Raw genomic sequence first — 65,680 nt, forward strand, 5'->3', positions numbered from 1 at the left:
GCATGCAAAGAGGTGATAATTTGTGTGAATCTTGTGTGCATATCAGAAATGGATTCATTTGGTTTCATTCGAAACAATTCATAGTCATGTAACAAGATATTAAGTCTTGATTGCTTAACGTCATTAGTCCCCTCATAAGTTATACAAAGTCTATCCCATATGTCCTTTCCACTTTTGCAAGTATAAACCCGCTTGTAGTCTTCGGATTTTAAAGAACAAAATAACATATTTAAGCATTTAGCATTTAGTTGTGCTAAGTTACATTCTTCTATAGTCCAATCTGCAAAAGGTGTTTCAACCCAAACTCCATCAACTAATCTAGTTGGTTTTGTATAACATTCTTGGACTAAGATCCACATACGATAATCAAGTGACTGTAAAAAAGTAGACATGTGTGTTTTCCAAAAATCAAAAGGTATATTATCAAACAGTGGAGGTCTAGTAATAGAGTAACCCTTAGGTGTATTTCGGTTTCCAAATATAGCCATCTACGTTAATCAAAAAGTAGTTTAAAGTTATGATTTTGAAACGGAGCTCTGATACCACTGTTGAGTCTAGTAAATAGGTTGTTAGACCTAAATTAATGTCCCAAAGCTACCAAGAGGGGGGGTGAATTGGTATTTAAAAATTTTCCCTCTTTTGATAAGTTTATCCGAAATTGAAATTTAGTGAGTTTTTATAAAAAGTTTTTCAACCACAATTTTAAAACACGAAATTAAATGTGAAAAATAAAAAGATAGTAAAATAAAAGAACACACGATTTATAGTGGTTCGGTCTAAACCAGATCTACATCCACTCCCCAGAGGCACCGTTTGAGTATTGCACTAATACCAATAGTGTCTCTCCTTTTGCACCCACAGCAAGGCGGAAAAGCCTTTACAATTACTCTTTTCACCACTACCCGGTGCGGTAGAGAACCTTCATCCTTTTACACTTTCCCTAGTGTTGGCAGAGAACCGTCGTCCTTACACTCTCCTAGTGAGGGCAGAGAACCCTTCGTCCTTTCACACTCTCCTAGTGTGGGCAGAGAACCCTTCGTCCTTTTACACTCTCCTAGTGTCGGTAGACAACCGGATCTCCTTGACAGATCTTCTCACAAGAAATCTAGAATGAAGAAAGAAAAGAGTAAAGTAATCCCAAATCACAAGTAGAGATTCTTACCTTTAAACACCAAGTGAAGCCTTCACACTCCAGTGGTAGGAATTCTCCTTTGAATGCTCTCTCACACTCTCTCCTTGACTGTTCTTTCAATAGGCACGAAGATCAAATGGCAAAAAGATTGGGTGGCAGTCTAATTTGAACTATATATACAAAAGACAAGAAAAACCGCCCAAAAACTGCAAGTTTTCAATTCTGTACGTAGTGGATCGTCCCGTACGATCGTGAATCATCCTGGACGATTTTACTTAAAATATCGGAAACGAACCTAATGTATATTGGTATGAATTATGTTCGTACATGCTCATCGTCCCGTACAAACTATGTTCGTCCGGTATGAAACGATTATTACATAGGTCAATTCCCAAAAATTCTACAGGACGTAACCAACTGACATAAGTCGGTTCAGTTCGTCCTGGGACAAACAGGTTTCGTCCTGAGATGATTTTTAATAGAGAGTTTCGTCGAGGGACGAAAATTAATTTCATCCTGTATGATCTCATACAGAGCGTTTCGTCCTGGTACGAAGGTTCATTTTGTCCTGTACGATCTCATACAAAGAGTTTCATCCCGGTACGAACCTTATTTTTTGTCTGGACGAACAGTGCAAGAGAGAATCCCGAGAAGTTCATCCCGGGACGAATATTAAATTCATCCTGGACAATTAGGACTTAGAAAATTTTCTCCTCGCACGTTCAATCCATTGCTCTCCTGAGGGGTTGATTGACATGATCGTCCCATACGAACCAGGTTCGTCCCGTACGATCAGTTCACAAAAATTATCCCCTAAGAGTGTGTGTTGTGATTTTTCACTCAATTATAATCACTCCCTTTCATATAAAAACTTATGATTTACAAATGAATAGTTTGAAGTCTTCATCGCTTGGAGTTGATTTTCCTGAAATGTCAGTACACACTAGAGCAAAAATAAAACTTACAAAAAATGTTAGGAGATATATAAAAACAATAATATTTGAAATCATCAAAATAATATAAGTTGTAAGAATATAAGACATGCAAATAGCAACTTTCTCTACATCTTCCCAATAGTGCATGAAGAAACTTGCATATAGTCTTTAAATTTTAAAGCACAAAAGAAATAATTTAAATATTTAGCATTTAACTATGTGATTTCCCTATCATCATAACTTTATTCATTAAAAAGAATATCAATTTTGACACTATCAACCACATGCGATGGATGTGAATAGCCAATTTGAATCATATGTCAAATTTTATAGTCAATGGTTTGTAAAAAAGTAGACATGCATATTTTCCTGAATCAAAAGGAATCTTTTTAAAAAGTGGTGGACAGGTTATAGAATAACTCTCCGCAGTGTTATGATTATCAATATGAATCATTAATCATTTTTTTAAAAGTTTTCTAAAACCTTATTTTTGAAACCCGCTCTAATATCACTTGAAAGTTCGTGAAGGTTGTTAAACCTTAAGGAACTAGCATGAGGCTCACCAAGAGGGGGTGAATTGGTAATTTTAAAAAAATTAACTTCAAAATAACAATAATAATATTTTTGAAAAGTTTTCGTAAACTTAAAATACCAAATTCTAATTAATTATTAAAGCGAATAAGTTTATTAAAAAATTTTATTTAACTATAATGTTATCTTGATTTAAAAAATGAAGCAATAATCACTAACTTTCCCAAGCATTTATAATAGTAATGAAATGCTAATCACTTTCACCAAACCTGATACGGCGGAGTATCGGATGCTATGTCACCCTCCCGGTGATAGCAATGAACCTTAACTCATTTTTCTTCAACCTGGAGAAGGCAGAGTACCTCAACTCATTTTTCACCCTCCTGGAGAAGGCAGAATACCTCAGCTCTTTCTTCTCCCTCCTAGAAAAGGAAGAGCACCTTGAGGACTTGACTTAAAAATTTCTCTTCCAAAATATCTTTAAGACTCACTAAGGCCACACAAGGAGCAAGAGTGTAGCTATCCCGAAGCAACTATTTGATCTCCTCACACACCTCCTTGCTCTAAACCCCAGGATTTCTCAAAACCTTCACTCTCAGAGTTCCTTTAGTAGTTACACAATCCTCTCTCTTTTTCAAAGAGATGTTGTTGACCAGCAATACTATGCAAACAGAGAAAATAAAATAGATTTTATTTCTCTCGTACATAATGTTAGACCTATGCACGTCGCTTGCCACAACAGATCCCCAAAATCCCGTTATACACATGAGTTCGGACGCTCTCTACACGACCAACGCCGCCAATCCCATGTTCGCTTTGAATGCGTCGTCCTACCTCGCTCATCGTTAAATAGCAAAGTAAATGAAGTGTTCAAGGATGCTCGATTTTGCTCCTTCGACATCATTCGTGGTCGCCCGACTTCGCTCCTTCTACGACTTTCGTTACCAGTTGGATCGGAAGCTAAGACGTTCGATTGGAAGCGACGAAAGGAGCTTGCTCGTTTGTGAAAGTAACTTTCACCATTTTGGTCGCTTCTTTGGCTTTGTCACTACCGTTCGACTTCACCCTTTGATGACCCTCCTTCCTGTGGAATCGGAAGCAATGATGCGAGCCCGTCGGTTCGAAAGCAAGCAGAGGAGCTCGCCAACCGTGAAGATAACTCCCTAGCCGAGCACTTCTTAGGCTGTATAATTAATTAATTATAATTAATTAATTAAACATAATTTTATTAATTAATTATAATTAATTAACATTAATTATAGTTAATTAAAAAAAAGGAGGAATAAGAGAAGGATCCTCCCTTGCCTCATGCCACGAGCCTTTACCGTTAGTCCGCCGGTCTTCAGGGTATACATTTCTAACTTAAATCCCGCCCTCGACGTGCTTGGCGCGCCGGTGGATCCCATATACGCGCTCTTGTAGCAAAATGGGGGAGAAACCGGTGTGACATGTGCGACAAGGCGGGTAAGCCCAATACACGCTCTTATCGTATGGTGGGGACGATCCTCGACCTCGACTTCGGATCCAATACTACTACGCAAAGGTATGATGTTCCAAATCTCACTCTCGATGTTTGCGGCGGACCGGAGAACCACCTTTATGCGCTCTGGTAGCACGGTAGGAGGGAGCCCGGTGCGACGCATACGACGAGGTGGGTAAGCCCTATACATGCTCTTGTAGCATGGTGGGGAGAGCTACTGGTGTTCTCGTACAGGTACTGCTGAAAGACCCATACACGTTCTTGTAGCAAGGTGGGACGAAAATTTGTATGGCCGTGGTGTCTAAGGACACCTATCATACACGCTCGAGTAGCATGGTGGGAAGGCCCAACTCCCATATTTTCCCCCAAATGGGAGATATGCCGGGGTGCTGCCGAAATTTTTACTGAAATGCACAAGACTTTGAACAATTTGAAGACATCATTTGGGCAGCAATACGAAGGACTCGTACTTGAACTGAAAGCATAGAACTTGGACTCAAATGAACAGTGGACTTGTGGACCTAAACCGGAACAAAATTTAAATAATTTTGAAAGGTTAAAATCAAATGAAATAAAATCAAATTGAAACTAAAATGCAAATCAAATTGAGTATTCAATTGAACTTGTAAAGACTTCAGATGACTCTAAACAAGCATTTGAACCTGTGCACTTGAACTTGTAAGCGTTTGACTCAAATCCGAGTGAACTCAAAGGACTGTAGGGGACGTGAACAAGACTAGTACATAAAAAAAAGACTTTAATTTGGACTGGGTGTTAACTTGAACAAGCATATACACTCAAACAAATAAAAGCAAAAAACAGACTTATAGAAGTCCTAAACTCGAATCAAATGATGAAAATCTTGTTATCGAAGCCAATCAACTTGAAAGTGAATTTGTAAGTTCAAGCTGGGTTCAAATTCAACATGGGCAATAAAGAACTTGAACCTTCAAGAACAAGAAGGGACTCAGTCTTGCACTTGATCCGGACAAGGAACCTGAACTCGCACTTGACCTCGTACTATATAACAATAAGTGAGAGTTATAGACTCGATAAAGTCGAGTCTAAATGAAACTTAACTCGAACTCAAACATATACAAAGGGAAAAGTTTGAATCATGTGCGAGGGAATTCAAACTACATGAACATCTGTATGGTCAATAGTGACTCAAAGTAGGTTACAAGACCTTGATTCATGAACTACTACGACAATCCCTGCAAATGCCTGTAGATTGAGATGACAATATTGTCAATTTATATTAGAAGATTCATCCTTGCAAGCAAGTACATCAAACCCACCTGAGATTGGTGAAAGGTGGGTGTGATTCAAGAACAATAGGTCTTCTACAAATACCTTCAGGAGGTCGTAGGGTCTACGACGGTCCCCTGCAAATGGATACTTGTGGATAACAATAGTGTATTGTAAGTATAATGAATCATTGTGGATACAAGTACGGATATTACCTACAAAGACGGTGACAAAGATCTACAAGTGCGTTGAGTACAAGGGCGACTCTATGCACGAAAAGGACACCCTCTAACAGAAGGGAGGAAATATTTGAACAAATTAGAATTAAATTTTTTGATGTTCTAAAGTCTCCTCTTAGTTATATACTTAAGAAGAAAACAGCTCTGGTACTCACAAACACCGGAAATAACAAGTCTACTACTCCGAATATCCTAAAAGGAGTTCTCCCCAAATCAGCAGTCATTGACTCCAAAGTTCAGAAAGACCCTCCCCGGTGAATGAAAAATGGGGAGTCAACACCAAGACGCACGCCACCAGATCTACAACATTCGTACAAGCATACAGAAGGCGTGTATAAGCTCTTCAAGAAAATGTTGTGCATTAAAATGACAGATACTTACACAACTACAATTATTTCAAAATACCCCTGCACGTACACTATAAATTGTATACACATAGGTACACTAAAGGGAAAAATATAATCTCAACCCGCATGGGCCCTTGCGTGCGTGTTATTGGTATACACGTGAAGTCTAGGGATGTTGCGCGGATCAATAAGTGAATTCAAGTTCGAACCTGATCCTTCTATACGGGTCAATAGAAGTGGACAGGATTTGAACCAATAAACAAGTATACAGTCGCGATGGCTAGTATATTTACTTTATTGTATTCATATTAGGCCTTCAAGGTCTATAATTAAGAGAATTCATTAAACAAAAGGCATGAAGCCTACGAAACCCGATCCTCCTAAGTAGATAAATAGGAGTAGACAGGGTTCAAGATATCAGATAAATATGCGGCACGAAAGTTGATCAGATATTTATTTTGTACATTCATATTTGGCCTTCAAGGCTTTCAAAAAAGAAAATTCATGAACAAAGACATAAATTCTATGAGAAACTCGATCCCCTATCGGTAAGTTGATAGGGTCGATAAGGTTCAATCAAATGGAAATGACCCCAAGTACACCCCGATGATGGCCGTGTTAAATGTTTATCTCAACCGGAGGGGTCCATTCAAATTCTAAAACTCCAAAAATGCCACTCAAAATCCTAAAATTCCAAGATATTTAAAATTGAAATCAAACCATAAATCACTCAAAGCAAAATTCATCCACCCTCTGCAATAATTTGCCGAGGTGGACAAATTAAAATTTACTTACGCTCACAAAGAGCCAAATGCCTAATAAAAAATATCACTAGAATTCATTCTCAAACAATCTCCTGCTAGTAAGGATGTGGTATGTGTCCTCTTACTAGCGGTTTTGCTGCCAAATTGCGCCGTAGGATAAACGGTTATGACCCGGGGCCTTCTGAACCAAGTGGTTTAGCCGCCAAATGGTACCACAGATAGCGGTTATGGCCAGCGCCAATACGCTCCTTATTGGCATCAAATCCTTGATATATGAATCAATAGGATATGATTGATAGGGAATAAAGCCCTTTGTTAGCTAAGGTGGATTCAAATTTTTCCCCTTAGACAAATATCCATCCTAGGTCTACAAGGTCCCCTTCAACGAAGCAACCCATGGCTGCCGACAAGGATCCTTCTGTCAGGTTGGGTCGACTACCTCCTCTGACTAAGAAGACTAGGGACACGATGGCCCGGGACGATGGAACCATGGGATCCTGATTGGGCCCATCATTCATTACCCCACCTTCCGCTTTAAATGCGAGATGATGTAATTTCTATTTTAAATATCAAACTTTCCAAACCTTTTTCAAATTCCCAAAGCCAAATCCACTTCTCAAATTCCAAACCCATTGTTGCTACTATATGGTAGATAACGCGTATTCTCTACGTATCTGATTGACGACTAGCCTTAATCTAAAGTTCTCTCTCGTTAACGGGAGGGGTAATTAACTATAGGGGCTTGCGCCTATAGGAAACCAGAACTCATATCATAAAGTCCTCACAAAATGAGGGCGAAATCTTTGGGTAGTGTCTTATATATAAAACCATCTGCCTTCTAAAATTTACCTCAGAACTTATTCAGTTAAAACTCCTTCGCCAACTAAAAAAGAGAAGCGCGGCGGGGAGGTCGGGGCTGAATTTTCGGAGTCCACAGATTTCTGGCGACTCTGCTGGGAATATTTTCTCTTTCCATCTCTGGCTAGTAATTGATAGGCTATTATAGAAACAATCAATTCCATATGGGTCAAAAAATTTTAAATTTCTTGAAAATGAATCTTTTAAATAAGATCAATGAAAATTCAATTAGCAGGGTTTTAATTCTATTCTAATTTACCTGCTTCTATTTTTGTTCTGCATTATTTCTGTATTATGAAAGTGTGGGGTGATGTATCAATTCTGATTACTAACCCTTGCCTTTCATTTTTTGCAGAATAGAAATGCAGGCGCCCCGATGACCGTCCAACTGTGACGAGGAGCTAGGATTCAGTTGGCCAATGTTGTTTTAGAGACTGGAAATACTGGAGCCACCATCCACTTTGGTGGGCTTGAATTCTCAGCAGCTACTACAAGGGCTGTAGCCGTCCCTGTGTATGGCGTCAACTCTGAAGAACCTTTTCGAAGGTCCCATTCTGGAAGGACTGTTGTTAGAGGTGCTACTAAAGGAAGAGTTTCTGTCTTTCAAAGGTTATCCCAATCTGAGACCCTTAATGCAAAGAGGGTTGTTGATGGATAGAAAATTTCCGTGGTGACTGCAAACACCACTACCCTGCCCAAAGAGCCTGTTGCACCTGGGAGGTATGATGCTGAGGCTTCCTCATCTAGAGAAAAGTTCAATAGAAGACAGAGGAGGAAAAGAAATGCAGAGATACTCGCTCAGCAGCTGCCAGTACCAATCCATCCCTCCAACTTGCTAGCACAAGAACCAGAGATCAATATCCCCGCCCAGAACAAGTTCACTAACTTGAAGTGGGTAAAAATAAATAGCTCTTCTGGTGAGCTCAAGCAATTATTCTGGGAGCGTCAACCTGAAGCTCCAACCCCTCATAAGATAAGAGAGCCTGAATGACTATCTGCCCGAGTACATCGAGTACTGAAGATAATTAAGGAAAGAGGGCCGATAAAGAAAAAATTCCAAAGGCCATTAATTGTTGAGGACCGGAGAATCCCTCCCAGAGAGAGGCTATCATCTGTTGTGATAGCTGAACGAATGGATTATCGAAGACAAGCTCTGTAGGAAGCACATCGGGGAATGACACTTGGACCACATATCCAAGAATCCATTGTCGAAAGGGCCCAGCGAAAAGGCAAATAAGTTTGGAGGCCACAGCCTAAAAAAGAAAAGGACTTTAAAGAAAGAGATAAGTCAAGCGTGACATCCGGAACAGTCTACCGGAGATTCGCCCCTGCTAACAAAACTCATCAGAGATGGGTCCAAAAGAAGGCCCATAACAACGACAATCATAGTGACGGTCGACATCCTGGGGAGTTTTCCAGGAGAACCCGTCATTCTCCTACTGCAGGTAAGGAAGAAGTTCACTTTGATCCTAGTCCGCGAATCGAAGAAGTAATCATTCCAAGTCAGGAACCTAAAATTCAGTGGCGACGCCGCTCAGTGATTTGGGTACAAGAATAAGAAGAAGAAGACTATGGTGATGAAGATACTATAGGGATCGAGGTTGTTCATATGGTCAGCCACATTGATGCTGAAGATGATGATGGCGATGAAGATGACTAGCAATCTCAACCACATGTACGCGTTTATCGACGTCGCCATAGAGCTCGATCCATTGCCAGTGAAGCGCTCGCTCCTCAGAAGAAGGAGAGGAAGAAGAAGAAGTTAGAGAAAATATTTTCACTGGTGAAAACATCACGCTCGCCAAAATGAGAAATCAGATGAGGCGATAGATGCGAAAGAAAGATAGAGAAATCTCTCAGATAAATGATAAAATGATTGAGATGATGACTCAGATGACGGCTATAATGGAGATGATGCAGAAAATCGCTTCTATGGGTCCTGCACTAGCTCAGCCTGTCAATCAAGCTGATAATCCTAAAAATCTCCAAGCGCCTCAAGCCTCAGGAGTGAAAGGTGCACCTGAAGGTGACGATAAGAATGATGATCTGACCCACCAGCATACTCCACAAATGTGGAAAGCGCCTCTGAACCTGTAACTGCATTGTAGTTGGAAGGCTTAATCAGTGAAAAGATTAAGGCCATTATAGCTGTTGAACAAGCAGAGAAGTTGGTAGGCAAAGGTCGCCCGTACCCAGTAGAGTACTACCAAGTACCATGTCCAAAAGATATTCTGTGCCAAAATTTAACATTTTTTATGAAAAATAAAAATCCCAGACAGCACCTGGCACAGTTTAAAGCTACCTGTCGGAATACGGGAGGTAATGATGCTCTGTTATTCCGGCAATTCGTGAGCAGCTTGAGTGGAACTACTTTCGAATGGTATGCTGAGCTGCCGAATGATTCTTTAAATACCTTCATAGAGTTGGAGGCCTTGTTCATAAAAAGATTTACCATGGTAACAGAGAAGACTACTATCGCTGACCTAGCCCTAGATAAAAGGAGGAAGGATGAGTTAGTAACAAAATATATAACATGCTGGCGCAATCTCAGCATGAAGTGCCAGCAACAACTGGAGGAAGAACATGCAGTTTAACTACTGATGGGAAACATTGATGACAAAATACAACTCTTATTATGCATGGCTTCAATCACGACCTTCCAAGATATGTTGGATAGGGTGGAAAAGTTTGAAAAGTTAAACTTGTCAAAATCTGAAAGCCTCCCTGGAAGACCCAAAAAGGCTAAGGTGCCTGATGCCAGGAGAAATGATGTTTACTCCGTATTCTCTCCTAGACCTGATAATGGTAAAAAGATAGTATATAATGTAGATAAAAGAAAGCAACCAATGCAATATGAAGAAAAACCAAAACAATTTTACAATCCAATTCCTCAATCAAAGCTAGTTCTTGGACGAAATGATAAACCTCGAGCCTTTCCTGGTGGAGGAGAGCGCCAGAGGCAAATAATTGGGACTGGTGATAGAACGTTCCCCTCCCTCAATGAGAAAATGAATAAAAAATATTTGTTCAAGAGGGAGAGTGTCGCTAAACTGTTCCGACAAGCACTCAAGAACGGTCTAGAGTTGCCAAAACGCAAAAGGCCTAAAGTCCAAACACAGTGGCGACCCAAACTACTACCCATATCATCAAGTAGTTAGCTATCCAATTGAAGATTGTTATGCCTTCAAAGATTGGTTGGAAAAGATGTACAAGAGAGGAGAACTAACATTATCATATAATATATTAGTTCGTCCCAGAAAGGAATCCACCCGGGTAGTGACGTCATCTTTCGTACTCCCACCTAAAGAAACTGCAAAAGAACCTATTCAAGATGAGCAATAGGAGAAAGTGGTCTCCAAGAAGACAACCAAAATGCTAAAATAGTTAGGAGTTACAGGTATCAAGTGGAAGTCTCCTACTGAGCCAGTACTAAATCTAAAGTGGTTGCCTGTGTCACAAGCATCTACCTCTAAACACCAACCTAGCCAAGCTAGCTCATTAAAGCCTGTTAAAGTAAAATCAAAGTCTTCTAAGAAGAAAGCCAAGTTGAAGAAGCTTGAGGCAAAGAAGACTACAACTCAGAAGGCCATTGATAGTTTGGGTGAATATTACCAAACTGCCAAGAAGCCTATTAAGCTCAGTGATTTCATGAAAGAGCTTAAAATAGATGAAAAGGAAGAAGCTGATGGTTGAATCTCTTCCTACGGAGATATGCCAAATCACCTCAGTGACATCAAAAATAGTAGATATGGAGAAGTACGCTAAAGAAGCGCCCCTGAGTTCTGTCTAATAGTGTCATCATTAGAATTCAGTTCATATGATCTATGTTTTTCGGATGATGAAGATTCAGACCCAAGTATAGCATCGTAAATGAAGTAGGTTAAATTAGGAGATGATTCTGAGTCCACGGGTGAATCTCCAGAAGTGACAATGGTTGAATCTGAGGAGAATGCTTCATCAAATAAGTCTGAATCAGATGAGGTAGCCTAGGTGCAGTTGAGAAGTGGCAAGGTATTGCCACCTCCATCGAAGAAAGGGGCTCCTAACAAATATAAGGGAAAAGATATAATCATCAATGAAGATATTATCCTTGAAGACTCCATGAAGAAAGAGATTTCAGCTAAGGGGATAGATTACAATATCTTATCCCACTTGAGGAAGATCCCAGCACAACTCAGTATATACGATGCCCTCTTGATGTCTAAAGACCTTTGGGAGACTCTGATCCAAGCTCTCAAGGACCCTGAAAGATATGAAGCGTATTTTGCTAAACATAATTTGACAGAAGTCTTGCAAGCTCGAAATGAGCCAATCATTACTTTTGCTGAGGAGGATCTGATGCTTGGAACAGCAGATCACAACCGTCCTCTGTATGTTACGGCAGAGAGCGACGATATGATGATCAGTAGGATTTTGATTGATCTCGAATCTTTTGTAAATCTCATGAGCCTTAAGGCATTGAGATCACTGTGCCTCGATGTGGAACATCTTGGACAAGATAAGTTGATGGTGCACGGCTTCAACGAGAAAGGGTAGAAAACTCTTGGTTTTTTTATGCTCCCTCTTGTATTTGGGGAACTTCATACATATGCCAAATTTCATGTAATTGATACGGACACTTCATTCAAGGAGCTACTAGGTCATCCCTGGTTGCACGAATATGGCATTATTCCTTCAACATTACATCAGTGTATGAAATATCTGAAGGATGGAGAAGAATTCAAGATCTCTGGTGATATTCAACCCTTTGCAGTACATGAAGTAACAATATATGAAGATGCCAGGTACTTCATGCCAAACAAGCAAAAGCCTTCGAGTTCTCTTGAGGCTAGGGCATCAACTTCAAAGGCTGTAAAGCAACCTGAAATGGAAGGTTAGAAGAAGCGTGTAGGAAGAAAGAAGGCAACGCCAACTCTTCCTAAAGCACCAACCATTTCTAAAGAAAGGAATCACGTACCTCACCTAGGGAGTGATATAGATAAAGATGATATCATCCCTACAAAATCTCAAAAAATATGCCAGTCCATAGACGAATGGAGTAGGGAGGTTGAATTTTCAAACGATGATTATGATTACGACTCTATCTATATGAATAGAGTGCATGAGGTATTCTCCAGAAGAATGAGCAGCCTGTCAATCTCAGATAGCGTACTCGTAGTCACGCGTATCCCCCTACAACACTTTAAGGAAATCATTTCATGCGAGGTGCAAAAGATTGAAGATCTCTCCACTCTTCATCTATCTCCTCTAAAGAAGGGGGCTGTACCCAGAAATGTATTGTATTCTACGGGAGTACGCGAAGAGGAGAATAATAATTGGTGTTGTATGCTCCTCGATTCTAAAGAATCATTTCCTACGAGGCTACCTAGGTTTAATACCAAAAATATTCAAAGAATGCTATGAAAGAAAATCAATATTCCTTCCACTAAACAACAGCTTCGTACAAGCTTGGGCCTCTGGTATGAAAGGAATCAACGTCCATTACGACGGAATGATACATATGCATATAAAGGCATCGGGTTCATCAAACAAAAATTTCTCAGGAAAGAGACTTGTTGTAAAATCACATGCATGGAAATTGAATCCAATGATGGTGGCGCTGATGAGATTTATGAAGCTGATGCTTATGAAAATTAGCCCGTGGAAGCCAAACCTGCACCATAAGAACTGGAATACGGTGGATAGACTGATACAATGGATGAGCTAAAAGAAGTCAACTTGGGAAGTGAAGAAGACCCTCGCCCAACCTTCATTAGCTATCTTCTGCCAGAAGGTCAAGTAGAAGAAGTGAAGAAGCTCCTCTACAAATTCAGGTACTGCTTTGCCTGGATATATGCTGAGATGCCTAGCTTATCCCCTGATGTAGCGGTTCACAGATTAGCAATCAAGCCAAATGCAACACCTATCAAGCAAGCTCCAAGGAGAATGAGATTGGAGATTGAAGAGCAGGTGATTGCAAAAACAAAGAAGCTCATTGAAGCAGGCTTCATTCATGAAGAAAAATATGCCGACTGGATTGCCAATATTATCCCTGTAAAGAAGAAGAATGGCCATATTCGTATCTGCATCGACTTCAGGGACCTCAATAAGACATGTTCAAAAGATGACTTTCCGTTCACAGTATCAGAACTTCTAGTTGACAATATATCCAACTATGATATGTTCTCTTTCATGGACAAATCGTCGGGCTACAATCAGATTAAAATGGTGCATGAGGATGAAAGACATACATCATTCAGAACGCCTATAGGCATATTCTTCTACACAGTCCTTCCCTTTGACCTGAAGAATGCTGGTGCCACTTACCAACGGGCTATGACTCGTATATTTGATGATTTAAGTCATCAAAAGGTCGAATGCTCTATGTAGATGACTTGGTCATTAAGAGCATAGACCGAAAAGATCACCTTGATGACTTGAGGATAGTGTTCGAAAGGATCAAAAAATATGATCTGAAGATGAACCCTCTCAAGTGTGCATTTAAGGTATCCTCAGGAAAATCTTTAGGGTACGTTGTTCGACATCGAGGAATTGAAGTCGACCCCAACAAAATTAAGGCAATCATGGAGATGCCACCTCCAAAGAACCTTCGTCAACTCCGCTCCTTACAAGGGAAATTGGCCTTCATTCGACAGTTTATATCGAATATGTAGGGTAGGTGCCAGCCATTTTCAAAGATGATGAAGAAAGATGTCCGTTTCAAATGGGATGAAGAGTGCCAAGAAGCATTTGACAGCATTAATAGATATCTGTTGAATCCTCTTATTCTCACGGTGCCAATCCCTGGGAAGCCTCGTATATTGTACACGGCATCACTAGAAGAGTCCCTCGGAGTACTATTGGCCCAATATTATGAGGAAGGCAAAGAAAATGCACTATACTATATCAGCCAGAGGTTGATAGGAGCAAAAATCTGCTACTCTCCAATTGAGAAGCACTGCTTGGCTTTGATTTTTGCAATTTAGAAGCTTCGCCATTATATGCTATCTCACAAAATCACCTTGATATCAAAGATTTATCTGTTAAAGTTCTTAATAACAAGACCAGCATTGACAGGTTGTTTGGTAAGGTGGGCAGTGGTACTTCTGCAATTTGATATCATATATATCCCTCAAAAGGCAGTGAAAGGGCAGGTGCTGGTAAATTTTCTTGCTGCACATCCTATCCTTGCGTATTCACTGCTCAATGATGATCTACCTGATGAGCAAATCATGAATGTTGAAGAAAAGGAGATGTTATGAGTATGGGAAATGTACTTTGATGGAGCAGCATCAATTAAGCGTGCTTAACCTCCAAATCTAGAGAAAGCTCAAGCCGGAATCAGTCTCATCTTCGTAGCACCCGAGGGAGGCATAATGAGATTCTCATTTAGCTTGACTAAACCTCGGACCAACAATGAGGCTGAATATGAAGCTTTAATAGCAGGATTGGAGATTATAATCGATGTTCGAATCCGAAACCTCCATATTTCCGATGATTCTCAACTTGTTGTAAATCAAGTATTGGGAGTCTACAAAATCACCAAGTTCGAGTTGGCCTGTTATCATCGGCGAGTTCTTGAGCTTATGAAGCAAATTTTAGTTGTCAAACTAACTCAAGTTTCTTGAGGTCAAAATGGAAAAGCTGATTCCCTTGCCAAATTGGCTAAAAAAATGGCGAATATGGATGACGAATGGCCTATAATAATTATGGTGCACAATCGGCAGATCCTAGAGCCAGCATTATTACAATTCCCATAGGCAGAGGGAATTCCAAGTTCATGCCAGTAGGATACAACCCCGGTTGATCCTCAACCTCCCCAACCAGTTGATCTTGAAGATCAACTTGAAGAACAACAAGTTCCTAAGAAAATACGTAAGGCAAGTCAAGCTTCAGAGTCATGGTGGCATTGCTTAGATGTCGAAGAAGAAGAAGATTTGAGGCGGCCAATCATTAACTACTTTAAAGAAAGTAGATAACCAACAGACAAGTCGTTAGCTACTCAAATCAGGAAGAGAGCGCTACGATATGCATTTGTCAACAACACATTGTATCGGCGGGCTTTCGATCAAATTTGGGTAAGATGCCTATGGACCCGAGAAGCTGATAAAGTGGTGGAAGAAGTTCATGAAGGACTCTGCGGAGTGCACCAATCAGGTCCTAAGATTGCAGTCTAAATAAAAAGAATGGGCTATTACTGGCCGACAATGGTGAAGGATTGTATCAATCATGCCAAGAGGTGCCATGAGTGTCAGATACACGGTGATGTTATACATCAACCGCCAAATCCACTGCACCCTATAATAGCATCCTAGCCATTTGAATGCTAGGGTACTGATGTTATCGGACCGATAAATCTTCCATCATGAGCAGGACACCGCTTCATCTTGGCAGCAATGGATTACTTCTCCAAGTGGGCAGAAGTGGCTCCATTTAAAGAAGTTACGTCTGGGCACGTGATCAACTTCTTCATGCATAATATTGTCTACAGATTCAGAGTACCACGCCGTATAATCTCAAACAACAAAACTTCATTTAAAAGTATAAAAATTATAAGTTCGTTGATCAACACAAAATTGATTGGTGATATTCATCCATATACTATCCAAGAGCGAATGGCCTGGCAGAAGCCTTTAACAAAATACTGGTGAAATTATTGAAGAAGATTCTTAACAAGAATAAAAGAGAGTGGCATACGAAGATGGCAGAGGCGTTGTGGGCGTATCGTACAACTTATAAAATGCCCACCAAAGCCACTCCTTACTCCTTGGTGTTCGGAGTTGAAGCGGTGTTGCCATTAGAAGTTGAACTTCATCTCTTTAGGTCGCCATCCAGAATGAGCTAACTCAAGAACAAAATGCACTGTTAAGAATGGAGGAGCTCGATGCACTTGATGAACTCAGGTTGCAAGCTCAGCAAAACATAGGGATCTATCGAGCAAGGAGGAAAAAATCTTTTGATTGTATGGTGCGTCCTCGATTATTTCAAGAAGGGGAATTGGTCTTGGTGCAGAGAAGGCCAATCATCCCGTATAGAAAACTTGGTGGTAAATTCATTTCCAACTGGGAAGTACCTTTCATCATTGAGAAGGTGTATCAGGGTGGATCTTATCAACTCATTGATCTGAATGGTCAGAGGACCATGCCGCCGATCAATGGCTGGTACCTGAAGAAATACTATGTATGAAACTACCCGAGAAATATTATGTTTGATACGCTATATTTTCATACATGATTTTTAGCTTATACATTTCATATTTTGAAATTCTCTTATGTTCTGAGAATATGTTTCAAAATCCCCCCATTAGACTGGGAGCAATTTAAATATTAGTTCGGGTTGACATCGTGCTGCGTGCCGAGTTCCCCAAATAAATATTTAAAATATCAAAATCTCAAATCTATTCTGCTCTAAAATATCCCTGTGAGACAGGGGTATTTTAAATATTTATTCGGGTCGACATCGCGCTGCATGCCGAGATCCCCGAACAAATATTTAAAATTATCAATTCAATTGCTCTATTATGCTAAAAAATATAAATATTTATTTTCCAAAGTATATGTAGGTGATCTTTCAAAAGTTAGAGACACCGCCTTCTCCAACAAACCAAGACTCAAAAGTCAAGAAAGGGACTTTTGTTGCTACACACTCCTACAAATTGAGCCGAAAAAGCTTAAAGTCTTTCGACAGCCTGAAGCTTAAGGTTCGAATGGGTGTAAGAGGTCAGATCCAACAAGCCCAAATATGACTGAATCGCTGGCAGCTCCTTCTACTCAATAAGCCATAAAAAAGGCCGTAGTAGTGGAACCCCCACTTCGTCAACCCGTCAGTAGGGACAGCAGGAAGAACGAAGGACAATTTGACTCAACAAGTTCAAGTGATCGTAGTCTACTAAATTCTCCTAAATGACAAGAGAATCAAAGTTTCAATGGGAAGATGAGTCTCGAGCAGCTACCTAATGTTCGTAGCCTCCGAAATCTAAAACCACAAAGGTTCGAATGGGTGTAAAAGGTCGAATCCCAACAAGCCCAAATATGGCCAGATCGCTGGCAGCTCCATCTACTCAACAAGCCATAAGAAAGGTCGTAGTATAGGAACCCCCATCTCTACAACCAGAAGACGAAGAGCTGTCAAATCCTAGCTCTCCTGGTCTGATAAACTCAAGTACTTAGATTAAAATCTCCTCAAGTGGTTAATGATCAAGATACTACCTACGTTCGGTACTATCAACTGAATCCAAAACCTATGAATCCTTCAACAAATCCGTAAAGCATAAAGCGAGGATCGAATGAATTTTTCTTCAATAAGTCCGCCAAAGCACAAAGCAAATGACCGAAGAAATTATCCCAAAGTTCATGAAAAGCCTTAAGCTAAACTAAGAGGATTTCATCATCAACAAGTCCGCTATGCAAAAAGCTCTGGACTTATGGCTCCTAGCCACCGACCTAGTACAAACCTAAGGGTTTAGGTCACCGGCATCTACTCCTTAAGCAAGCCCACCAAAGCTAGAAGCAAAGGGCAGAAGGCATACAAAAATCACCTAACAAGCCAGTAAGGACAAATCAGGTAATTATTTATCAATGTCCACGGCACAAAGCACAGGACAAAAGAAATTAACATCCCAACCATCTATAGATACATCAAAAGAGCCGTGAAGAAGGAGAAAGTAGTGTGACATCCAAATAAACTTTTGGAGATCCACTAAAAGAAAATCTTAGTGTGACATCCAGGCAAATTCTTGGAGAACCACTAAAATGAAAACCCTAGTGTGACATCTAGAACAAATATCTAGAGATCCATAGGGTCAATCAGCATGCAACAAACGTGGCCCGCTTCAGACACCTACCACATTTGTTTTTTTTTTTTAAAGATGACAAGGTGCATTAAAAATAAAATAGCAAAGATACAAACTAATGTGAGACAGCTATATTATCACATTCTTCTTTTAATAAATAAATAAAAGAAGACGGAAGATAGCTCTCACCAAAAAAGTCCTAAACAAAATCATAAGAACAAGCTAAGTTAGCACAATAATCGGCTAACTTATTACAATTACGATTAACCCAATGAAAGAAAACATTATTGAACTCACCAAGGAAAGAAAAGTCTTCATCATCCAAGCTCCATGCTTTCATCTTCGGTTTGCTATACAGTTTATGAAGAAAAAGGATGACATTTTTATTATCACCTTCCACTATAATGCCTTTGACATCATGTAATCTACCGTGCAACACTTCTTTGATAGCTGAGAAAGCCAAGAGCTCAAGTTGAGCAATGTCCCAATGCACCTAACCTTTACCAAAGGCTAAGATAAATCTTCCTTTACAATATTTTACTATACCACCAATGCCTTCTATATAATTATCTTTAAGGGAAGCATCAAATTTTATTTTGATCCACTCGGGAGGAGGAGGTTGCCATTTATCAGTACACAGTCCAAGGGACTGATTAACAACCCAGTGATCCGAAAGTGGAGAGCTTATTTTAGCATATCCAAGAAAAGCAAGAGTTGAAGCAGCAATCATGATGTTACTGTCACTAGATTTGCCATGTTTAACCTTGTTTCTATTATTCCAAACAAACCAAAGTAGCATCAGGTAGATCCTGACTAACATTATATTTTTATCCTTTAATCTCATGAGACAAAGCAAGCAATCATCCAAATTCTTAAAAATTGGTATCTGGAGTCCCCAACTCCATAAAATTTAAATTACCTTCAATAGTTTAGAACAAGTAGAGGAAACAAGGTTCACATCTTCAGTTATAGCACAGCCCCAAGGACACAAGCTAGAACCCGATAATCTCCTCCTGAATAGAAAAAATTCTGTTGGAATGGCGTCTCTGTGCAGCCTCCAAATGAAGAGTTCTACCCGGCCATTCAATTTTACTTTATATAACCAAGAAGCTAGATCATCATTCTGATAGCCTTTGAAACAATCCTCCACTAGTAATGCAGCAATAGATTTTCCTGTCAATTATAGCTTCAGCTCCATACAATCAAGTTGAAAGTTCTGTGCAATTTAAATATTGCAAATTAGCTTCAACAAATCTTCACCAAAGTGCAATCTCAATTTATCAACATCCCAACTACCCTCTAGAATGAAGTAGTCAAGGGTTGTATTCTCATCATCCAATACTCCAACAAATGTAGGTCATTTGTTTAAACTCAAATCCAATATCCAAGTGTCTTTTAACACATTGATCTTGGAGCTGTCACCCACCTTCCATCTAACAAAATTTGTAAGAGCTTTCCAACCATTATAAATAAAATTCCAAGAAGTAGAAGAGTTACTTTTATAGTTCACATTATCCAACCAATTATCTCCATACTTACTTAGAAAATTTTTGGCCATCAAAGAATTTGGGTTATCAATAATTCTCCAAGCAAACTTAGCCCTCAAAGTGTCCCTTTTAGCAATTGTAGAATTCAGTCCCCATCCGCCAATCTTCTTTGGTTTTAACATGGAATCCCAAGCTACATAATGAATCCCATGGTTCCCATCACTTCTATTCCAAATGAAGTCTCTACACAATTTCTCAAATTCTTTCAAAATTCTCAATGTAACAAGAGAATAAGACATTAAAAAAAAGATGGAAGAGAAAGGTACACTGTTTTCACCAAAACCAGTCTACCCACTAGAGATATGAATCTATTACTCCAAGCATTAAGCTTCTTAATAGATTTATCCAGTAAAGGTTGGAAGTCTGAATATTTAAGTCTTCTTGTTGCCATCTTGATTCCCAAGTAGTCAAATTCATTCACCAATTTGATTCCCAGCAATTTAGAAAACATTTTACTCCTCCTAACAACCAAGCTACTACACATCAAAGAAGATTTCATAAAATTGATACTCTGACCGGTCCAAGAGCAGTAATTTTCAACAATATATTTAACCTTCTTCACACTTTTAATCTTGGCTTCAGTAAAAATCAAGATGTCATCTGCAAAAAGGAGATGCGAGATTTTCTGAGCTCTAGAACAGATTTTCACACCCACATCCGAACCTTCCTCAGAAAAACTATTGGATAGAAGTTGTGAACATAAAATAAAAAGGAATGGAGAGAGTGGACACCCTTGTCTGAATCCACTTTTCCCTTCAATCCAATTGGAATTTGATCCATTAATCAAAATGGAAAATTTAGGATCTGAAATGCACTCAATCACCAAGTTGACAAACTTGAAAGGAAAACCCAATTCTAACATAATTTTCTGAAGAGTTTCACAACTCATACTATCATATGCTTGTTCCATGTCAACTTTGATGGCAAGGAACCCATTGCTTGCTTTAGAATACCTTAACTTGTGAAACACTTCTTGAGCCAAAAGTATATGATCTAAAATTGACCTTCCCTTCGCAAAAGCCACATGCTCTTCAGATACAATTTTAGGAACGATCTCCACCATTCTATTCAACAAAATTTTAGCAACAATTTTGTAAATAGAATTACACAAACTTATAGGTCGAAAAGCTGCAGGAGTAACCAGGTTTGGAGATTTGGGAATCAAAACAATCATTTTGTCTTTCCAATCCTTGCACAAAATACCTGTAGAAAAAAAAAAAGATTAATTGCTCTAATGACATCCTCACCAATGATGCGCCAATAAGCTTTGAAGAAGGAGTAAGTAACCCCATCACAACCAGGAGCTTTATTGTTGCCCAACTTCATAACAACCTCCTCTATCTCAAGTGAAGAAAGCTCCCTGTTAAGCTAAAATCTGTCTTCAGCACCAAAAACCTGCCATAGTTTAGGCCAGTTGTTCAAACAGCAACCTCTACTCTTTCATTTGTCCTGGAAATAATGAAGGAAAACCTCTTCAACCTCCTTAGAATCACTAATCAAGCTACCATCTGCATTCTTGATCTGAGAAATCCAGTTTGCATTTCTTCTTGCATTGGCAAATGAATGAGAAAACTTAGTATTGGAATCACCATCTTCAATCCACTTTACTTTGGCTCTTTGCCTCCACCAAGTATTCAAACAATTGAGAATAACATTAAGCTCTTTGACTTTTCTCCTAAGCACCCAAAGTTTATCATCATCTAGCCACCCTTCACTAGCTTCTTCCTTTTGAATATGAGAAATTTCAGCCTTCAATCTTTCTTTTTCTTTAGAAAATTCTCTTATACTTACTCCAAAAGAACAAGTCTTTCAAGCTCCTTTTGCACTGTTTATTAAGGATCTCCATATCATCTCCCAAGAAATTTTTCTTCCATACATTAGAAATGATGTGAGCCGAAGTTTTGAAGGATAACCAAGCATCTTAAAATTTTAAACACCTTCTTCCACATGAAACTGAATCATACATCTTCAAGACAATAGGGCTATAATCTGAAGACACTCTTGCAAGGTGTCTAACAACGATAATTTGAATTTTGTTCATGGCCAAAGAATTGAGGATACATCTATCCAACCTTTCAGGTATCCTTCCACCTCCTACTTTGTTTTTGCACCAAGTAAATCTTGGTCCAACAAACCCAATCTCATGAAAGTCATTCTCATTCATGAATTTTAGCACCTCCATTGGGCCTTGAGAGAAAACAAACTTTCTACCACCCTTCTTATCTTCCTTTGCCAAAATGCAATTGAAGTCACCACTAATAGTAGAAGGGATATCCCTGTGAGAATGCTCCTGGATACACTCCCATAGTAACCTTCTTTTGTGAGTCTCCTTACTACCATAAATAGTATTGATTCTCCAAACTCCCTTATCAAAGACATTAAGATCCCCAATAACACACTGATCTAATGTCTTTACAACAGAAAAGGAAGCTATATCCACTCTCCAAATAATCATAATACCACCAGAAAGTCCTTCTGAAGGAAGAAGGAAAAAATCCCACAAAGGGCCCATCAATTTGTCAAAAGAGACTATCAAAAGAATTGATTTTTGTTTCAACCAACCCTACAAAAAAGATTTTAAAATCTTTTATAAACTCCTTCATATATAGTGAGGCCTCCCTCTTCTTGGCCCCTCTACAGTTCCAGAATGCAATAGATTCCATTTAAAGAATCATGGGGGAAGAGCCCCCATCTCTTCTTTTGTTACCTCCTTCAAGAATTCTACCACGTGGCTTATTTTTAATAGGCCCTAAAGCCCTTAGCTCCTTAGAAAGCTTGCATTTGGTAACTTCCCCATTTGAGCCATTATCTCTTTCTTTCTCCACACCACTCAACTTTTCCTCACAGATTTTCAAACCTGTGTTAATCACAAAATTCTTCCCTTCAACAGACTTTTTCTCATTACTCTTATTACCAGCAGCAACCGAGTAATTGATCAAATCAACACAATTCAAATCAACAGCCTCCCCTACCTCCTCTTCTTTATTCAGCAAATCAAATTTATTCATGAGAACTGGGTTGCAATGATTAATAATTGAATTCTATATACCAACCTTAATTCCTGCATTTTCTGCTATGACTTGAATCTTCACAGCAGCTTCCTCCAAAGGCTGAATATCTTGAGCTTGTAGTTCCTGAACTTCACAGATTTCTCCTTCTTCAAGAGTATTATCCTTAGTAATAGATTCCACCTCCATAACTGTCCCCACATCCTGTAAGACTTTTGTCAATGCCTCTTTATCACCAAGAATGTCTTTTGTTTTCATCCACTACTTCTTTGAAATCTTCACTTTATTCTTCATTATGGCCTATCTTCTACTATTCTTCCTATTAACCATAATCCATGGTCCATAGGTAGAATCAATATCCACTTCTTTACTCTTGTCCACATCCTTTTCATAATTAGAAAGAACTTTAGTAGTAGTACGATCCACATTAACAGATTTCTTCAGTTTGCATTCAGATTTCTCATGGCCAATTAATCCACATTCAAAACAAAAAGTGGATATCTTCTCATACTCAACTTTCTGAAAGAATCTCCCAGATATGCTATCCACCCAAACTCCCAAGGAAAGAGGTTGATCAAGTTTAACTCTAACACAAACCCTTGCAAATTCTCTCTTCCCCCATTGAAACATGTTTCCATCCATCATAAGAGGTCTACCAATCATTGTAGCTATTCTAGCCACATTCATCTCATCCCAACATTGCAAAGGAAAATGAGGCATCCTAATCCAAATAGGAGAGGATAGACCCTTCAAAGATAGGGTAGAGAATTCCACCGTCCACTTCTCCATACCAACAATGTGACCATTGACAAACCATGGTCCACCGCCAAAACGCCTTCCATCATTTCCAACAAATCGAAGGAACATAAAAACCAACCTTTGCCAAGTGTAGTTAAATGGAAATTACCAAACTGCTTCCACTGTCTTCTAATTTCCCAAGCTACAATATGAGATGGAATGCCCTTCCCAAACACCTTAATCACTAAGGATTTCATCAGTTTGCTGGAATTATGAACCTCCACATCCTCATTTAATTTAACAGCTTTGCCATCATCCGATAAAACCAAATCCTCGCCTTTGAAATCCAAATGGATATAAGGCTTTTTCGACCGAGGATTAATGAATTCCTCCTTCCCAGTTCTTACAGGCAATTCCACAGTAACCTGCTCAACTACCACAGAGTCCTTCAGAGCCGAGCATCCATCATAAAGAAATTTTGTGTTAACCTGAGAATTTAAATTTGCATTTATCTCACGGACAACTCCAGAGATTGCATTTGAATTTTCAAACCTATTAACATATAATTTCATTCCAGACAAAGATGTCGACTAATCAATCATATCACATTCCAGATGTTTCCCCTGAGGCGTGGTCGAGCCAATCTCTCCAACAATCCCTTTCCCTTTCCCTTCCACATACACTTTCTTCTTAAGGACACCTTCTACATTCTCTTTGATCACCAACGGTCTACCAAAAGTTTTGAACGCATATTCAAAATTCAAATTTTTCACATCACCGACCCGTTGATTGACTCATCCAATATCTCGATTAACAATACCTCCATTTGCAGATCCATTCATAGCCACCGCCATAGACGGACGGTGGCCCTCCTCCACCATATTCAACGTAAGGTATTCCAGTGAAGAGCAAAAGACGGGAACAGAAAAATTCAAAAAAATGAATTTTCTCTCTCTAGAAAACCAGAGTTTCTCTCTCTTTCTCTAGAAAACCAAAGTTTTTTTTCTCACATACCACATTTGTTGGGGGGCATTTGTTAACCTGTAATACTATGCAAATAGGGAAAATAAAATAGATTTTATTTCTCTCGTACCTAATGTTGGACCTATGCACATCGCTTGCCATAACAGATCCCTGAAATCCCATTATACGCATGAGTTCGAACACTCTCTGCACGACCAACGCCGCCAATCCCACGTTCTCTTTGAATGGGTTGTCCTACCTCACTCGTCGTTAAAGAGTGAAGTAAACGAAGTGTTCAAGGCTGCTCAATTTTGCTCCTTCGACATCATTCGTGGTCGCCCGACTTCACTCCTTCTACGACTTTCATTTCCAGTTGGATCAGAAGCTAGGACGTTCGATCGGAGGAGAAGAAAGGAGCTTGCTCGTTTATGAAAGTAACTTTCATCATTTCGGTCGCTTCTTTGGCTCCATCACTGCCGTTCAACTTTGCCCTTCGACGACCCTCCCTCCTGTGGAATCTGAAGCAACGACGTGAGCTCACCGATTCGGAAGCAAGCAGAGGAGCTCGCTGACCGTGAAGATAACTCCCTAGCCGAGCACTTCTTCAGCTTTTGTGTAGCAGTTCGACTTCATCTGCTCGACGACGTTCCTCCCTATCGATCGGAAGCAACAAGGGGGAGCTCACTCACTGTGAAGGACATTTGATCGGGAACAACAATGGGAGCCGCAAGCCATGAAGATAACTTTCTCCAGTACGCGTGCTTCTTCGGCTTTGTCACAACCGTCCGACCCTGCTCATTCAACGACTTTCCCTTCTCATTTGATCGGAAGCATCAACAGGAGCTCGCCAGTTGTAAGGGTAACTTTCACCCATTCGCAAGCTTGTCCGGCCAAATCCCGTCAATCCGCCGTGCCAAAAAAAATGTATTTATTAAATAAATATTTAATTATAATTACTTTTAATCAATTCTAATTAATTAAATTATTATTTTTAATTTATACCAAAATTAATTCTAATTAAATTATTATAATTAATCTAATTAATTATAAATAATGATTTTAATTAATTTTAATAAACTTTAATTAATTATCTTAATTAATGTAATTAATTATAATTAATTCAAAAAAAAAAAAGAAAAGAGAGAAGGACCTTCCTCTTGCCTCAATCCTCCAGCTAACACTGCCGACAGTCGATCGGAGAACCACGTATATGCGCTCTGGTAGCACGGTAGGAGGGAGCCCGGTGCGACGCATATGATGAGGTGGGTAAGCCCTATATGCGCTCTTGTAGCGTGGTGGAGAGAGCTACATGTGTTCTCGTACGGGTACTACTGAAGGCTTCATACACGCTCTTGTAGCGTGGTGGGATGAAAATTTGTACAATCGTGGTGTCTAAGGAAACCTACCAAACACGCTCGAGTAGCATGGTGGGAAGGCCCAGCTCCTCTATTTTCCCCCAAATAGGGGATATGCCGGGGTGCTGCCAAAATTTTCATTGAAATGCACAAGACTTGAACAATATGAAGACATCATTCGAGTAGCAATACGAAGAATAATAGATGACTCGTACTTGAAATGAAAGCATAGAACTTGGACTCAAATGAACAGTGGACTTGTGGACCTAAAACTGAACAAAATTTAAATGAATTTTAAAGGTTAAAATCAAATGAAATAAAATCAAATTGAAACCAAAATGCAAATCAAATTGAGTATTCAATTGAACTTGTAAAGACTTCAGAAGACTCTAAACAAGCATTTGAACCTGTGCACTTGAACTTGTAAGCGTTTGACTCAAATCCGAGTGAACTCAAAGGATTGTAGTGGACGTGAACAAGACTAGTACATCAAACAAAGACTTTGATTTGGACTGGGTCTGAGCTTGAATAAGCATCTACACTCAAACCAAATAAAGAAACAAACAGACTTATAGAAGTCCTAAACTCGAATCAAATGATGAAAATCTTGCTGCCGAAGCCAGTCAACTTGAAAGTGAATTTGTAAGATCAAGCTGGGTTCAAACTTGACATGGGTAATAAAGAACTTGAACCTTCAAGAACAAGAGGGGACTCAGTCTTGCACTTGATCCAGACAAGGAACCTGAACTCGCACTTGACCTCATACTATACAACAATAAGTGAGAGTTGTAGACTCGATGAACTCGAGTCTAAATGAAACTTAACTCGAACTCAAACATATAAAAAGGGAAAAGTTTGAATCATGTGTGAGGGAATTCAAACTACAAGAACATATGTATGGTCAATAGTGACTCAAAGTAGGTTACAAGTCCTTGATGCATGAACTACTACGACAATCCCTACAAATGCCTGTAGATTGAGATGGCAATATTGTCAATTGATATTAGAAGATTCATCCTTACAAGCAAGTACATAAAACCCACCTAAGATTGGTGAAAGATGGGTGCGATACAAGAATAATGGGTCTTCTAAAAATACCTTCAAGAGGTCATAAGGGATACGACGGTCCCCTGCAAATGGATATTTGTGGATAACAAAAGTGTATTGTAAGTATAATGAATCACTGTGGATACAAGTACAGATATTACCTACAACGACGGTGACCAAGATCTACAAGTGCGTTGAGTACAAGGGGGACTCTATGTACGAAAAGGACACCCTCTGACAGAAGGGAGGAAATGCTTGAACAAATTAGAACTAAATTTCTTGGTGTTCTAAAGTCTCTTCTTAGTTCTATACTTAAGAAGAAAACAGCTCTGGTACTCACAAACACCGGAAATGACAAGTCTACTACACTGAAGATCGTAAAAGTACTTCTCCCCAAATCAGTAGTCATTGACCCTAAAGTTCAGAAAGACCCTCCCCGGTGAATGAGAAAGGGGGAGTCAACACTAAGACGCACGCCATCGGATCTACAATATTTGTACAAGCAGGCAGAAGGCGTGTATAAGCTCTTCAAAAAAATGTTGTGCATTCAAATGACAGATACTTACACAACTATAATTATTTTAGAATACCCCTGCATGTACACTATAAATTATATACACATAGGTACACTAAAGGGGAAAATATAATCTCGACCCGCATGGGCCCTGGCAAGCGTGTTATTGGTACGCATGTGATGTCTAGGGATGGTGCGTAGGTTAATAAGTGAATTCAAGTTTGAACTTGATCCTTCTATACGGTTCAATAGAAGTCGAAAGGGTTCAAACCAACAAATAGGTATACAGTCGTGATGGCTAGTATATTTGATTTATTGTATTCATATTAGGCCTTCAAGGCCTATAATTAAGAGAATTTATTAAATAAAAGGCATGAAGCCAACGAAACCCGATCCTCCTAAGTAAATAATAGGAGTAGACAAGGTTCGAGATATCGGATAAATATGTGGTCACGAAAGTTGACCAAATATTTATTTTGTATATTCATATTCAGCCTTCAAGACTTTCAACAAAGAAAATTCATGAACAAAGGCAAAAAGCCTACGAAAAACCCGATCCCTTATAGGTAAGTTGATAGGGTCGACAAGGTTCAATCAAATGGAAATGACCCCAAGTACACCCCGATGTTGGCCGGGTTGAATGTTTATCTCAACCGGAGGGGTCCATTCAAATTCCAAAACTTCAAAAAATGCTACTCAAAATCCTAAAATTCCAAGATATTTAAAATTGAAATCAAACCATCAATCACTCAAAGCAAAATCCATCCACCCTCTGCAACAGTTTGCCGAGGTGGACAAATTAAAATTTACTTACGCTCACAAAGAGCTAAATGCCTAGTCAAAAATATCACTGGAATTCATTCTCAAACAATCTCCTGCCAGTAAGAATGTGGTATATGTCCTCTAACTGGCGATTTGCCACCAAATGGCACCGTAGGATAAACTATTATGACCCAGGGCCCTCTGAACCGAGTGATTTTGCCGCCAAATGGCACCACATATAGTAGTTTTGGCAAGCGCCAAAATGCTCCTTATTGGCATCAAATCCTTGAGATATGAATCAATAGGATATGATTAATAGGGCACAAAGCCCTCTGTTAGCTAAGGTGGATTCAAATTTGTCCCCTTAGATAAATATCCATCCCAGGTTTATAAGGTCCCCTTGGACGAAGCAACCCATGGCTGCCGACAAGGATCCTTCTATCAGGTTGGGTCGACTACCTCCTCTGACTAATTAGACCAGGGACCACGATGTCCCGGGACGACGGATCCATGGGATCCTGATTGGGCCCATCATCCATTCCCCCACCATCCTCTTTAAGTGCGAGATGGTGTAATTTCTATTTTAAATATCAAACTTTCCAAACCTTTTTCAAATTCCCAAAGCCAAATCCAGTAATCAAATTCAAAACCCTTTGCTGCTACTATATGCCAGATAACACGTATTCTCTAAGTATCTGATTGACGACTAGCCTTAATCGAATGTTCTCTCTCATTATCGGGAGGGGTAATTAATTATAAGGGCTTGCGCCTATAGGAAACCAGAACTTAGATCATAAAGTCCTCACAAAATGAGGGCAAAATCTCTGGGTAGTGTCTTATCTACAAACCCATCTGCCTTCCAAAATTTATCTCAGAACTTATTCAGTTAAAACTCCCTCGCCAAATAAAAAAAAGAAGAGCGGCGGGGAGGCCGGGGCCGAATTTTCGGAGCCCACAAGAGAATCACAAAAACTTGCTTAAGTATTGGGCTTCAAGAAACCCTAAAAATTCAAGTTACTTGTCATTGTTCTTATAATATGATCAATTTAAAATTAGACCCATCTAATATGATGTAAACAGTTGTTTAGATGAACTATTTAACTTTTTGAACACATCGTAGTGTACGATCCAAAGATCATCCAATATGATCTATTAGCTCTTCTCGCTAATTTGTACAAGACAATTACCGTGATGATTAGAAATCATTTATGTAAGTCATTCCATACTTTTATCATCATACATTACAATTAGTTGATTTCAAGTAAGTCATCCAGTACGATATGAATATAGTGCAGTATGATTAGTTCAAAAATCATGGTTTCATTTCGTATAATCTTTGGGATGATCAAATTTTATTTCAGAAATCATTTTGTGAGATCAATATTATATAGTATGATCTACTATCATTAATTAATTATGACTTAATTGACTAATTATGGGATTAATTTAAATAAGATTGCAAATGTTAGTACAGTACGATAAGTTCAATTATCAAATTTTGGAAATCTTACTAAATTTATCCGGCTGCTAGAGCATTTTAATAGTAATGAATCATACATTATGATCCTGATCGTACAATATAATTAGTTCATAAAAACTCATTTCTACATTAGCTATTAGGCTTATTATTTTTATACTAATCATATATTACGATTGTAAGTCATATAGTATAATTAGTTAATAAAAAATAACTTTTAATATGTATATATATATATATATATATATTCACATCTAAAATCTAATTTTGGAGATCTAAAGGGTGCACTAGTTTGCGACAAATATGATTTATTATGGGGAGTATATCATTTTTTTAGGGGGAGGGGGGTATTTATTGACCACTAACTTCCTACCACATCATTTATAAGTCCCAATTGAACTGGCCCCTTCTTTCATTTTCAAAAATCACATGCACAAAAAAAAAATTTGGGATTCTCGCATCTCATTTTCCTTCAATCTAACATAGAACATCGTTCTCTCTTTCTCATGTTCACTCGACACCGTATGCAGGAAGCCCACTTACTCCCTTTAGTCTCCCTCAACCACATGAAAGAATAACCCAACCATAGCAGTACCCCTGTGCGACCTCGCTAACCCCATCAACCTGATCGCAACCTGACCTCCCTTTCTCTTTTTCTATGGGATGCATGTAGAAGCCCAAGGTATTGGCCCTCTCCCTCGTTTTCTAGATCCCTCACTCAAGAACCAAATAACTTGATCCCCTCTCTCTCATCTCTCTCTATTTTGTATGCCAAAAGTTGAAGCCCTCTCGACCTCCTACCCGTCCTTCTTAACTCGACCTCCCCTCATCCATTTTTAACGTCATCGACCCACTCGATGTCCTACACCTGTCTAACCCAAAAAATTTCTTTCATTTTTATTATTAATAAAAAAAATATTCTCATTGACACTGCCATCATCATCATCTTGCATAGAGGTAAATTTTTTTCTTTCTTTCTTTCTTTCTTAAAAAATAAGTGATGAAGACACGCATTTGTCATATCTTTGATCTAACAAGGAGAAAATAATAAGAGCACATGAAGACATGTGTTTGCAATATCTTTGATCTGGTCGAGAGAAATAAATGATATGAAGACCTTGCTTCGTCGTATTTTTAATTTGGTAGGGAAAAACAAAAGGCAAGTGCCTACATGACTCCGGCTATAAGGGGGGTGGTATGTCAAGAGATTATCAAAATTTTAAATGAAAAAGGACCTCACAATTAATTTTTTTTTTAAATAAGAATAAAAAAATCATATGCATCAATTTTAACATTTTAAGCAAATGAAAATATTTTCCTTATAAATGATTGCTTGTTACCTATGGTTTTGGAGATTTAAATAGGATGATTTATACATAGTAATGAGCTGCACAAAATAACATCCAATATGCTAGAAAAAATACAACTAAACATGAAAATTTGTTTGAGTTTTAATATTAATAGAAAGGGGTAATAAATTGAAGATTAATTCTAAAGCTTGGGAGGGATTTGAAGTCATTTTGTTCTACAATGAATGATTACATATTTTCCTTTTTTTAAAAGAAATTTTACACAAATCATCAAATTCATATTTCAAATAATTCATATATCTCACAAAGTGATTTCCAAACCCAAAAAATTACACTTGGAAATACAATGAGTAAAGTTCATCATGCAGGAACAATATGCAAAGTGTATTATACATTAACAATGTAGCATGGATTATGTAGGAATAATATACAAAATGCATCAGGTAGGTGTATCAAACATGTATACTAACGAATATACATAATGCACTATGTAAAGTGTATTTAAAGCGCAAATGTAGCATGCATGTGTACTAAACAGCATATGAAATACATTACACAAGAATGAGTATAAATGCATTATGTGAGAACAGTATACAAAATGTGTGATGCGAGTACAATGTATTATAAAATTGCATTAATCAAAATGCAAATGTTGTATGCATAAGAAAATAAAAATAGATTATGCAAGTGCATCATACATTATAGACATGTATTGAATGTATAAAATGTATTATGCAGATATGCATGAGCATTAAATAATGTGTTAAATTCATTATGCAAATATACTGCAAAATTCCGCATGTGATTCGATCTTTACAACAAATTTTTAAATATAAAATTTGAGAATGCTCTGCAGATTTGCTAAAATGCTTTAACATCCCAACAATAGATGTACTGACAAGAAATTTTAACTAAACGGGGCTATTTAATTCAAAACATAAGATTCCAATCTAACAAAAAGTTTAAATTCTTAAAATGAAATCCATCACAAAAACCTTTAAAAAAAATTCCACCCAAACTTCGCATTAATTTGGTGAGGATGATGAATGGAAGAACAACTTCAGCTCACAAAATGAAGATGTCTTGTTGAATATATTACTACAATTTATTCTCAATTAATTTCTTACTAGCAAGGATGTGGCATGTGTCCTCTGACCGAATAATTTTACTACAAAATGACACTATTATATTATGGTCATGGCCAAAGCTCGTATTGTCCCTAATGGTTAAAACCCTCTTTAAGTAATGAATTATCGAGTGCACCCGATAAGATAGAAAACTCTTTATCATCTAACATTGACTTAAACTCACCCCGTTAAATAAACATCTACCCTATATCATTAAGGTACCCTTAAATGATGCAACATATGACTACTGACAATGATCCTTCTATCAATTTGGTTCAACTACCTCCTCATTTTCCTTCAATCTCATGTAGAACAACGTTCTCCACTTTCTCATGTTCACTTGACACCGTATGCAAGAAGCCCTCTTACTCCCTCTAGTCTCCCTCAACCACCTAAAAGAATAACCCAACCATAGCAGTACCCCTGTGCGACCTCGCCAACCCCATCAACCTGATCCCAACCCGACCTCCCTGTCTCGTTCTCTCTGGGATGCATGTAGAAGCCCAAGCTATTGGCCCTCTCTCCCCCTCATTTGCTAGATCACACTCAAGAACCAAATAACCTGATCCCCTCTCTCTCATCTCTCTATTTTGCACGCCAAAAGTTGAAGCCCTCTCAACCTCCTACCCGTCCTGCTTAACCAACCTTCCCTCATCCAATTTTAACGCCATCGATCTAATCGACCTCATACACCTGTCTAACCAAGCCAATTTCTTTCCTTTATTATTATTATTAAAAAAATTATTCTCATTGACACTGCCATCATCATAATCTTGCATAGAGGTAAATTTCTTTCTTTCTTTCTTTCTTAAAAAATAGGTGTTGAAGACCTGCATTTGTCATATCTTTGATCTATCAGGGAGAAAATAATAAGATCACATGAAGACATGTGTTTGCAATATCTTTGATCTAGTCGAGACAAATAAATGATATGAAGACCTTGCTTTCATATTTTTAATCTGGTAGGGAAAAACAAAAGGCAAGTGCCTACCTTACACTTGCTACAAGGGGGGTAGGATGTCGAGAGGTTGTCAAAATTTTAAATGAAAAAGGACCTCACAATTAATTTTTTTTAAATAAGAATAAAAAAATCATATGCATCAAATTTTAAATTTTAATCAAATGAAAATATTTTCTTTATAAATGATTGCTCGTTACCTATGGTTTTGGAGATTTAAATAGGATGATTTATACATAGTTATGAGCTACACAAAATAACATCCAACATGCTACAAAAATAGAACTAAACAAGAAAATTTGTTTTAGTTTTAATATTAATAAAAAGGGGTAATAAATTGAAGATTAATTCTAAAGCTTGGGAGGTATTTGAAGTCATTTTGTTCTACAATGAATGATTGCATATTTTTCTTTTTTTAATTTTTTACACAAATCATCAAATTCATATTTTCAAATAATTCATATATCTCACAAAGTGATTTCCAAACCCAAAACATTACACTTGGAAATACAATGTGTAAAGTTCATCTTGCAGAAACAATATGCAAAGTATATTATACATTAACAATGTAACATGCATTATGTAGGAATAATATACAAAATACATCAGGTAGGTGTATCATACATGTATACTAACAAATATACATATTGCACTATGTAAAGTGTATTGAAAGCGCAAATGCAGCATGCATGTGTACTAAACAACATATGAAATACATTACACAAGAATGAGTTTAAATGCATTATGTGAGAACAGTATACAAAATGTGTGATGCAAGTACGAATGTATTATAAAATTGCATTAATCAGAATGCAAATGTTGAATGCATAAGAAAATGAAAATAGATTATGCAAGTGCATCATACATTATAGACATGTATTGAATGTATAAATTGTATTATGCAGATATGCATGAGCAATAAATAATGTGTTGAATTCGTTATGCAAATATGCTGCAAAATTCCGCATGTGATTCGATCTTTACAACAAATTTTTAAATATAAAATTTGAGAATGCTCTGGAGATTTGCTAAAATGCTTTAACATCCCAATAATAGATGTACTAACAAGAAATTTTAACTAAATGGAGCTATTTAATTCAAAACATAAGATTCCAATCCAACAAAAAGTTTAATTTCTTAAAACAAAATCCATCACAAAAACTTAAAAAAAAATTCCACCCACACTTCGCATTAGTTTGGTGAGGATGATGAATGGAAGCATAACTTCAGCTCATAAAATGCAGATGTCTTGTTGAATGTATTACTATAATTTATTCTTAATTAATTTCTTACCGGCAAGGACTGGCACGTGTCCTCTGACCGAAAGGTTTTACTACAAAATTACACTATTATATTATGGTCATCGCCAAAGCCCATATGGTCCCTAATGGTTAAAACCCTCTTTAAGTAATGAATTATCAAGTGCACTCGATAAGATATAAAACTATTTATCAGCTTACATTGACTTAAATTCACCCCCTTAAACAAACACCTACCCTATATCATTAAGGTACCCTTAAATGAAGCAACATATGGCTACTGACAACGATCCTTCTATCAGTTTGGTTTGACTACCTCCTTAATTAAGTAGATTAGGGATGATGATAGCTTGGGGCGACATAATCATGATATCTTAATCGGACCTATCATTATTCCCCCATCACCTATTTTAAGTATATAGTGATAGATTTCAAGTCATAAACATCAAAATTAAAATCCATATTCAAACCCTAAAATCACTGCTATTTTGAACTAGGTAATTATTGCGACTTATTTGAACGACTAGCCTTAATTGAAGGTTCTCTCTAGTTATCTAGAGAAGTAATTAACCATAAGGGCTTGAGCCTATGTGAAATACCATAACTCTGATCATAAAGTCCTAACAAAATGAGGGCAAAATTTTTGGGTAGTGCCTTGTCCAAAACCTAATTTGCTTTATGAAAGTTTACACCATAACTTAAATATGTTAAAACTCTCCTGTTAATTAAGAGGCGAAGAGAGGCTGGGATACAAAATTTTTGAGCCCACAGCTTAGGCTTGGCATCGACGTAGCAATTCTTACAAATTATTCAGAGTTTATAGGTATTGAAGTGCAACAACTTATACAGATGAGGACACTAATTTTGTTCTCTACGTTTTTTATATCAAAAGTATTGAACCAGAATTTATTCTCCCATTCAATCACCATTATAGAAAATTAATTTAATTAATTTTTAAAAACATTTCTAGAGTCATTCATGGGCTGATAAATATTAGAGAAATTAATTAAATAAATAAATTCCTTGTTTTCAATTTCCTTTCTTTTGGTCTACTTATTAAATTGTCATTCATTATGTGCATTAATTCACTTTTATTTTGATTTCTTATTATTTAGTCTATGTATTAAATTGGCATTCATTATGGTTATTAATTCATCTTTTTTATTTCGTTTCATTTAGTATATATATTAAATTAAAATTCATTACGGGTGTCAATTCACTTTTCATTTTTATTCACTATATTGCATCTATAAATATCACATAAAGCTTGGAATATTATAAGGATAATAATTCATTCCCTTTAAATTATTTCTACAAATGAATTCTTTTAATGGTTATGAAAATATGTTGTCCAAATGGACCATAACCGTGATGTTCTTCTTGCATTTTTAATATAACCTATTGATCAAATAAAATTAACATGTCTTGATTATCTCCATAATTTCATGATGTCTTCATATTACAATCAATTGGAGTTTATTTTTGTGCTTCACCCATTGGATTAAAGGGAGAAAAAAGAAAAGAAAAATCTTGGCTTATGGTCTTGAACAAATATTACCATATAATCTATTTTTTATATAAGCATTAGTGGCTATAGTATTCTTATAGTTAAAATTGGCCTATCCGTTTTTATGGTTCACTTATTTTTAAGGTGGTTTTTTTTTCCCATATAAAATTGAGTCTCTCCCTTAACTCAACCCTCAACCAACTTCAAGACCTTGGTTCAAAAAATGAAACATCTAGTATTGAATAAGTTTCTTGTTCTTGATCTGGTTTGTGCTGAAACTTTTGCCACCACTAACTTTTATCCATTGTGCTATTGATTGTAAACTTTTGTAGAAGAATATTTGGTTCGTTTAAAACAATTAAAAAAAAAAAAAAGCGGAAAAGCATTGTTTTGAATTTTGTTTGGCTACCTGAAAGTTGGTTTGATATGTAACGCAACTTTTGAACTTGCTCTGCCCGTTTTTGGCGTAATGTGTTGACAGGCTTGTCATTCGCAATTTGCAGAATATCTAAAAATTGAATCAGAGCAAAACTCGTGGCTGAGGAGCTAGGACTCGATCATCAGTGGAAATCTGTAAAGTATAGGGATGCCTCCGAGCAAGACCAAGAGAAACTTAGGTTAGCCATTGAAGATGAGGATGTTATTCCATGTAATGAACATTGGGCGGTGAAATTAGGCATTAAACTCTATTACAGCGTCAGCCTCAGCCAATCTCCATTGTTCAGAAAACACTGCTTTGGAACGATTGCTCGAAGGCAGAAGAAAATAATCTTTGCTGGAAAGTGGTATGGAAAGGTGTGGATGTCAAACCAAGTGCATCCTTATTTACCTGATCAAAACTTCCCAGATGATGATGATAACATAGATGTGCGTTTGGAGGCTAATAGCTACACAGAAAATGTGAACCAATTAGTTCTATCTAGAAGGAATTTATTAAATAACTACACTGCCGATAGGCGGAAATCTGGTAATAAGAGGACAAAATCAGAGTACCTTTCAAGCGCTCGAAAACATGCACATGCCAGGCTTGACAAAGATTGTAATGCTAGATATGCAGAGGAGAATTCTGGATATGCTGGAAATGCAGATTGTGACCCAAATACAGATAGGTCCGAAGCTGAAACAGATATAGAGGAGGATGATGAACAAGCAATTTAAGGAAGAAGAAACTCCACAAATAACAATGCGGTGGCTAGAAGGAAATCTGATCAGAAGAAATATATCCACCTTGCATGAACCATAATGTCTTTAATTGAACGATTAAAATCAATCCAGGCCATTAATTTCTTTGATGTTACATCACAAAAATACTGTAAAAAAGAACAGCAAAGTCTTAGCAGCAAAGCAATCACCAAATGTCCATCAGCATCAAAGTTATTTCCTTTCTCAGTGGTGCCCACTTAATCTAAGTAGTAAGTGAAAATTGATCAGCGAGGTTTCAGCACATAGAGAACCTCCCTTTCTCAGTAGTCTTCTTACTGCCAACGCTCCTGTACACTTACTTTACAAAGCTGAAAGCAAATTAATGTTCAACTCCCTCTTTAAATTCTTGATTCTTTTTGACACTCTACTGCTGTTGGTTAAGCTGCTGCTAAACAAACAGATCAAATGGTAGAAAAGATAGATGGATGTTTCATTTGATAGTGACAGATTTTGGACATATATATGGCTCAGATTCTTTTATGTTTCAGGACTCCATTAATTCACAGGAGTTCAAGCTTTCCAATGTAAGGAGGCAAAATGGCGTTGCGTTGTTAGAGATGTTGGGGTGGTTGGCATTTAATTGCTGATTATATCCACCTTCTCTTGATTTCAGCTATTTGAGGCCTATCCTCTTCTGCGTTTCTACTGTGTCCAGAATTGGTGAAAGCTTAGCAGAAGGGAGATAGATGTGGAAGAAGGATTGTTTACCTAAGGGAGAGTTGAGGAGGGGAGCTTGGACAGAACACGATGACAAGCTTCTTTCAGATTATATTGAATCTCATGGTCTTGGAATATGGAGAAGCTTGCCAGCAAAAGCAGGTAAATTTGTTATACAATTTTTATGTTTTCTTTTGAATTTTTTATTACTTGCATCATGATAATTTGAAGGCTTGAGCTTTCTAATAAAAAGATTCTTATTGCTAAATAAAAAGACTAATCAAGATTACAGAATGATAGGAAAAGGATCATTGTTCATAATATTTAAAAGAAACTTTCCACTCTCTTCTTCTTGTTGAATTTGAAAATGCTGTGAACGAAATCAAAGGATAAATTAGACAGAAGATAATATACATAGAAAACAGAGATTTTGTGATTTGAAGATAAATCATATTAAACATCTTTGAGATTCTCCCTATCCTAAAATTTGATCCCAATTTTTTTATAACAAATTTATGAATTCATTTATTTGTATCTTTGTCTTCCTACTTAATCTTCATAGAAGAAAGCCTTTTTAACCTCGAGTAATACTTAAGAAGCAGCACTAATTGGTAGTGTTTACTAAAACAATTAGTAAAAAAAAACCAATCTTCAAAAACAATTAGAACACATATCTCAAAAAAAAGGTTGCCATTGATGCCTCTGAGAGCCAATCTTCTTCTAAAACTGTCACCACCACAACCATTACTTCTACTACAATGCCTCTCTACAACAACAACAACAACAACAACATCAAGCCTTTATCCCACTACGTGGGGTCGGCTACATGAATCCTTTTTCTCCATTGTGTCCTATTAAAAGCCAAATTCTCGTTTAAATCTAATAAAGAAAGGTCATTCCTAATATTTTCTAACCAAGTCTTTTTAGGTCTACCCCTACCTTTCTTAACACAAGTCAAATCTAATACCTCTACTCTCCTAACCGGGTCGTCGGAAGGCCGCCTTTTTATGTGACCAAACCATCTAAGGCGACTCTCTCTAATCTTATCTTCTACTGGAGCTACTCCAACCTTTTCACGTATATGCTCATTTCGTATCCTATCTCTAAGGGTAAAGCCACTCATCCATCTAAGCATCCTCATCTCTACCACACTTAACTTAGTATTATGCTTCTCTTTTAATGGCCAACATTCGGCACCATAAAGCATTGCAGGCCTCACTACCATCTTATAGAATTTTCCCTTAAGTTTGAGGGGTACATTTCTATCACATAACAAGCCCGATGCATTCCGCCACTTCAACCATCCAACTTGAATTCTGCTGATAATATCCCCATCTATTTCACCATCACTCTGAACAATAGATCCAAGATATCTAAAACGTGTACTCTTATTAATGACTTGATCGCCCAAAGTCACAATCCCCTCACTAGGACTATTACTACTAAAATTACACTCCATATATTCCGTTTTAGATCTACTCAAGCGAAAACCTTTAGACTCTAAGGTTGACCTCCATAATTCAAGTTTACCTTCAACTCCCTCTCTAGTCTTATCAACAAGAAGAATATCATCAGCAAAAAGCATACACCAAGGTACATCATCTTGCAAATGTCTAGTGAGAACATCCATGACTAAAGCAAATAGATATGGGCTTAAGGCTGATCCTTGATGTAACCCAACCGAAATAGGGAAATACTTGGTCAATCCACCTTGTGTTTGAACACAAGTAATAGCTCCTGCATACATATCTTTAATGATTTGAATATAAGCATTATTGACTCCTTTCTTTTCAAGAACTCTCCATAGCACTTCTCTTGGAACTTTATCATATGCTTTTTCTAAATCAATAAATATCATATGTAGATCCTCCTTATTTCCTCTATATTTTTTCATCAAACCTTTGAATAAATGTATGGCTTCCATAGTCGACCTACCCGGCATGAATCCAAATTGATTTTGAGAAACATTAGTATCACGCCGCAACCTATGCTCCATAACTCGGTCTCATAGTTTTAAAGTATGACACATTAACTTAATACCTCTATAATTCGTGCAATCCTGTGCATCGCCTTTATTCTTAAAAATAGAAATTAATACACTCATTCTCCACTCATCTGGCATCTTTTTAGTCTTCAAAATAGTATTAAAAAGTTTAGTAAGCCAAGAAATCCCTTCATCTCCTAAGCATTTCCACACCTCTATTGGAATATCATCAGGTCCAACAGCTTTTCCACCCTTCATTCTATTTAAAGCCTCTCTAACTTCAGTTTTACTAATACGCCGATAAAAACAGAAATCTTTACTTTCATTTAGGGTGCTAAGGTCACTATAGTCAATCTTATTTTCACACTCTTCATTAAAAAGTTTAGCAAAATATCTCATCCACCTTTGTTGAATATCATCTTCTAAGAAAACTATTTTTTGATCTTCATCCTTAATACACTTCACTTGAACTAAATCCTTACTACTCCTATCTCTTTGTTTGGCTAACTTATACATATATCTTTCTCCCTCCTTAGTATTTAATCTATTATATAAATCACTAAAAGCTAATGTATTTGCATCGCATATTGCTTTCTTAGAATCCTTACGAGCCATTTTATATAATTCCCAATTATCAGAATTTTTAAAATTAAACCAATTTTTATAACTACAATGCATATCTCAATCAAAAATTCAGGCAATGAGAATGCAAACAAGAGAGAGAATGAAGGATCGGTAACTAGCATGGTTAAATCCAAGATAATTAAGTGTGCAAATGACTTACCCACATATGAAACTGAATATTTGAATAAGAATAATTCATTTAGTCATGAAGAACATCTAACCATGAAGCTTCAAGGTCATGAACAAGTTTGTCTTCCAGATTCTGCTTCATCTGATTTTGGTTTTGGCCTGGAGTTGAGCTTTGGTGAGTTAAGTAACAGTTCAGTTTTCTCTGATTATGAATGGAAAGATGTCAAGAGTATTGCTAGTCCTTCAGTAATAGGGGATGTTTTCAACAGCAAAAGGATGGAAAGAAATGAGGAGATGCACCCATTTATTGCTGAAGTTGAGTGGGAGTCTTTAATCAAGTCATGTGAAGCAATATAAGGTTTAACATAGAATTATACATTGTGTCCAGCTCTACTTGTAATAATTTGAAGTTTCATGAAAGAATAATACAATATTGGTAAATTTCCATAATGATTTGCACATTAATGGTATACAGCATCCATGCTTCATTCATGAAAATCAATCGAAATTTGATTGATAGTTATCTCTTACCTTAATATATTGATCATAATTCTATATTAGCAGGAGCTTATGGATCATTAGACTCTTTTTTCAAGTTTATTGAGTTCTCAGTTATTTTAAGATGCATACAAATCTGAGATTTAAATGAGACTAAAAAGAGAATTTGAAATTGGTTGATTGGATACTCTAAATGAAGAAGGTGAATAAACAAAAACATATAAATCAATACAGAGAATGACAAAAGAAATTCAAGCAAGAAATTTGCTAGTTTGACGTAACATGTAAATGTATGTGTATTTTAACATCATTGAATAACAAGTTAAGGAGCATGTGGATCATACCTTTCTGAAAGATTTAAATTTGCTAGTTTGGCATTACATCCTTTTATTTGGTATCGAAGGAAAGAATATAGAGAAGACAAACGGAAGGGAATGTGGTGAAGAGCAAGATTAACATATAGAGAAGTAGTTGATACAAAATTAAAGAGGAATTAGGGTGGAGGAGCAGAGGATAATAGAAGAAGAGCAAGACATAAATATAAACATGAATTAAGAAAATAGGAAGAAGAAGAATTAAACAATTTCTCTCCAATTGAAAACTTCTAATGAGAATTGCCAGGGTTCTCTTTCTATCCCTCTCTCTTTATTTCACAAGTGTCAAGCTTCCCAAAGAAATTCTCTATCCTACAAAAATCATGAACATTCGAGCCACCCACTTAAAATAAGAATCTCTATCATAAAAAAAAATTAGGTTAGATCATTCTGACCAAAATTTGGCTATAATAATTTTAAATTAACTAAATTTGTTTTGAGAAAAATACAATACAAACTATTCATATATTATGCCTTTCTCAAAGGAAATCAAATGGATTTGAAATTTTTTTGGTTTGCCATCAGAATTTGCAAAAAAAAAAAAAGAGTACACTTCGATATCTCTGTAGAGATGTAAGATGAAAATATATATTTTAAATACAATGCGGAAAAGTTTGATCTGCACCCATTTTATTTGAAATACAGTTCCATTTATATTAATTTTGTTTATGCAACTTTTGAACTTGCTCCACCCATTTTTTGCGTAATGTGTTGACAGAATTGTAATTCGTAATTTTCAGAGTATCCAAAAATTGAATCAGAAGCAAAACTCGTGGCTGAGGAGTTGGGCCTCGATCATCAGTATTTTTAATGACAATGACAATGCTATGTGATTTGGACTATTTTGTAATAATACACTGATTTTCTCAACGAGCATGTTAAAATGTTTATAAAATTGGAAATCATGTTTGTAAAAATATTCGTTAGTGCTACTGAAAAGATTACTATTGCTAATCGACCTTGCGCAAGAAGACGAAGAAAGGATGACTCTGTAATGAAGTATATTAAATCGCTGATGCAATATGAGTATAATATACAAGCAACAATTGGAAGAAGAACATGAAATTTAATTGTTAATGAGAAATATCGATAATAAGATATTACCATTCTTATACATGGCCTCCATCACTATATTCCTGAAGCTACTAGACAAAGTGACAATGTTTGAGAAGTTGAATTTATCTAAGTTTGAAAATCATCCAGACAAATTTAGAAGAAATAAGGCTCTAGACATCAATAGGGTGAAGTATATTCTGCATTATCTTTAAGAATTGACAAAGAAAAACAACTCATTTATAAGGAGTATAGAGGAAAGCAATTGGTCAATCCTAAACCTCAACCAAAATTTGTGTTGGGAGGAAACGACAAGTCTAAGATTTTTCATGATTGAGAACGTTTAAAGCTAGGAACTGATGATCGAAAATTATAGTGTTACATTTATTATTATAAACCTGCAGGTTGTGCTAAAAATTCCATCTATAGAATATAGAATAAAGCTATATTTCCTAAAAGAGGGGTACCTTCTAAAACCAATTAATATCTTTTACTAAATTATGTATATGTATCTAACGAGATTTGCAAAGAACGGTCAGCATGACATCTAAAATCTAATGTTGGAGATCCATAGGGTCTACTAATTTGCAATAAATATGATTTGTTATCGGGCGTATATCATATTTGTTGAGAGGCATTTATTGACCACTAACAACCTACCCATGTTTCTTATAACTCCCCAAATGATACAATTGAATTAGTGTCTCCTTTCATTTTCAAAAATCGCATGCAAGGAACCAAACTCGAGGATGCTCGACTCTCATTTTCCTTCAATCGCACATGGAATGCCCCAAGCTCCTCTTTCGTGTTTAGCCGACGCCGCATGCATGAAGCCCACTTGCTCCTTCTAGTCTCCCTCGACCGCACGCAAGAACAACCCAACCACAATAGTACCCCTGTGCGACCTTGCTAACCCCATCGTCCCGATCCCAACCTGACCTCCCTTTCTCGTTCGCTGTAGGACGCAAGCAGAAGCCCTTGATGTTGACCCTCTCTCCCTCTTTCTCTCTTGATCCCGCATGCAATACTCGAAGAAATTGATCCCCTCTCTCTCTCGTCTCTCTATTTTGCACGCCAAGGGTTAAAGCCCTCTCCACATCATACCCATCCTGCTTCACTAGACCTCCCCTCATCCTATTCTAATGTCGCCGACCTACTCGACCTCCTGCACCTGTCTGACCAAGCTAATTTCTTGCTTTTATTATTATTATTATTATTATTATTATTATTATTATTATTATTATTATTATTAAAAACTATTCTCATTGACACTACCATTGTCATCATCATCGCTCACCATACACAAAGGTATAAATTTCTTACTTGCTTAAAAAATAGGTTTTTAAAGCTCGCATCCATCGTATCTTTAATTTGGCTAAGAGAAAATAACAAAAACACATGAAGACATGTATTTGTTGTATCTTTGATTCGACCGAGAGACAAATTATGTGAAGACCTCACGCCATCGTATTTTTGATCTAGTTGGAAAAAACAAAAGGCAAGTACCTATCCGACCTCTCCAACACGGGGGGTGAGATATCGGGCGATTACCAAATTTTAAATGACAAAGGACCCCACAATAATTTTTTAAAAGAAAATAAGAATAAAAAATCATATACATCTAATTTAACATTATATTCAACTGAAAATATTTTCTTTCTAAATACAGATAGGTCCGAAGCTGAAACAGATATAGAGGAGCATGATGAACAAGAAATTTTAGGAAGAAGGAACTCCACAAATAACAATGCTGTGGTTATTTTAGGAAGAAGGAACTTTTGAAGCTGACACTGATTCAGAGGGCAAAAAACAAGCAAGTGTGCCTAGAAAGATTTTACCAAACAATAATGCTGTTGCTAGGAAGAAATCTGGCAAGAAGGGGAAAAGATTAAAGGATAGTTGCAACATGAAAGCTGCGCAAACAAGGTCAGGCAGCTCTGCAAAAACTGGATGTGCAGAGGATGATTTCTCGATGAAATGTGGTAGGTGTTTTAACTGTGTTAGTCCATCTATAAAAGGAACCAATCAAGATCAACGCAGTATGCAGCTCCGCAAGCGGCGGCTGAAATCTGGTGAGGCAAATGTTTTAGTAGCACCTGAGAAGCCTAACAATAGAAAGAAGATTAAGAAGGCCCTTGATTATGTTCCTGACAAAGAAAATTTCTCGTGTGATATTGAGGGCTGCTGCATGAATTTCAGTACAAAGCATGACCTTTGTTTGCACAAACGAGATGTCTGCCCAGAGAAAGGTTGTGGGAAAAAGTTCTTCTCACACAAGTACCTGTTGCAGCATCAGAAGGTGCATTGTGATGATCGGCCCCTCAAGTGCCCTTGGAAAGGCTACAAGATGAGGTTCAAATGGGCATGGGCTCGCACAGAGCACATAAGAGTGCACACTGGTGAACGGCCTTACTCATGCAGGGAACCTGGATGTGCCCTAACTTTTCACTCTTTCTCAGATTTTAGCCAGCATACAAGAATGACAGGTCATTAGTTGGCAATGAAGGATAGAGCATGAGAATTAATTATTTTTTTGAGTTCAGTTGTTGCTAAAAGGTGTGGTAGGCTCCTTCTAGTTAGGTCCCCTCTAATTGATATCCAGCATATCACACAACTCACCTTGGCTTGTTGGTTGAGAGCTTATACTTCCAACTAAGAGGTCTTGGGTTCGAGCCTATGTATGCGTTGTGTGTGTGAGTTTGCCTTAAATGGCCTAAATGTCCCAAAAAAAAAAAAATCCAGCATATCCATTGAAAATTGAGAAAAATAGTCACTATTGACCTAAGTCAACTATTTATTGTGATGGCTTGATCAAGAATTGATCTTAGTTAAAAGTCTAATCAATTAAATGAGGGTAATGGATTTCCCTAGGGTTTTTCCTAAGCTAATAAGTCCAAGGCTCGAGAGGTCAAGGTAGTCTTAAATAGAAGATTTGATAGGTGTGCTGACTTGGCCTATGATTTATGCCAAAGTTGACTAGTCTTTGAGTCATTCTATGCTAATGAACTTAGGTGGTTGGGTAAAGGATGTTGGATTAGACTAGCGAGGGCACTAGAATATGGTCATTAGATCACCTTGAGTAGGCAACATGGTGGGCTTGGATTGATGTTTCATTTCGCCAAGGTTTGGTTTAGGGTCTTGGGACAAGTTCATTGTCTATTCACTGAAAATCATTAGGTCTAGTTTAAGTCCATTTGGCCCCTTGACAATTTAGCATTTGAAGATCATGACTTGGGAACATATGGCTTAAGCCCAAGTCCATTGGCTAAGAGTGAAGGTTTTGTCGTCAAGTTTATTGATAGGTTTGGGATAAGTGTTTAAAGTCTTATGTTGTCTTCGACTATGCTGCCCTAATATTTAATGGCATAAAAAGGAGACCAAGAAATGGACTCTCACATTTGTGGTGTATTTTCAAAAGTTCAGTGCATGCTTTGTCATTAATCAAACTTTAATTTGATGTTAAAGATAGGTTTAAGTTTGAAGTTGAGAAAATTCATTTTGAATAACATACTATTCAAGAAAAAACTTTAAATATAAGGGAAAGAGAACCTTAGGAAATGTGAGGGTAATTAGAAATATTTTAAAATTATATATTGGAATTAACTTTAATGTACATAATGTTTTCTAAAAGAATTTTAAAAAGAATCTTAGGATGCACATGGTCTTTAAAAGGTTTTCTAAGGATGAGAATTTTTTAAAATATTTGGGGGATTTTGAAAGTCTCTAAAATAATTATATGACTTATGAGGTAAGTTTTTATAGTGAAATAAAATTTATGACTTATAAGACCTCTAAAATATTTTCAAAAGAAAATTCAAAAACAAATATGGTCTCTAAAAAGATAACTTAATGTGCCAAGAAACTCTAACATATTAGGCTCTCTAAAAATGCTTTTAAAATATCATAGGAGAAAAGGAATCTCTAATAAGGATTCTAATAGGAACCTTAATAAATGAAGTGTTTTAAATAATTTTATGTTGATTCTTGAAAAGGTTGTTAAACCTAAGCTATTGTCTCAAGGCTAACCAAGAGGGGGTGAATTGGTAATTTAAAAAATTACTCTTGGATTTAAAATTTGAAAAATGTTAAGTCTCGTAGCAAGTTTAATTAAAGTTTCAAAATAATTTTTCAACCACAAAAAATTACTTGCAATAAATAAATGCGGAAATTTAAAAAACACAAAGATTTATAGTGGTTCGATCAAACACAACATACATCCACTTCTTGAAGACTCCCTCTTCATGTATTGCACTATTACCAAAGTGTCTCTCATTTTTCTCCCACAGCAAGGAGGACAAGCCTTTACAAAACCTCTCTTCTACTAATCCCTGGTGCGGCAGAGAACTGTCATCATTTCACACTCTCCAAGTGTCCGCAGAGAATCGTCGTCTGTATACACCCTCCAAGTGTTGGCAGAGAATCGTCATCCTTTCACACTCTCCAAGTGTCAGCAGAGAACCGTCATCTGTTTACACCCATAAGTGTCGGTAGAGAACCGTCGTCCTTTCAAACTCTCCAAGTGTTAGTAGAGAACTGTCATCTTTTCACACTCTCCAAGTGTCGACAGAGAACCGGATCTTATTCAAATATTTTCTCACGAGCAATCTATAAAGACAAGAGGAAGAGTGATAACCAAAATTATAAAGAGATCTTTACATTTGAGTAACCTTGTGAATCCTTCATATTTCACTTGCAAGAAATCTCTCTCACACTCTCTCTTTCAAATGCCCTTGAAAAATAACTAAGACGGCACTTTTTCATGTCAGTTTTAGTAGACTTTTTATACTAAATACACGAAAAACTATCCAGAAAATTGAAATTTTTAATTTTGAGCGCACATGATCGTACAGTACGATCGGATGTCGTACGTATGAACAGTTCAAAAAATGTTGCATACGAATTTGTTATGAATCAGTACGAAACCATTTCTTACATGATAATCATCAAGTACAAACCAAGTTTGTCTAGTACGAACAGTTAAAAAATTTTTTATCTTCGTCAGGACAAATAGGGACCTGCAATTTTATACTCTAAATGACGTACATACGATGACGACATCATATGGTATGATCCGTTACAAAAAAATACAAATTTGTCTGGATGAAAAGGGACCCATCCATTTCATACTCTGAATGGCGTACGTACGATGATGGCATCATACAGTACAATAGTTTAGAAATTTTTCAAAATCATCTGGACGAAAGGTTGGGATAAAGAGGGACCTCATAATTTCTTACTCTAAAAGGCATGTATGAACTATGATCATACAGTACGATCCATACTTAGAAAAAATATTTTTGCGTGATCAGGAACCCGTCCATTTTGTACTCTGTAAGGCATGTATGAAATGTGATCATATAGTATGATTAATACTTAGAAAAATTTTCATTTCTTTTCTTTTGACTACTCATCAGGGTAAAATTTGAACAAATTGTCCCGTACGAAGTGCATTCGTACAGTACGATCAGTTTAAAATTTTTCAAATTTTAAACTCTCCTCTCGTGTGTGTGTGTGTGCATAGTTCTCAACTATAAACTCACTCTCTCAGACTCAATAAAATAAAAAATTATAAACTTCATTTACAATAAACCCTAAACTGATCTGATTTAAAGTCTTCAACAATCCAGAGTATGATTTCCCTCAAATATTAGTACACATGAACACCAAAAATATTGCATCCAAAATATGTTAGGAGAAATAATAATAAAAGTAATAATATTTAAAATGATAAAAAAAATGCATGTTGAAATAATATCAATAATCAAGAACTAAGTTGCAACTATCTCAACATTTTAAATATGAATACTTTTAAGAATTATGATCTTTAAATTTGCTCCTTAATTTTTTATAAGAAATCCTTTGGATTCTAAGTCTTGGTATGGATGGAAAGGTTAATCTAAGGATATGGGTCATTAAAAGGACATTAATTTTGGGCTTGGTGGTTCCCTGGTTTTTTATGTTCATGGTTTTTTTAGCTGGTCTGGTTTTGCTGATGCTGGTATTTCCTTGGCTCTTTGTTCTACTTTTACTTTTTCCAGATGGGTGTCCTGGTTGGTTGGGGGTATTCCACTTTGTTTGGTGGTGGCTTCTAGTCCTAGTTGCAATTTTGTTTTGGAGCAATACTTAGTCCAGTTTGGAGTTATGATTGATTTTATTTACTGTTATAACTGGTTTAGCTATTTTTTGCTTCAGTCCTTCTTATCTTTTTTACTATGGGTTCTGTTTCCTGGTTGGCCATACAACTAGGTATTTATTCCTAATTATTCTGTTGGTTGTTGTGGTGCTGTTGGATTTTTTGGCCTTCGGCTTTTGCCTGTTTCATTCGCTGTGCATTTTTATTAGGGAGTTGAGCAATTATTGGTATATTAAAGGACCTGAATTATAACCCCTTGGTTTCTCTTCTATTCCCATGTATATTTTCTTAGTTTTGTCTAAAGGTTTGTACCTGAGGTTGTGTCTTATTGTCTGGCCTAGCTGTTGTGCTATCCTGGAGCTGTCAGTTTTCTACTTTGGGTAGTTGTTGGTTGGGGAGTTCTAGAGTCATGTTTGTTGTTTTTGCTAGCCCATCTTCTTTATTTTCCTAGGGTTGTCAAGTCTCCTTAATGAGTGGTTTTTGGACAGTGTGTCCTTGATGATTATTGGTTGGGGGGCTTGTAGCTGGTTGGATCGGTTGCCTCTTCCTGATTATCTTTGCTTCCTGGGCATTTATGGATTTGGAATTGAGCAGCTTTGGGGTTTTAATTGTGAGGTTGGTGGCTATAATTTGAGCTTTGTTTCTCGGATCCCCTATTTGTTATTGATTGTTGGCAACTAGACTTTGTATACCATTCTCTTTTTTAAGGATGTTTGCTTAGATTTTTGTTTCATTTCTGGTTGGTCGGTTTCTTATTAGATTATTTGGAGTGACTCTATTGGCTCTTTTTTCATCATTGGGCAACATCATCATCTAGTTTATTTTATTAAAGGGAGTACTTCTCATTTTTGTTGGAATTATGAGTTGAATATTTCTTTGTTAGTATCAATTAGTTTTTTCTTTAGATTTGGCAGTTTTTTTTGTAGGTTCCTTTGTGTTCTTATTCAGGATTGCAGGTTCAAGGACTTTTTATGCTAGTGTAAGATTTGCTCTATTTTTTGGAGTAAGATTGTGCACATTATCCTTTTTGTTGTCTTCCTTTTTAAGGTGATGTCTTCTTGCAGCCCTAGAATGTCACTAGTTTTTTTGTAATTGTTAGCACAGGGGACTTTTGGCTCTCAGGATTTTTTTAGATTTCTTTTGTAGCTCTTCTGAGTAGTAGATGGCTGAAGGTCCCCTTTAAGGACTTTGTAATATTTTGCTTAATTAATGCATAGGCCCCTGGTGGGTTTTAACCTAAAAAGAAATTATAGTTTATTCAAGAATTATTACCTAATATAAGTCTATGGACCAATTACGATATTCTTTAGACGTAGGTCCCAATTCTCAAAAACATTAATGACAATGTTCTTTCCATTATTTCATAAAATTGACCAAACTCGTGGATTTTAAGTTGACTAGGTGGTTAGTTGGCTTCCCAATCCAAGCTGGGATAAGTCCAAATTTTAAACTACATTAGTTTGGTTGGGTCTACTACTATGTTCTAATGCCCAATTAAAATTTAGGATCTAGGCATATTTTGAATCATAAGACCTCAACCTTTGAGAATATATTCCTGAATTTCTAATAAATTATTCAACTCAAAATAAAAATTCTCTCAATCAATTTAAAACTCAGCACTTAGATTAGGTTGGGTCTAAATTATTTCAAAATCTCAAAGTGTCTCCTACCCCTCCTCCGTTGACTTCTAAAATAAGTGTTCAAAATTTGATACTATTCCGATTGCAACTCCAAATTCACCTCTTTTGATATCACTCTTCAAAAATCTCTGAACATAATTTTTTACCATTATTTTAATCGAGAGTATTCGTAGGAAACCTTAATTTTCTACAATGTAATAAACTACGAGGGCTTGCACTCATAGGAGATTTAGGACCCACATTTTTTTTCAAAAATTAATTTTCAAAACTAAATTAATCTTCCATAAAAAAATCAAAATCATTGACAACCATTATCATCATGTTCAACTAATTGATAACGAATAATATTTTCTTCCCTGTGGGAGATATATCATTTGTTGATAAAACTTCAAATATGAGATTAATGATAATTCATGTAGATTATCGTAGCTAGATTTTTGATCGAACTACACTTTGGCCCCTTTGGGGCCATATGCAGTTCTTTCTAAATTTTGGTTAAGATTTTCAAGATGGGATTTCCAATTCTAAATTTGGACCCCATTTTGAAATCTTATTTCCACCTCTTAAGGTGGTATACCTTTTCTAATGGGACGTTCAATTTTAGAATTAAAATTCAATTTTAATTTCAAATTCCCCAAAGAAGACTAATCTTTTCAAAACCCCCTTTTCAAGCCAAAAAATATTGAGGATCCATTTGTTTACCTCATTTTTTGGGTGAGGTCAATTCTCCATGTCAAATATTTAATCTCCACTCACAAAGCACTAAAGTACATTTTAGACATCAAATCTAATTCATCACTAATTTGATCATTCTCTCCAAAGTATCACTAGATAGTCACCCTTGATTGTCATTTGATCATATGATAAATCACTTTATACAACCTCCCTTAATTAAACCTCCATAATCATATTCAAAAGTTAAAGCAAAATCAAACCTTAAATGTATCTATTGATAGTCACCAATGATTACTACCCGATCAACTATTCAATCACTAACAATCATCAATTATTGTTAATTATATGAGTATTTCAAATCAATAACTCCTTCAAATCATTGATCAAATCAACTCCATTTTCAAAACCCAATTAAAATAATAAAAATTAGTTTTCAAATGCAAACCCAAACCCCTTTGGTTTATAGCCTATTTTTGGAGAATTTTTAGTCACCTCAAGACCCAACCAAATTCCCTTGGATTCATAATTCATCATTGCATATTGATTAGTAGGTATGCAGGGTCAACGACATCAATTTGGAGGCATTCCAAGCCCTTTAATCTCTTAAACTCAAAGCATTTCCCAAGGTTGTAAAACCTTTTAATATTTAAAGCCTATGCTACTGGAAATTACATATTAAGAAATTGATCATGGAGGATTCCCAAAATCCATTGGGTATGATCATTAACATTGGCATGATGAATTGCAACATTAAACCCTTGGTGGACTATGGTTGATAATGGTTGACCATAAAACCATTAAAACCCTAAACCCCAAAACATCCTAAATTTGAATTTTTTTCTTAAACTTTAACATGGCTCGCTCAAAACAAATCCTAAAACCACTTCCAATATATCTGAAATATGATTTGGAGTGCATTGAACCTAAACCCAGCCCATGGTCAAACTTGGTTTACCAAGTCAACCTATGTTGGCAAAAAGGTCCCTTTAGCTTTTGAACATGCATCTCATGTATTAATGTTTCACAATTGCATAAAACCTAGTCCAACATGTCAAAACTATTATTTGGAATGAGTTGGACCCAATCCCAACCCATGGTCAACCCTTGTCAAAGTTAACTTAGGTTGACTAAATAGACCCTCTACGCCTTTAATATTGCATTTCATGCATAGTGACTTCCCTAAACTATAGGACCAACTTCAACAAACTCAAATTATCATTTTAAATTTTTGAACCCTAATCTAAACCCATGGTCAACCCTAGTTGACCAAAGGCCTCCTTAAGCATTAAAATATGCATTTTAAACCAAATGGCCTTCCCATTACATGAGACTACCTCCAACCATTCTAAAATGTTATTTTGAATTGGTTGAGATCAACCTTGACCCATGTTATCCTTTGGTTGACCAAATCAACCATTGTTTACTAAAATACATATAAATACTTCAAAATTTTAAATATATTGATTTTGACCAAATTAATGCATCTAAACCTATGGGGACTATCTATTCAGTTTTGTAAGTGTCACTCAAAAAGGTTTTAGCCCATGGGCCCCTTGGTTTATCCATGTGGCTTGATCCAAGTAAACCCAAAGGGTTTTTCTTGAACTAAAACCCAAACCTTATAAAATTAAGTTGCATAAATGTTTATATCTGGTGTCTCTTGACCTATTGCATCAAATATAGCAAGCTTAATCCATGGGTTGACATATATAAAATAATTGGCATAACCAAACATCTAAAAACCTAAATTCTTGAGCCCATAACCAACCTAACTTAAAATTAATGTTATAAACACTTAAATTTGTATTCTAAAACATTCAAATCAAAATTTTAAGCTTCAATTAGAGGAGCTCAAAGGTCTTAAGGAATGTCACCTCCGAGCTCAACAAAATCTAGAGTTATATAATACATGACTCATTCAAGCTCATGAGAAGTTAGAGGGACCTAGGAGTCTCCAAGTAAGAGACTTGGTCTTGGTTGTTTGGAGGTCTATCTTCGTCCATCAAAGGATCAATGAGAAGTTTGAACCAAGATGGGTAAGGCCTTTCATTTTAGAGACAATCTATAAAGGAGGCTCTAACCAGTTAGTTAAATGTAAAGGAAATCAACCGATGCTTTCCATCAATAAGTGTTTCCTTAAGTAATATTATGCTTGGTGTAACCCAAACCTAAAATTAATGAAAATTTTTAGTTTCAAATCATATAGAATCAAATTACCTAAATTCAAAATTTCAAAATAAAAATATTTTATCCATAAGGATAGGTATGAGTCCTTATGCTTCCTTTCATTAAGATTAAATCAGCTAGTGGTAAAGCAAGCCCTCTGTGGCACCATACCAGAATCAAAATTAAATCTAAATTTTCTATTCCATAAGGTGAGGTGTGAGTCCATGTGGTTCCTTTCTTTAGGATTAAATCTTCTAGTTATGGAGTAAGCCCTCTATTGCTCCATCCTATTTTCAAAATCAAAATATTCTAATCCTTAAGGATAGGTGTGAGTCCTCGTACCTCCTTTCCATAGGATTAAATTTCCAAGTGATGGAGCAAGCCCTCTATGGCACCATCTATTTAAGTTGAATTTGAAAGGAGGTTTTGAAAAGTTTGTCTTCTTTGGGAAATTTGGAATTGACTTTGAATTTTAATTCTTAAATCAAACATCCCATTAGAAAAGGTATACCACCTTCAAAGATGAAAATAAGATTTCAAAATGGGGTCCATATTTAGAATTGAAAATCCCACCTTGAATATCATAGAAAAATTTAAGAAAGAACTGAATATAGCCCTAAAGAGCCAAAGTGAAGTTTGATCAAATAACTAGCAATGATAACCTAGATGAATTATCATTAATCTTGTATTTGAAGTTTTATCAACAAATGATATATCACCCCACATGAAGAAAATATCATTCATTACCAATTGTTTGAATATAATGATAACATTATAATAAATTTTGATTTTCCCAAAGAGGACTAATTGAAGTTTGAAAACTAAATTTTGAAAACTTTATGTGGGTCCTAAATCTCCTATGAGCACAAGCCCTCGTAGTTAATTACATCGTAGGGAGACTGAATTCCGTACAGATACTCTCTATTAAAATAATGATAAAAATTCTATTTAGAGATTTTCTAGGTGTGATTTCAATGAAAGTGAGCTTAAATTTTCAATAGATATTGGATCAAATTTTGAACATTATTTTCGGAATCAACAAAGGTGGGGTTGGAGACACTTTGAGATTTTGAAATAATTTAAAAGTGACATAAAGCTATGTTTTAGGCTTTAAGTTTGGAACTAAGAGAATATTTAATTTGAGTTGAATAATTTGTTAGAAATTTGGGATTAAATTCTCAGAGGTTGGAGTCTTTTGATTTAGAACCAGCCCTAGATATTAAATCTAAATTGGACAGTGGATTAGAGAAGCCTGAACCTTGCTAATGAAATACAAAACCTAAACTTACCCTAACCTCAATTAGGGAGCTTGCTAACCACCTAGTCGATTAAAATCCATAAGCCCTATCATTTTTATGAAAGAGTGGTAGGGACATTATTGTTAATTTTTTTTAGAATTAGGACCGACGCTAATGTGGATCCAAATTGGTCCCTTGACTTATGCTAGGTTAGAATGCTTGAATCAAATGTAATTAAAATTTTAGACTCATTTAATTAATTTTTAAAGCAATGCAAGCTGATTGATCTAATTTAACTAATAAAATGTGTATGAAGTAATTCTCAAAAGGTTTGAAAATTATTTTTCCTAAAGATTGCACAATTTCCTCTTAATAGATTTGCACCCTCAAAGGTTAGGTCGTCAGCAAGAATTCATAGGTGGGGAGGTTCCTAACAAGGAGGAGAAAGTAAAATATGATTATGCTGACTCCCGAAGGACCCGGGCTTACATCTTAGATCATTAGAGTTTCTATATTTGCCTAAAAATTTTAATTGATTTTAAGTAGAAAAAGTTTGTAGCATACCCTCATGAGCCACAGCGTATCTCGTTAAAATAAAAAAGACGTGCAACCGCCAAAAAATTAGGAAAAGTACACAAACTAAATTGCAATCAAATTAAATCAAACACATTACATAATAAAATTAATTTTACAAAATAATGTCCATAAGAAAAATGCCCCTTTATTATAACCCCGAACATATATGAATTAAAAGTGGCCAACCACCACTAACCACAAACCCAGATTCTAATCCTAGGATCGCCGCAAGTTAAATTTGAGTGGGATACTCTTTGTCTTCAACTCCTTGTCCTCTTCTTCTTTGGGCTCCTTGCATTCATTGTACTTGGGTACCCAAATGAAAAACAAAACTCTTCCCAAAAGGGGAGGTTATTCTTTTTACTTTGGGTATCAAAATTTTCCAAAATTTGGCTTCCAAATAGAAAAGGATTATTCCCATAAAGGGTATCCTTTCCTCTTTGGAATCCAATTTTGGATATCTATATCCCATCACAAATGTCTAAATTTCACAACTCTTAACTTTAAAAAATATTACATTAATATTAAAATGAAAAATATATAGACTCTCCTGCAGGGTTATCTTAAGCATTTAAAATCAAATCAACCCTAGCAGTTTATATATATTTTCAATAAAACGTTAATCACACTTGGCCACACTCCTATTTATTTGGGGGATAAGTAGTAGGAGCCCCTGAAAATATTTTTATTAGTTTAAATCATTTTTAATTTAGCCCCTTTTTATTTCCCTACATGATCGTGGCCACCTGCAAAAAATTTTATGAGCAGGCAGATCTATCCTAATCTAAGAATAAATTATCACCCATCACATCAATTCATATATATTAAAGTAAATAAACACTCACATCAATCAATATTCAATCACAACATGTAATAAAAACTCAAAAAACCTAGCACGTAGAAATAAAAGTAAACACCGGCCTGGCCTAGACTATAGTTAGTTTAAACTATCTAAAGTGTGTGAGGTAGGTTGTGTGGCTTGGGTATGTCCTAAATCAGGTATGTTTAAGTTATTTAGTGTTCAGTCTTGTTAAAGGTCGAAGGGAAACTTTATGTTTGAATTTAAGCATTAATGTTTTAAACCCCAATTTAAGGATATTTTAGTGGTTAAATGATTATTATCTTTTCAACTTAGTGAGATCATTAAGTTTATTTCACCTTCCTTAAAGGAAATTTAATAGCCTCGTAAGTCTAGGTCACATAGAAGTAACTGGGGTTGAATAAGTTGATTTAGTTGGTTGAGGATTAAAGGTCAATTAATTTTAATTAATTAATTAATTACATATTTGAATAATTAAATTAGAATTTTTCTAGAATTTCAAGTGAATTATTGAATTTTTTAAATTTTTTAAATTATTTAATAACATTAATTAAGGGGCCAAAAGTTGATTTTTGGAATTACGATGATATTTAAATTTTTAGCATTTTTTTAAAATATTAGACATTCAGATGAGTAATTAGACTCTAAGTTAGCAAAATTTGAAAATTTTTTATGTTAAGTTATGTTGTTTTAAGGTTTTGGCCTAGTTTTTAACTACAATTGATCAAAAAGTTGACTTTTTGACTTTTACTTAATTTTTGAATTTTGATCATTTTAGAAAATACAAGATTTTAATTAGAGTTGAATGGTTTTGAGTTTTACTAAATTTGACTTTTCTAGAATTATTGGTGAATTTTCAAAGTTAGGGTATTTTTGGAATTTTTTTAAAATTGCCTAATTAAGGAGATTTTTTTAATTTAATATAAATTACTCCCAAACTCTTGGATCAATCCCAAAAGATAGAAATGACCAAAGGGGATATTTCCAAGTATTTAAATATTTTTTTAAATTTAAAATATTTGTAATTAATCTATTATTAATTTTCCTTAAAAATTAAATTAAAGTTAAATTAGAGCTCGGACCATAAGGATTTTTATTTTCAAGGATTAAGAGTTGAACTTTGAGCAATTAGAGCCCTTATTTGAAATTTTAAGATTTTACATGAATTAATTATGAATTAATTAAGGTTCTTGGTCAAATCTTGGAGGGGATTTTGGGGTTCCTTGTTGGTGAACCAAATGGGCTCTAATTCTAGTGAAACTTGGACAATGAGATCATCTAATCTCAAGTCCCAAGCTCACTAAATTTTAGACAAAAAATTAAATCCCCTATGCTGGTTAACCAAACAACCAAAGGTAACCACTAGGTTACTTTAAAAAACTCCTAAGTCACTATCCTAGGCTTGGAGGGGGATGAAATTAGTGGCTCTATACTCCCTAGACTAAGCATAATTAACACACAAGCAATGAAATCCTAAATCTCATTGGAAAGATCATAATAAAAAATTGAAATTAAGGGATAAATAATGACCCTTGATCTTAAATTGATCAAATTGTGCCTTAAAACAATTTAAGTAGGATGGATAAAATTTGGACATGTTAGACACATGCCCAAATAAGATCCCCAAAAGTCTCAAGCTATGAGGAGTTCAATCTTATGAAAAATGCCTAAAATATTATTATGATAGTTTTTGAAATTAACTAAGTTTCATGCAGAATCAGATCTTCAAACCATAGGGTTTTTTAACATCTCTCTGAGATATTTCTAATGAGATTAAAAACTTTTAAACTGCCCAACTGGGTTGAATGATATTAATTTCTGAAGTTTCATGCAATTTTTGAATTTTTAAATCATAGCATTATAAAGTCAACATTGTGCTTTATATCTGATGCAATCCGATTGGATGACCAATCATTAGCACTGACTACATAACAATGGGATTAATCATAGTTATGTTGTGGATCTATGGCTTATGATTTTGATAATAGCAAACATTCTTTTTCTCTACGACTGTCTTATCTTATGACATTTTAGGTTTATACGATCAGACTGCAATTTGGAACCAGCTCAAGATTGGGTAGACTAGGTCTGAGTAAGTTTGTACACTTTTTCCTTTTTGAGTCTTTTGTATTTGGTGTGTTGATGCTTTGTAACTTAGAAAATTTTCTAACTGTTCCCTAGAGTTTACTGTTTTCGCTAACATCGTCCGGGACTATATTTATATCGGCCTGGTCTTTCTGTTCAAAAGTAGAAACCCTAATTAGGGCATCCTCATTAAAGCAGCCGTCATTATGCAAAATAGAACATCCTGGATGATTTTGTATCGACCAGGATGATAGGCTCAATTCATAAAGAATCTGTCGCCATATTTACTTAGAAAATACTTATTTTTGGACATCGTCCCGGTGGATCGGCCTGGCCTATCAGGATCGGCCTGGCCGATCCAGAGATATTTTTCTTAAATAAATCTGGCAATTACGGAAAGCAATTAATGATGGTTTGCATGATCACATCGGCTAGGCCGATCGCAAGATCGTTTGGGCCGATTGGACATCGTCCAGCTTCATTTCAGGGTGATGTTCAGGACGATTTTTCTCTTATTTGAACTAATCGGCCAGGACGATATGCCTATCAGCCTGGACGATAAAGTTGGAAAATTGCATTAATGAGCTCATTTTTAGCTCTTCTATTTAAGAGATGTCAATGCACTTTGTAAAGTGTCTTTGGCATCATTATAACTTCATTCTTTTGGAAGAAACTTGAAGAGAGAGCTTGAAAGGGAGTGAGGAAAGGGTGGAGTTTGAGAGAGGGAGAAGATCCTGTGAGGGGGGACTCAAGGGAGTGTGGAGGGGGTTCCACACGGTTGCTCCGGTAAGCTCGCAGTTGAATACCTTCAGATTCAAGGCTTGTCTCGATGTAAGTTCACCAAATAAGAAGATCTCTTTGGTGTCAAAGGACCCGGTGACTCCACTGCATCGGGGAAGGTGGAAGTGATTTTGTAAGGGCTTCTCCGCCTAGCTGTGGGGGCTAAAGGAGAGACACTTAGTTTAGTGCAATACTTGGAGGGTGCCTCCAAGGAGTGGACGTAGGTCAAGGTTTGACCGAACCACTATAAATCCGATGTGTTCTTTCTTTATTCCTTCAGCATTTTAATTTTTTCACTTTGGTTTTTATTGTGGTGATTTGTGTTTTGATTGAAAAGTTATTTTTTTACCATTTCACCTTTCTCTCTTAATTAGCTTTGGGCCAGTTCATAGGGCCTAACATCCCTAATGAACTTTCAAGTGGCGTCAGAGCAGTATTCATAAAATTTAGTTTTTAAAAGCTTTTGAATTTCGATCCATGGCTAATTTTTTTAAATCATAATATTGCGGAAGGTTATTCAATCACAAGACCACCTTTGTTTGAAAATATTACATTTGATTTTTGGAAAATTTGCATGTCTATTTTTCTACAATCAATTGATTTTCGCATGTGGCATATGATTTTAACTGGTTATTTATTACCATCACGTATTTTAGATGGAATTAAAAATGACATTCCTTTTAGTTAATGGAATAGAGATGAACGAATCAATGCTCAATTGAATGTAAAATCTTTAAATTGTTTTTTCTGTGCTTTAAATTATGAAGATTTTATATTAATATCCACGTGCACTACTGGTAAGGAAATTTGGGATAAACTACACACCATAAAAGAAGGCACTAGTGAAATCAAGCAATCCAAGTTGAATATGTTAATGCATGATTTATGAATTGTTTTCCATGAAATCTTATGAGATGATCTTAGATATGTATACTAGGTTTATTCAAATTGTGACATCATTGCATGCTTTAGGAAAAGAATTTTCAAATTTTGAAAAAGTTAACAAAATTCTTCATTGTCTACTAGATAAGTTTGATGCTAAAATTGTTGCTATTTATGAATAAAAAAATATGAATGATTATTCTATTGATAATTTGATTGGCTCACTCATTGCCTACGAGCAAAGTTTGGGTCAAAGACTTTTGGATGCAGGTGAAACGATTATTCTAAAAGCTTAAGATACAAAAAAAGATAGCTTCGTTGGTGACGAAAGTAATGACTTGACAGGCAAATTAAAAAGCTCAATAAAGCATAAGCCTCAATAAAAGTGTAATAAAGATAAAAATGGTAAGGATGTTAATATTTCTTTTAACGTTATTTGCTTTCGTTGTAGGAAGCATGGTCATATGAAAAATCAGTGCACTAATTTAAGAATTCTTCCAGCAAAAGAAAAGGGTAAAGCGAAGCAAATTTTAAGCTGGGGAAATAATGAAAAGCAAAAAATCTCCTGGGAAGACCTGGTTTCTGAAGTATCAGACCAGGAGAAATATAATGGTTAAAAGCCTTATTTGTGTGTTTGTGTTTGTGTTTGTGTTTTGTTTTTAGTTATTTTTTATTTTTTATTTTGTTTTGGTTTTATTTTATGTTTTTGTCTTTGTTTATTCTTTGAATTTTTTTTGTTTCGTGAAATTTTTTCTCTGATCAACACACACATTCACTTTTTCTAAAAGTGAAAAATCTACGTCCTATTTTTTCTTGAAATCTTGGTAAGTTGTGATTGACTTCTCTAAAAATAGTCAAAGGAAGGAAACTCATGTTTTTGACTCTCAATCTCTATTTCCTAAAAGAGGTTATTCTATTTTTGATTTAAAATCTTTTTCATATTTTAAATTAGTCTTTTAAACTAAAATTTTTTATCTCCCTACATTTTATTTATCGCATAGAGATCTTTTGCAAGTTACTGAATCTAACTCATAATTTTCTTAATCAAAAATTTGCTTTATCAATAGGATGGGTTTACTTTTGTTTTTAAGATTTTAGAAAGGTAGCATATTAAAAAAAATTGGAAAATAATTCCAAAAATAAAAGATGCGCTAAGACGCCAAATTGAAAAATATACACAAAGTGTATCAAAAATCAAAGATGCGCAAAGAGTGCCATTCAAATTGACAACAAGTATAAAATGAGCCCATAAAATTTAATGCTTACCATTCTTGTACTTCTTAAAAGCTTAAGAAAACCCTTGATACTTTCGATACATGATTTTGAAAAACGTGATTCCTGATTCAATAATTCGTGCATTAATCTTCTATTAGATATATCTTATGAAATGAGTTCTGAAAAAATAGTATTTCTTTTTCTAATTTATTCCTTGATTTAGATATTCAATTAAAAAATTTTTGAGCCTTTTTAAAGAACATGAGTTTGAATTATCAAATTTTAAATTTCTAACCTTTTATGGGCTATATGTTGTCAATCCAACTCTACTAAGTTTTTGATTAAAACTAAGAGGTAACTTTCTCATTTTAAGAATATTTGTTTTTTCACTAGATCAGGGAACGCTTTTGTCTTTTGTTCGTTTTTTTTTTGTTTGTGCCTCCTCTCTTTTTGATAATGTCAAAGGGGGAGAAAGTACTATTGAATTTGTATTCTTTAAAAAAAAATTAAAACAACAAAAATATTTTTATCTCCCATATTTTTAAAAAGTGTTATTCTAGTGAGGGAGAGATTAGGAGAAAATGTTCCTTTTTGCAAATTCAAATTGAAATATTTGCCATCATAAAAAAGGGGGAGATAGTTCCGGATATATGGCTTATAATTTTGATGATAGTAAACATTCTTTTTTCTCTACGAATGCCTTATCTACTGACATTTTAGGTTCACACGATCAGACTGTAATTTGGAACCAGCTCAAGATTGGGTAGACTAGGTCTGAGTCAGTTTGTACACTTTTTCCTTTCTTGAGTCTATTGTATTTGGTGTGGCTCCTGATGCTTTGTAACTTGGAAGATTTTCTGACTGCTCCCTAGAGTTTGTTATTTTTGCTAACATCGTCCGGGACGATATTTATATCGGCCTGGATGATCTATTCAAAAGCAAAAACCTTAATTAAGGCATCCTCATTAAAGCAGCCGTCATTATCCAAAACACATCATCCTGGATGATTTTGTATTGACTAGGATGATAGGCTCAATTTAGAAAGAATCTGCCGCCATAACTACTTAGGAAATACTTATTTTTGGACATCGTCCCGGTGGATCGACCTGGCCTATCAGGATCGGTCTGCCCGATCCAGAGCAATTTTTCTTAAATAAATATGACAATTAAGGAAAGCAAATAATGGTGATTTGCATGATCACATCGACCGGGCCGATCGCAAGATCGTCTGGGCCAATTGGACATCGTCCAGCTTCATTTCAAGGCGATGTTCAGGATGATTTTCCTCATATTTAAACTAATCGGCCAGGACAATATACCTATCAGCCTGGACGATAAAGTCGGCAACTTGCATTAATGAGCTCATTTTTAGCTCTTCTATTTAAGAGATGTCAAGGCACTTTGTAAAGTGTCTTTGGCAGCCATTGTAGCTTTGTTCTTTTGGGGAAAACTTGAAGAGAGAGCTTGAAAGGGACTGAGGAATGGGTGGAGTTTGAGAGAGGGAGAAGATCCTGTGAGGGGGGACTCAAGGGAGTGTGGAGGGGGTTCCACACGGTTGCTCCGGCAAGATAGCACCTGAATACCTTTGGATTCAAGGCTTGTCTCAAGGGAAGTTCACCAAAGAAGAAGATCTCTTTGGTGTTAAAGGACCCGGCAACTCCGCCGCATCGGGTAAGGTGTAAGTGATTTTATAAGGGCTTCTCCGCCTAGTTGTATGGGCTAAAGGAGAGACACTTAGTTTAGTGCAATACTTAGAGGGTGCCTCGAAGGAGTGGACGTAGGTCAAGGTTTGATCGAACCACTATAAATCCGGTGTGTTCTTTCTTTATTACGTCCGCATTTTAATTTTTGTACTTAAGTTTTTATTGTGGTGATTTGTGTTTTGATTGAAAATTTATATTTTAGTAATTCACCTTTCTCTCTTAATTAGCTTTGGGCCAGTTCATAGGGCCTAACATCCCTAACGAACTTTCAAGTTATTTGTTAGAGAAATGAATAACTTGGATTAAATGACCTCTGAGATAATAGGATTTAATCTAAACCATTGATTAAGATCGACGACTTAGATTTTATCTTCAACCTCTCGCGGATATCCATAACCATTATCCTTCTCCAGTGTGATCCAAGCAATCCTACCGACAAATTTCCACAAAATTTCATCCAGTGGATAAGAATAGTAAGGGTTTTTAATCCATCAGCGATATATTATTGGATTTAAAGTTCCTTTCACACTTGACCTCCACTACCTAGCTATAAGCTTAAGAAGAGGATCTCACATAGTAGAAAGCCCCAATGAATGGGTTTTTCTATCAAGAAGTTTGAGGGGATGAAGATGAAGACTTTTTCTTCATATATCCCAATTGAAAGATCACTGGAGGTAGATGTTCGAGTGGAGGATGGAGAGTTCTCATTGGAGTGTTATCAGAATGATAGTTGTTATGACTAGGAAGCTAGGGAATGCTATGAGATTGTTCATAGAGCTCAAGGGAGGGTTCTGAAAATGGTGGGAGTGAATGGGGAGGCCTGGCTAGAAGTTTCATATTCAAGCATTGTCTGTAGGCTTGGATGGTTGGGATTGGTCAGGCCAGCCGTTGGATGGCTTCCAACTGGGAGGGGACAACCTGGGGTGACCACCTAAGCTCAAAAGAAGCAAATTCAAACCTTGGAGAAGGTTCTAGCAAGGCATGAGGGAGGGGACCACTAGAGCTCATTTTGAATTGCTTCGGTTGTCACCACCCACTGATAGGAAGCTATGGTTAGGAAAATGCAAGAGTGAGTTCAATTGGGTATTAGGCAAACCAATTCAATTATGTGGCTTAGGTTCACCCAAACCTATATGTTTTTGTTCTATTTAGGCGCAACCTAGGTTGAGTCAAGTGTTTGGATTGAGGTAGAAGGTGCATCGGGTCAAGGGTTACCCAATTCAAGCACCAATTGGGTCTGGTGTGATCTATGGTGGAAGTTAGCTTAGGTCAAAGTGGTTTTGACCACTTTGGGCTAGCCTAGAGGTTAATCCAAGATAACCAAAGGGCAGGGTAAACCAAATAGGTGTGTTGAACCTAAGACCACCTAATGGAGGTGTTGGTTTGGCCTAATGGGGCTTAGGTTGAGAAATTTCTCAACCCATATTGGTTTTGACCACATTAGGTTAGCCTAATTCCCAACCCAAGTAGACCCAAGGGCTGGATCAACTAGGGAAGGTATATTGGGTTATGGGAGACCCAAAGCCACCATTAGTTTGATCCAATTTGGCTAGGGTTGGAATTTGGCTCAAGGGAGTCTCTCTTTTGGCACTTATGTCAAGCAAAATGGCTAACCCAAGTGGATCCAAGTCTTGGGGTCTAAGGAAGACTTCCCTAAAGAATTAATGGGTCGTATCATTGGTTTGGGTAGGCTTAGCAAGGCATTGATCAAAGGGTTTAATGGGTAGAAGTGTATGGAAAGTTTGGTCAAAATTGGTTAACTTGGTCAACAAAGTTGACCTAGGTCAAGGGTTGGGTCCATTGAGTTCAAATTGATCATATGAACTCAATGGAAATGGTCCCAAGTCAAGGGGAGCTCATTTAGTTTGAATTGGGTGTTTAAACCCTTAAGGGCCACTTTGGTCAACTAGGTCAAACAAAAGGGTGTGTTTGGGTCCAATGTGTTCCTAATGAAATTTAAGATCCATTGAAATAGTTTTTGAGGTTTGATAGGGTTGAACTATATTACGTTTTTGGTAAAATACCAAAAATCTATTTAAAGAGCATTTTGGTCATTTTGACCCTTAGTCAACCCTGGGTCGAACTAGATTAAAAAAAGTGTAGGTTATTAGTCAGTAAGGCATGAAAAGGTTCATGAATGTCTTTAGAAGGTTTGGAAAGAGCCCCAAGATCAAATTCCACTGAATGGTGTAGAGAGAGTTGCTATTTGCATGTTTTAAATTCTTGCAACTTGTATTATTTTGATGATTTCAAATATTATTCTTTTTATATATCTCATATATCTCCTAACACTTGTTGGAAGTTTTATTTTTGCTCTAGTGTGTACTAACATTTCAGGAAATTCAACTCCAAGCGATGAAGACTTCAAACTATTCATTTTTAAATCATAAGTTTTTAAATGAAAGGAAGTGATTGTAATTGAGTAAAAAATAACAACACACACTCTTAGGGGACAATTTTTATAAAATGGTCGTACGGGATGAACCTGGTTCGTACGGGACAATCATGTCAATTAACCCCTCAGAAAAGCAATGGATTGAACATGCGAGGAGAAAATTTTCTAAGTCCTAATCATCCAGGATGAATTTAATATTCATCCCGGGATGAACTTCTCAGGATTCTCACTTGCACTGTTCGTCCAGATGAAAAATAAGGTTCGTACCGGGACGAAACTCTCTGTATGAGATCGTACAGGACGAATTTAATTTTCGTCCCTAGACGAAGCTCTCTGTATGAAATCTTACATGACGAAATTAATTTTCATCCATGGACGAAACACTCTGTATAAAATCGTCAAAGGACAAAATCTGTTCGTCCCATGACGAACTAAACCAACTTACGTCTGTTGGTTACGTCCTGTAGAATTTTGGGAACCGACCTACGTAATAACCATTTCGTACCGGAAGAACATAGTTCGTACGGGAAGATGAGCGTGTACGAACATAGTTCGTACCAATATACGTTAGGATCATTTCCGACACTTTAATTAAAATCGTCCAGGATGATCCACGATCGTACGGGACGATCCACTGTGTACATAATTGAAAACTTGCAGTTTTTGGGCAGTTTTTCTTGTCTTTTGTATATATACTTCAAATTATACTGCCACCCAATCTTTTTGCCATTTGATCTTCATGCCTATTGAAAGAAAAGTCAAGGAGAGAGTGTGAGAGAGCATTCAAAGGAGGATTCCTACCACTGGAGCGTGAGGGCTTCACTTGGTGTTCAAAGGTAAGAATCTCTACTTGTGATTTGGGATAACTTCACTCTTTTCTTTCTTCCTTCTAGATTTCTTGTGAGAAGATCTGTCAAGGAGATCGAGTTCTCTGCCCACACTAGTAGAGTGTGAAAAGACGAAGGGTTCTCTG

General features: G+C 36.3%; 1 long non-coding RNA gene across 1 annotated transcript; it reads right to left on the reverse strand.

Annotated features, from left to right (window-relative positions):
• Nucleotides 1–36,075: 36,075 nt before the first annotated feature.
• LOC114580869 lies at nucleotides 36,076–44,898 on the reverse strand. Its single transcript, XR_003702483.1, has 3 exons — nucleotides 44,681–44,898; nucleotides 36,871–36,994; nucleotides 36,076–36,764 (listed from the first exon to the last, which is right to left on the reverse strand). It is a non-coding gene; the product is annotated as an uncharacterized LOC114580869 (long non-coding RNA).
• Nucleotides 44,899–65,680: the final 20,782 nt, after the last annotated feature.

Source organism: Dendrobium catenatum, unplaced genomic scaffold, assembly GCF_001605985.2.
Source record: "Dendrobium catenatum unplaced genomic scaffold, ASM160598v2 fragScaff_scaffold_1356, whole genome shotgun sequence".
Taxonomy (NCBI): domain Eukaryota; kingdom Viridiplantae; phylum Streptophyta; class Magnoliopsida; order Asparagales; family Orchidaceae; genus Dendrobium; species Dendrobium catenatum.